This window comes from Hyla sarda, chromosome 12 (assembly GCF_029499605.1).
Source record: "Hyla sarda isolate aHylSar1 chromosome 12, aHylSar1.hap1, whole genome shotgun sequence".
NCBI classification, from domain to species: Eukaryota; Metazoa; Chordata; class Amphibia; order Anura; family Hylidae; genus Hyla; species Hyla sarda.
Window position 1 is genome coordinate 57,701,799 of NC_079200.1, and position 72,089 is coordinate 57,773,887.

The following is a 72,089-nucleotide window of genomic DNA, read 5'->3' on the forward strand; positions in this document are numbered from 1 at the left end:
TATGCAGGGCCAGCTTCTGGTTTACATGGGCCTTTGGGCAATATTCACAGTGGGCTCCCTTATGCCTCAACTTCTTTGAAGTACCCAGTGTACTGTACACCAATAGTGGTGATAGTGTTGTTTCTGTCAGATGTATTAATTTTTTATATAATAAATATATTATCCTGCTATTTCCTCACAGGAGGGGAAAAAAAACTCACCCCATGTGAGCATACTCTTTCAAGGGTTTTTCAAACTTTCATAGTTATCCTCTATTCATAGGACAGGGGATAACAATCTGATTGTGGGGAATTAAACCACTGGTGCCCTTTGTGATCTCAAGAATGGGGACCTGTGTCTCCCATAAGAATGGAGCTGTGGGTTCTGCCTGTGCAACACCATTCTACTTAATCTTTTTAAGAACTGCAAAGTTTGTACTCATCTCATTTAGCTCCGATTGAGAATGGATGGAGTGGGGGCACACATGTGGGACCAGGGAACCGCTACTCCATTCCATTGGGAGACTAGGGTCCCCATTCTTGAGATGATGTGGGGGCAGGGGGGCATTGTTAGTTGCACTCTCTGTGATCAGCAACATTTTTTATATCAGATGTGACAGAGTCTGCAATGGAAGCTCAAATGTAAATGAGATCCTTATTGATGGATATTTGGGTGTTTGTTTAGATGGCCAGAACATTTTGTTTTTGTCTTTCCATTTACAGCCATAATAGCCTAAATGTTTTTATTTGTATGCCAGCATGCTGTTTAAGGTCAGCTTAAGCTATTATTGTGAGGTACAGGAGGCAGTAAACTCTTTAGAGACAAGTAGTGGCCTGGACACTAGTTGACTGCTGTTCCACCCAGTGGGATTCATTAAAACAAATACATATGGTGAAAGGATCAAGTCACAAAATGTAGTCAAAACAGTGCAGTCCAATCTTCTGGCATCATGGTATATAGCAGGAGGAGCGGAAAAGAATGATATATAGATTGTGGGAAAAGTTCCAGGATAACTTTCATTTTATTTATGAAAATCTCTGCTCATTCTGGGCTAAGCGGTCAAATAGGTTTAATGCTATCAATCACTGAGTAGACCTGCCCACTTGACTACATAGTCCAGAATGGTCAGAGATTTAAAAGTATATATGACAAGTTATCCTGGAATATTTCCCATTATATATATATATATATATATATATATATATATATATATATATATATATCAATGTATGTGTGTATATGTGCATGTGTGTATGCATGTGTGTATGTTCCAGCATCACTTCCAAACTTCTGAAGATATTTTGATAAAACTTGGTACACATGTTATATACCCTGTTACGTGAAGGATGGAGTTTTTGTCTTAAGTCCCATGCAAGTATATAGGACTTTCAGTATCTTGCTCCAAGCTCTGCATCTCCTGGTAAGTGCATCAGTCCGGACACACCCCTCCTGCATGCCACACCCCATATCGCAAAGCCACACCCACCATTTAATGTAGAAAAGAGAAAAAAAGTGACAGGGAGAGGATAGCGCCTTGCGTAATTCAGTGGGATAATCCCGGTCCACAACCCCAATGCTAGTGGTACTCACCTGGGGTATGGCTCGATATGTGCATATCACCCCTCCGTGTGGGGTCAGAAGGTCTCTGGCTGCAGCCTGCAGGATCCAGCCAGGTCCTCGATGAGAGGTCGGCCGTAGACTTGTAGAGTAGTGCAAAAAAGATTGCAAAAAAATGGTCTGCGGTGGCGCTGCCTGGTGCTAGTACGCTAGTTCATTCACAAATCATAGTGACCAATCAGCGTGGAGCCGCTCATGACGTCACTATTGTTAGTAGCCAATGGAGCAGGGCGAGAAGAAGACCGAGCTGGAGCCTCTGAGTGACAGAATACAAGTGATTCTAATTGACCACCTTGCCCCGTACTTCATAGTGATTGGTTGTCGTATCTACCAAACAAAGAGCAACTACTACGACGTACATTCCCCCAGCCTATTACATGCTCCATTGGCTACTAACAATAGTGACGTCATGAGCGGCTCCACGCTGATTGGTCACTATGATTTGTGAATGAACTAGCGTACTAGCACCAGGCAGCGCCACCGCAGACCATTTTTTTGCAATCTTTTTTGCACTACTCTACAACCCACCATTTAAGGCACACTCCTTTTATTTTCTAACATTTTTGTGCATTGGTCCGGCTTGCAAGTCATGCCTATTTCCACAAAACCACGCTGCCTCCTATTTTTGGCCTACAATCTCTTCATCACAACTCAGCCCCACTTGAGGACGTGGTATGAGGTCGGGATATGAGGTCAGGATATGAGGTCGGGTTATGAGGACAAGTACTTCCTCCTTTGTTGCTTTTTCTCCCTCAGAAAGATTAGGTAGGAAAAACCGGGCAATGCCGGGTACTCAGCTAGTACTATAGATAAATCTGCTGAGCAGCTCCTGTTCTATACCTTATACCTGTTGATTAAACTGCATTTGCAGCATGAAAGGTACCTTTAAGTTAGCCTATTGGTGACAGCAACTATTTATCCATTGATGTCACTGTCTAGTTATGGACATTATTACCAGAGCTTAGGTCCCTTTCACACTGCCGTTGCTCCCCATCGAGAACGGCCGTTAACACCTATTTTTTTCTTTTGTCACTGTAACTGATGTTCTCGTGACAGGGAGCAATGGGCAACAATGGGTCCCGGCGGCTCCCATTTACTATTATGGGGGTCGCTGGGACCCGATATTTTTCTACAGGAATAGCGGGAGGAAAAGATGGCTCTTTCAGTAATTTTTCTCCCGCTATTCCCCCAGTCCCCCCTGACGGCCGTCACACTGCCGTGTGCTAATGGCAGCGTGAAAGTAAGCTTACTGAGGCAGAGATTCCTTTGTTTCCTCTTCTTATGTTCTCTGTAGAGCAATGGTCTTGCTTACAGCCACCCAAAACAGTTTAAAGGGGAACTCCGGTGGAAACAAGTAGAAAACAAAAGTTTTCAAATCAACCGGTGCCTGAAAGTTAAACCCATTTGTAAATTACTTCTGTTAAAAAATCTTGATTCTCCCAGTACAAATTAGGTGCTGTATAAAACAGAGAAATTTGTGAATTTCTTTTTTGTCTGACAACAGTGCTTTCTGCTGAAACCTCTGTCCATGTCAGGAACTGTCCAGATTAGAATAATATCCCCATAGAAAACCTCTCCTGCTCAGGACAGTTCCTGACACGGACAGAGGTGTCAGCAGAGAGCACTGTTGTTAGGCTGGAAAGAACTTAATACATTTATCTGTAGTGTATCTGTAGTATGCAGCAGCTGATAAGTACTAGAAGGGTTAAGATTTTTAAATAGAAGTGATTTACAAATCTGTATAACTTTCTTGCACCAGTTGATTTGAAAAAAAAAAAAAATCCCACCAGAGTTCCCCTTTAATGCTAAATGTATGTCAGGTGGCTGTCAGCAGTACCAACTCTCTCAAGGGAGCTCAGTAAAAAGAGAGACAGGCTTACCAAAAAGTGAACCATCGGGTCTCCTAAGGGAAACTCTAATGATGTATCTGTCCTTGTATGGACAGTTACCATTCTTAATATAGGTATCAACATGTGATCATCTAAGAAACCATATTTTTTTCCTTAGAAGACATGTAGACTAAGGGGTAAATAAATATTCAGCTTGCAACTTGTAGATAGGACTGTAACATGATTATAACCGTGCTGCACATGTTTAATGATAGAGCATTGAAGGAGATGTCTTAAGAGTTTGAGCTGTTAATAGATGTCTGGTGACAGGTATGGAAGGGTAGATGTTATTAACCCTTTGTGATCGTGACGTCAGGGCGTGGTTGACCTATACACCAGGTAGACCAGCATCACCTGTGCCAGGCACAGGGCAAATAATCACTCCGACGCAAGGTTACGGTTAACTGGTAGGCTTTACTGAGGTAGATAAGGTGTTAAGTTACATACAGCACAGCTCTGTAGTTTCCCCACTGGTTTAGTTCCTACCTCGCAGCTTTGACTTTCAATACAGATGCAGGGGTAAACTTACAATAGAAGCGTTATTGCAGGACTAGGCCTCAGGACTCCTTCTGGAGAACAAAGACTCCTCAGCTCCTCACTTCACTGTACCTCAGCTAAGACTGAACTAGGTTTGCTCCTACTAGCTAGGTCTGGTAGCAATGTAGAGATCCCATTCGTCACTAATAAGCCACCTGTTCACCGTGCATACTCCCCTTGACAACAAGGTTACACCTCAAAATATTATCCAACATATAACCTGAGATTTTATGGTCCTAAGATGGGATATGGACCCAGGGGAACACTGGAATAAAAGCCGCCACACAGGACGGGCAGGTGTACACAACAACACTGGGCCACCGCATTTTTCTCTTTAGTTTTGTAGAAATTATACAAAGATGAAGGCCGAGGTAAATCCCCAAGGGTGGGGTGAGGGAGAGCTTTCTACACGGCTATTTATGGCCTACAGAGAGGCTCAATAGGCTGTAGAACACTTTGCCTTGTCCTAACACGCATAGGGAGTGTGCTGTATTATAATATTATGTCATTCAGTATGACATGCAGATTACAAGCATCACTATTAGAATCACTGCCACAGAGCGTCTGGATGTGGCAGAATTGTTAATGTAATTTTTATTTAATTTAATTTGAATTTATTTACATTTTTTGATTACCCATTCTGGTGAGCATCAAGCTAGTGGTCCTCTGCCAGGCGAGATACCACCTGTTCCAGTCCCTGCCTCTCAGCGCCCCCCTGACTGTGAAAGTGCAAATGTTTCATTCAATCAGTTATGGTTCATTGTTATCACACCAAGCTGTTTCATTGGATTCTTGTGATAATTCCACAGGTAATATGACGACGACCATAGGGCCTCAGTTTTTTTTAAATGTAAGATTTATATTAGATTGCCAAGTTTAAGGTCCCGGCGTTTACTTTGAACTAATACTAATAGTATGACCACAAAACCCAATCAACATGGAGTCACATGGAGGCACAATGGCAGAGCCTAGAGGTGACAGCAGCATGAGGAGCCCATAATCTGGCAGAATGACACAGCCTGGAATTGGTGACAATAAGAAGAGACCGTATAGTGGCTGAATGACACAGCCTGGAGCAGCATGAGGAGACCATATGGCCTCACAATCCTTAAGATAAAAATATGAATTTTCAAATTTAAATTGAAGATTTATGGTAGCTTGTGCTATCATAAAAATGTTTAGGTAATGTCCCAGCAGCATGAGGAGACCATAGGGCCTCACAATCCTTAAGTTTAAGGGTACGTTCACACATACAGGATCCTACACAGATTTGATGCACAGGATTTGTAACTGCTGATTAGAAGCTGTGCTCAGTCATTCAGTTTACATTGAAATCTGCAGCAGAAAATCCTGTGCATCAAATCCTGCGCATCAAATCTGCGTATGCGTGAACGTACCCTAAAATATGAATTTTCAAATTCAAATTTTAATAGCTAGTACCATAAATTTTAGGTAATGTCCCAGCAACATAAGGAGACCATAGAGTGGTTGAATGACACAGTCTGGAGGTGGCGGAAGCATGAGGAGACCATATAGTGGCTGAATGGCACAGTCTTGAGTTTGCGGCAGCAAGAGGAGACCATATAGGGGCTGGTAGACACAGCGTGGAGGTGGCGGCAGCATAAGTAGACCATATAGTGCCTGAATGACACAGCCTGGAGTTTGCGGCAGCATAAGGAGACCATATAGTGGCTGAATGACACAGCTTTGAGTTGGTGGCAGCATGAGGAGAACATATAGTGTCTGAATGACACAGCCTGGAAGTGGCGGAAGCATGAGAAGACCATATAGTGGCTGAATGACACAGGGTGGAGGTGGCGGCAGCGTAGGGAGAACATATAGTGGCTGAATGGCACAGCCTGGAGTTGGCAGCAGCATGAGGGAAACATATGGTGGCTGAATGACACAGCTTGGAATTGGCGGCTGTCACACACACTGCTCTCTAGCCACAAGCACCGGCCGTGAGCGAATGGTCCCTGAATCCTTGACTGCCGGTGAGGCTTGGATTCGCATGGCGGGACGCGCCCGCATGCGATTCCCAGCCTGTCACTCACCATGCTCCACTGCCGCCTCTTCCTCTGTGTCTCAGCTCTAGCGCACGCGTCTCTGTCTCCAAGGGCGCGTGCACAACGAAGCTCTGAAATTTAAAGGGCCGGTAAGCCCATAATTATGTGTTACACCTTACACTACATTATAAAGTCCCTGCATCTCCCACAATTCCCTGCCGGATCTTCAGTTCCCCTAGCCTGAGATAAAGCATTTCATATTGCCCGTTGCCTTACCCATGTATCCAGACCTTCCGCTACGTTATTTGACTTCACACCTTTGCTGCCTGCCTTGACCTTCTGCTATGTTTGACTACGCTACTGCCTTATCCTTTGATACCTCGCCCAGCCCAGCTACCTGTGTGGCCGAGCCGTGTCGGGGGTAGTGACTTGGGTGTGGCCTGCCACAGCAAGTCCATCCTGCCTTGCTCTGCTCCCCGATACGGTCCGAGTCATAAGCCACACAGGTTGGAGGATCCACATCCTGCTCTGTAACAGCGGCAGCATAAGGAGAACACATAGTTGCTGAATGACACAGTCTGGAGGTGGCGGCAGCATGAGGAGAACATATGGTTGCAGAATGTGACAGCCTAGAGGTGGCAGCAGCTGCATCAGGAGTCCTGAAAGTGACCAGGTGACAGAAGGGTGCATTGGGTGGCAATACCAGTACCCACTGACGAAGGTGGGTGAAAAAAGGTTAGATGCAGAGGAATGTTTGTAGCTGGGGTGCAGCACCTTAAATCTGTTTTGCATCTATATTTGTGAAGTGTTGGTGTTGCACCATGGTCAATCTACTCTAATGCATCAGGCATTGATGGGTGGCTGATCCATGCCTGATTCATCTTCACAAAGGTCAGTCGCTTCCCATTTTTCGTGGATATACGAGTTCTCCTTGGGGTGACTATGTCCCCCGCTGCACTAAACACCCGCTCTGATGGCACACTACTGGCTGGGCAGGACAGCTTTTCCAGGGCAAACTCTGGTAGTTGTGGCCACAAATGAAGTTTGGTTGCCCAGAAGTCCAGCGGATCTTCAAGGTGTGTTGGCATGGGCATGTCAAGGTATGCCATCACCTCCTGGTTCAGGTCCTGCTCCAGGTCTACCTGCTGCTGATGAGTTGCTTCACTATGCGGGTAAAGAAAGCTACTCATCAGCGACTGTAGACTCAGGCTGCTGCTGATGGAGCTAGTACTGATTCTGCCACCCCACCCCTCCCCAGCAGCCATGGCAGTGGAAGGTGAGCACAGAGGCCTCCCAAGTCAGACCTGCGAGAAGATAAACGCTGGCGCCGATGTAGAATTTCTCTGTAGTGGGTCAGTTTGTCCTCCCCTTCAGGCCCCCATTTTGTGTCGGAAGCGAGGGTCCAATAAGGTGGAGAACCAGAAGTCATCCAGCTGCCGAATGGTGACAATTCGGCAGTCACTACACAAGCAAGTGAGCAGGCATCGTGCCATAAGTGCCAAGTGACTTGGAGGGACTCTCTGCCTCCATCTCCACTACACACTGCCACGGTGTGTCTGGGTCCTCTGTCTCGCCTTCCTCATAACCCTCTAGCTACCCTGGCTGCTCCCAAAACCTAAACTGTACTCCACTGTGCCCCTCCTCCTCTTCCAGTTTAGTTCCCACAATGACCTGACCAGCCATCGTTTCCAAAACATGTTGTAGGAAATGAAGCAGTGGAATGACGTTGTTCATCCCGTAATTCTGGTGACTAATAATGTGGCTTCTTCAAAGGGCCCGAGCAAACGGCAGGTGTCGAGTATGAGCTGTCGCTGGTTGACATTAAAGTTACACAGGGAAGCACCCCTATCCACTTGGATCATCAAGAAATCAGTGATAAATTTTCTCTGTTCGTATAGTCAGTCCAACATATGGAGGGTGGAATTCCAACGTGTGGCAACATCGCAAATCAGACTATGTTGAGGGATACCGTTCTGACGCTGCAGCTCAAGGTGGGTGTGCTTTGCGGTGTTCGGGTGGCTGAGGTGCATGCAAAGTTTCCTTCCCATTGTTAGGATGTCTTGCAAATGGGGGGGGGACACTTCAGGAACTGCTTGACAACCAGAATGAACACGTGTGCCATGAAGGGCGCATGGCTCAGCCATCCATCTCGCAGCACAGACCAGATGTTCTTCCCTTTGTCAGTCACCATGGTTCACAATTCCAGTTTTCGAGGCGTAAGCCATGCTCCGATTTCTTTGCCTGTGTGACTACGTTCACCAAGGTAAACCATGTAAAGAACAGCGTGACAACGCCGTGCCCTGCACACATTGTATGCAGAAGGGGCACTGAGACTTTTCCGTGCAACGGAGGCTGAGGACACAGTGGTGGATGAGGAGTGCGGAGTCGCACACTGTCACAGGACCAATGGCCTGAGAGCGTGGAGAAGGAAGCGGTCCAAGTTGGTGTTGTGGCTGTGCAGGAACCACATTCACTCAGTGGGCCGTAAAGGTCATGTATTGTCCCTGACCATAGATACAGCTCCACGCGTCGGCGCTGCCATGCACTTTGGTACACACCAACAGGCTCAAGGACTTCTCTTCCACAAAATTGTGCAGGGCTTCTACTGCCTTCTTCACAAAGAAATGACGGCTTGGGAATCTCCACCTCGGCTCAAGCCATCGGTTCTCTGAAAGGTGCAGAGTCAACCACTTGAAAAGGGACTGGATGAAGCACCAGCAACTTGGGAAGGAGCACATTCAGCTTCTGCGCCGTTGGATGAGTGGGGGCATACTGTTGTCTCTTGAACATGGCTTTACCGATGGATTGCCGGCGGAATGACTGACTCAAAGTAGGAGGAGCAGGATCATCTGAAGCGACAGAAGGAGGGTATGACACACAGCTCCCTTCGGCTGAGGTAGTGGAGCATGGGCTGGCTGAAACAGGGAGCAGCGTGCCACTGGGTGATGCAGCAGGCTGGATCACCACATCGGAGCCACGGTTCTCCCAGGCCGCTTTATGGTGGCGCAGAATATGTTGACGCAGGGCCATGGTGCCAACATTGCCATGCTTTACCTTCTGCCGACACATCTTGCATGTGGCTATGTTATCCTCCTCCGGATGCTTGATAAAAAACTGCCACCGATGAGTAGCTGATTTTCCCAAGAAAATAGTTTGCATTAATTGACTGCTACTGCCGCCGTCTCCAGGAACCCCTGTTCCACTACCTCCCGGGAGTTTAGGCTGCTGCGAAGCAGGTGGTCTCCCCCTGGGCACGTTTGGCTCCAGACTTCCCATTTCTACCACCATCCTGACTGCTAACTATGCTACCACCTTGTTGGCTCAGCTGCTGCCTCACAGGCAACCTACAACCCTCTTCTCCTGATGATGATGAAGCCCCTTCTGCACCCGGCTCAACTAGTGTCTGCATGTCACTGATGTCCTCCTCAGGTTCCTCAACAGTGTCTGCTTCAGGACCCTGAATGCTGGCAACACCACCTCCCATATCACGCTCCTCATCACTACTTGCCCGCCTAGCATAGGAAGTGGCAGATTTCTCCTACACTTCTTGGCTGGGCAGTAGCTGCCAACTGTCCTCTATTAGAACATCCCACAGCAGAAGAAACTTCTGTAGGGGAGAGAACAGCATAGGACAGAGGCAATGGGAGGACAGGGACTGCTCGTGGACCATGCCAACTGAGGGCTGTGTCTGAGGAACCCACCGACTGTTGACTGGGGGTATCAGATGTCACTTTTGATAAAGTGTATGACCATGTTAACCAATCGATGATGGCAGATGGGTTACTGGTCGAGACATGACCGCTACCTCATACTGGGAGATCAGGCCTCTCGCTGCGACTCCAGCTGCCACTCGCCCTACTCTGCTGCGACCTCTGTCTGTGGTTGATGAATTTAGGCCTCTGCCACTCCTCTGTGCTTGTCCTGGCACTTCTCTACCTGACATACTTAGTATGTATATGAGGGGAGTACAATACGCTTCACTGCGCTTAAAACATTTTTTGTCTAGAACAGCAGCAGGTGTGTACTTTTGTTGGCCTTTACAGTATCTAGGCCCTTAAGACTTTATCAGGAACGAAATGATACAACACTTACATGTACATATGTGGTATGCAGTTATGAGGGCAGTAGAATGTGCTCCACTACGCTTAACAGTACTTGTCTAGAACCGCAGCATGTGTTTACTTTTGCCTGCCCTTTCACAGTATCTAGGCTCTTGAGAGTTTAACAGGTACAAAATAGTACACCACTTAGATGTAGGTATGTGGTATGCACTTATGAGGGGAGAAAAATGCGCTACAGTATGCTTAAAAAAAGGATTAGAGTACAACACCAGCCAGTGAGTACTTTTGCCTGGCCTTTCACAGTATCTAGGCCCTTGAGAGTTTAACAGGTACAAAATAGTACACCACTTAGATGTAGGTATGGGGTATGCACTTATGAGGGCAGAAAAAAATGCGCTACAGTACCCTGAAAAAAAGTATTTGAATACAACACCAGCTAGTGAGTACTTTTTCCTTAACTTTTACTGTATCTAGGCCCTTGAGAGTTTAACAGGTACGAAATAGTACACCACTTAGTTGTACGAATGTGGTATGCACTTATAAGGGAAGAAAAATGCGCTACAGTACGCTTATAAAAGTACTTGAGTACAGCACCAACCGGTGAGTACTTTTGAGGAATGCACTTATGAGGAGAGAAAATTGTGCTACAGTACACTTAAAAAAGTATTGGAGTACAACACCAGCCAGTGAATACTTTTGCCTGGGCTTTTTACAGTATCTAGGCCCTTGAGAGTTTAGCAGGTACAAAAGGGTACACCATTTAGATGTACGTATGTGGCATGCATTTATGAGGGGAGAAAAATGCTCTACAGTACGCTTAAAAAAAAGTATTTGAGTACAACACCAGCCGGTGAGTACTTTTGCCTGGCCTTTCACAGTATCTAGGCCCTTGAGAGTTTAACAGGTACAAAATAGTACACCACTTAGATGTACATATGTAGTATGCACTTATGAGGGGAGAAAAATGCACTACAGTATGCTTATAAAAGTATTTGAGTACAACACCAGCTGTGAGTACTTATGACTGGACTTTCACAATATCTAAGCCCTTGAAAGCTTAACAGGTACAAAACAGTACACCACTTAGATGTACGTATGTGGTATGCACTTATGGGGGGAGAAAAATGCGCTTCAGTACACTTAAAAAAGTACTTGAGTACAACACCAGCAGGTGAGTACTTTTGTTTGGCCTTTCACAGTATCTAGGCCCTTAAGAGTTTAACAGGAATAAAATGGTACACCACTTAGATGTACATATTTGGTATGCACTTATGTGGGGGAAAAAGGCGCTACAGTACGCTTAAAATTGTTTTTGAGTACAACACCAGCTGGTGAGTACTTTTACCTGGACTTTCACAGTATCTAGGCCTTTGAGAGTTTGATAGGTACAAAATAGTACACCACTTAGATGAATGTATGTGGTATGCACTTATGAGGGCAGAAAATGGGCCACAGTATGCTTAAAATAGTATTTGTGCACAACACGTGCAGTAGACACCAGTGCTGCAGCACACAGTTGCTGTGTGCTACACTCAAAATTGCACTTTTTCTCTCAATCTCACTCCCTTCCCTGTCAGTGCTTCTAGGCAGGATTTGTGCTGGAGCCTGGACCGCACTAAATGGAGTTTAATGAAGTGATTTGCGCAATAGAATGGCAGCAATATTCACATTAGTTGCCAATCAAATTATTCCTGAAATTCGTAATGAATTTGGATTCATCAGATTCGATTCGCTCATCGCTAATATTATGCTAATGTGATCATACGTAACAAGATTATTCATGTATTTACGCATCATGTATTTATTTGATTATAAATTGTTTTATTATTCGTTCATTCATGTGATGCATCTTTCTGTGAATAGCCACACTATAAAAAGCCTGTCACATGCCCAATAAAGTGAGTGTAAAATGCTTCTCTCCTGCATGCTGTAAGATGCCTCCAATAGGACACTACTGAGATCCTTGGCAGATTGAGCTCTCCGAAATTGATCTGAAGGCTGTGTTGATACCATACATGAACACATATAGACATGTATATGTATTCCAATATATGCCCTATCAGTGGACTGTGTTGTGGCCTTCTTACAGAAGAATAGATCAGAAGCCCTTCCCATGTATACCACTAATGGAAGGCTTTAATGTGGTGTGTGAACCTATACTTGAAGTACTGGCAGTTACTGGGTAAAAGAAGATGAGAATTAATATAAATATACAGAGGTATCCCTCACCATGGCATACGGGGATCCCTGTATGTCTATACAATGGTATCCATCAGAGGAATATCTGAAAAGCTGCATAAGGGTTTCTCTTGCATAATTAAGGCCCTGGTGCCCAAGGGCCAAAGACGTCTCTGACACATAAAGTCAGTAATAGAGTAAATGCTCAAAAGTTTCAAGTTACCTTTCTATGATAGTGAACTGTCCAGATAAAAGATACTAGAAGAGGGTTGAGTAGATGCAAACAAGCAACAAGATCTGATGACAAGATGTGGTGGCATGAACTAGTTCCAGAAAGGAGGGTCCATTTAAATGTCGGCTATAAACCCATGTCTCTTCTATGTAGCCTCCAGCATCTAGTAGATGGGAGTAAATGCTTAAAGGCCCAGCCCCTACTTTATTAACATACAGAACCCTGTTTGTCAGTCAAGGAGGAAATGGCAAGCGAGGAGGCATACCAGACAGTGACACTTGAGCAGCTCTGCCCTGCCTCCTTGAAACTTTCCTGAAAAACAAAAAGGTGGTTTTATAAGCTACTCAACTGCCATCAGCTCCAGGAAAGGTGCAGTCTGCTTTTATACCCTATTAACCATCAAACAATGATTTCAGCTCTTATCAGCTGACAGATGTTCTTTAAAGCTTCACCCCTGAGGTCTTGTACTAGGGGAAACACAGCATTTCAGTTACCCGTGTTCCTTGAAGACATCAAACATGAGTGGTATGAATATATATATATATATATATATATATATATATATATATATATATATATATATGTATATATATATATATATATATATGTGGAGAGGAACTGTGTGGAAAAGCCTTGTGGGGTGTAGGTTAGTTGGGGTGTTGCTGTTCTAGATACTGAAGGGGCGCTGTTAACCCTTGTCACTCGTGACGCCAGGGTGCGGGTTAAGTTATATAATGTTGCTGGGCCTATCGCCACCCTTCCCAAAAGCGATAGGTGCGTGCATAATAATTAGATTCTCCACAACCACTGTTGAACTTAAAACTTGCAGGAACTTTTACTGAAGAATTTCTGAAGCAGGCAATATCAATAACAGTCCAGATAACAAAGTCCATTTATAACTGGGCAGCGATTGACAGTTGGTTGGGATCAGATAAGCTTAATGTAGCTTCTCATAGACTCTGTAGCATACATCCGCTGGATTTAGGGGTGCGTTTAGGTCCAGTGATCTTGCAGAGTTAACGGGGAATTGTAAAATCTAATAGTCTCTAGCATAGGACACAACCGCAAGGCTTTGGGCCTAGTTCTTGTCTTTGGAAGTTGCGGAGGTCCTACCTCATCCAGAGTAAGCAACCCAAGAGAGAGAATAATGGCGGCCGCTCCCTTATATGGGCAGGGGTTGGCCGATTTGGATTGGTCCATAACAACTGTCACTCACCTTTACATTGTATTGTGGGTGAACACGTGACATGAGAACCACCAATGGTCCTTCAGCAAATCATAGAGTTCTGAACTAAGTCACATGACCCGCAGGTCCTGCAACGTGAACAAGGTAGGAATTTTTAATAGACATATTTACATGTTTATTTACACACATATTAACTAACTAAGGGGTGATGAGGGGCTAGCTAAGGTAGAGGACCCCCACTGTTCCTAGGGACTCTGTCTTTGGGGACCTCACCACAAGGTAACGTATGAAATATGGTACCGGGACACCACAAGTATATATATATATATATATATATATATATATATATATATATATATATTCTAAATCTTTTACCCTTCAAGACCTACAATTGTTTGGAAGAACCTGTGACATTCAAGGGTAAAGGAAAATATGCTAAAAGAAAATCTGGTAATGATGCCACCTATCTGGAAAACATGGCTAAATTCACATTAGATTTGTATCCTTGCAGTATATAGGTGAAGATTTGATATATTAGAAGCCAAATTCTAAAAAAAAAAAAAAAAAATGCTAAAACATTTCATTACTTTAGTGCTAGATGTTGACGTAGTGTACCTGATGGAGAATCAGCATTTAATAGCTCAGGTTGTATTGTTGATTTTGGACAGATTAGTGCTTTCCAGTCTAAAGAACCTGATAATTACTGTACATCGAGTATTGAATGCAAAGTGCCGCCATCATCTGCAAACATCCAGTCAACCATATGAATAATATCCCAGGCTAAAGTGGCTTTTTCAGGAGATCCTTTTATCAAGATAGTTGTCGTATTTCATGTGGCTTTACAAATAATTGAGAATGAAATGGGAGCGGACAATTGAATGTAGGAAATGTCAAGGTTTCTTTATGGAAGAAAAATCCAATACAGAAAGTCTGGGTGGTAGAAGAGGGGGAATAGAAGTGACATCTTATGTATCAGCAAATACTTATACACTGACTGCTTGTAATGAACAGTTGCCATCTTGTGTTAGTTGGGGATCCGTACTGACTGCTTGTAATGAACAGTTGCCATCTTGTGTTAGTTGGGGATCCGTACCCTAGAATTTTTTGGATTTCTCACTATTAGCACATAACATAATATAAAGTCATGATAGCAGGTCATTGATTGGAATAGTAAAGGGGACTGTGGGCGGGAGGTGATGTGTTTGTGCCAACATATGTAAAAGAGGAGATGCAAAACCTACAAAGCATGTTTGTAACTATGAGATTAGCTTGCATGGTAGAATCTATAGAGCTGGAAGATTAAATGTGGCCTAGTTTTATTTTATAGGTTACACCTGCTGTGTGTATTATACGTCTTCTGCTTTTGCGTTATCCTTATATGGGAACATCATGTGTCCTTTACAACAGCAAGTGACATCATTGTTTTTTTTCCTGTGCATAATATGACTGTGCACATTGCAATCCTTTTTGTGTTATTTCTATGTTATTTATGGTGTGCATTGTATCTGCACTATGACATCACTTTCTATATTACCCGGTTTTGTGATATAATTTTCAATATTATCCTGTACTGTGACATCACTGTGCCATAGCTTCACTGAGTGCAATATCCCTTTTTTTTACATTACTCTGTGATTTATTCTAGTATTGTGACATCACTATGTACATTAGGCTATTTTCATACTACGTTAACCAGTGTATGGCCAATTCCCTTTAATGAAAACACCCGGACAAAAATTTATATCAGATGTATACATGTAGTGATAACTGGGAATAATGTAGGGTGTGATGATGAGGGTAGTAGTCCATAAAGTGCATGCCACGTGGCTGAGTGGTATTACCCAATGTTCCTTGGTGAACCTACAAAAAGCCCTTTGTTATAATAAAGCTGTTACTGTAAGCAACTTGAACTCTACTTAACTCCTTCGCAATTTCCAGAAATTCACAGTCACTTGTATATCATTTTGGTAGCAAAGCTTTTGGAGTACGGTGAATAATATTTCTAGTCACTGTCCCTTTATTTGCAGATAAATGTTGAGGAAATAAATCTTTAGTGCTTTTGCACATGTACATAAAGTCTGATGCAGATGTAGACAAACGTGACAACCCTGATGCACTAGCTCAGAGTCCAAATTACAGATACTAACTGAATGAGTAACTCTCGGGAGATGACCATGGCAGAATGCTGAAATGTTGACTGTAGAACTTCACTCCACATACTTTTGTGACAAACTGTTACATGTAATAAATGTTAGCACCATATATCTGCACATTGGGTATATCATTCGACTTAATGAACGGAGGCTCAGTCCGTGTTCAGACATGGAGAAAAAAATCACACTGCACATGATTTGCTTTTAAAACATCTTCGTTTTAGTAATATAAACCATCCGGTTATTTCTTAGTAATATTACAAAAATATTCACCCAAAGTGCTCACTGAATTGCGCGACAGTCCGTTTGGTCTCCGGTTTGTATTTCACCCTTTACCGGGCCTTCCAGAGTCCATGAGGTTCACCTTCCTCTCACGAAGGAGAAGCCGCAAATGAGCGTCGGACACTTCCGACGTTTCGAAGGCCACACCTCCTTTCTCAAGCATCCCCACCGTGCACCCATCACCAGTTACATAATCATCAGTTCTCGCGAGAGCTTAACTCTGAAAACGAGAGGGTAAGTGTTAAAATCATATAACAAATAACTAGGATAAAATCATGTATTAAAAACGCAGCATATATATTAGATGTTAAATCACAGAAAAAAACTTAAAATTACAGGTCTCATTGAGCCCATCGGGCACTAAGGAATTCAATGTTTCTATCCAGTAAACTTCTCTCTGTAGCAATTTTGATAGCTGTTTCAGTTGGCCCTTCTACTCCTTCAATCACCATCCATCTAAGTTCACTCACTTGGTGCCTACATTCTACAAAGTGCTTAGCTACGCCTGTCTCACCATATTTTTTAACCTGTTCGTCTCCTACTCCTTCATTCTTCATTTTCCGGATTAGTGAACGATGTTCACTAATCCGGCATTTCACACTTCTGATCGTCTGTCCGACGTAAATACGTCCGCACGGACATTTAAGTAAGTAGATTACCTGTTTGGAATCACAGCTGTAATATCCTTTCACAGGGAATTTACTACCTTTTAAAGGATGACTAATATGATCACATTTGATAATACTATTGCAATTTTGGCAATTTAGACATGGGTACGTTCCCTTCTTTTTAGACTGTAGGAAAGTTTGTTTTGATACCTTTTTACTTTTAACATCTGCTTTAACCAAATAGTTAGCGATTGCTTAACCTTTCCTATAAACAAATCGTGGGGGTTTCCGAAAAACCGTCCCGAATTTCGAGTTGGCTCGGAGTATACCCCAATATTTATTTATAGTTTTCTTGATGTTAAAAGTAAAAAGGTATCAAAACAAACTTTCCTACAGTCTAAAAAGAAGGGAACATACCCATGTCTAAATTGCCAAAATTGTAATTGTATTATCAAATGTGATCATATTAACCATCCTTTAACCTCTTAAGGACGCAGGGCGTATGGATACGCCCATGGGAATTACGGTCCCCTCCGCTAGCCAGTTGGGGACCGGAGCCGGATGCCTGCTGAAATCGTTCGGCATATCGCCCAGGGGGGTAATTATGTCCCTCCATGTCGGCGATGGCTGCAGATCGCTGGAAAATTCAGTCCAGCGATCTGCGTAGATTCCGGGTCAATCGGGTCTCCAGTGTCTCTGACGGCCCCGAACAGCCATAGCCAGTAGGGGTGAGGTGGCACTGGTGCCACCTCATGATCGCCCTGATTCGTCGGCCGGTTTACCCGCAACCCGCTCTGCCCTTCTTCCGGAGGATGTGAGCGGGTGCGGGACGTGGACCCCGGCAGCTAGGGACCCAATCACCGGCATCCCTGTTGGGATCGGAGCCCCAGGAGCGGCGGCGGCGACGACGAGGGACTGACCTGAAGCGGCGTGGATCAGCAGTTGGGTGAGTGACAGCCTCCTGCTGTTGCTTAGCAACAGCTCCCAGCATGCAAAAAGGGCATGCTTAGAGTTGTAGTTATTCAACAGCAGGAGGCAGACCACCACAACTCCCAGCATTCCCTTATGAGCATGCTGGGACTTATAGTTTTACAACAGCTGGAGGCACATTTTTTCTATGGAAAAGTGTACCTTCAGCTGTTGTATAACTACAACTCCCAGCTTGCACAAACAGCTAAAGTGCATGCTGGGAGTTGTAGTGGTGCATCTGCTGGTTGCATAACTACAACTCCCAGCATGCCCGTTGGCTGTTGGTGACTGCTGAGAGTTGTAGTTTTGTAACAGCTAAAGGCACACTGGTTGTAAAACTCAGAATTTTTTTTTACCTAACTCAGTGTTTCACGACCGGTGTGCCTCCAGCTGTTGCAAACTACAACTCCCAGCATACACCGTATATGCTGGGAGTTGTAGTTTTGCAACAGCTGGAGGCACACTGGTTGTGAAACACTGAGTTAGGTCACAAACTCAGTGATACATAACCAGTGTGCCTACAGCTGTTGCAAAACTAAAACTCTCAGCATGTACAGTCTGTCAGTGCATGCTGGGAGTTGTAGTTTTGCAACAGCTGGATGTCCCCCCCCCCCCCTCACCAACGTGAACGTACAGGGTACACTCAGATGGGCCGAGGTTTACAGTAAGTATCCGGCTGCAAGTTTGAGCTGCGGCAAATTTTCTGCCGCAGCTCAAACTGTCAGCGAGAAACTACTGTGAACCCCTGCCCGTGCGACTGTACCCTAAAAACACTACACTACACTAACACAAAATAAAAAGTAAAAAAGACTACATATACACATACCCATACACAGCCCCCCTCCCCTCCCCAATAAAAATGAAAAACGTTTGGTACGCCACTGTTTCCAAAACGAAGCCTCCAGCTGTTGCAAAACAACTACTCCCAGTATTACCAGACAGTCACTGACTGTCCAGGCATGCTGGGAGTTTTACAACAGCTGGAGGCACCCTGTTTGGGAATCACTGGCGTAGAATACCCCTTTGTCCACTCCTATGCAAGTCCCTAATTTAGGCCTCAAATGGGCATGGCGCTCTCACTTTAGAGCCCTGTCGTATTTCAAGGCAACAGTTTAGGGCCCCATAAGGGGTATCGCCGTACTCGGGAGAAATTGTGTTACATATTTTGGGGGGTATTTTCTGCTTTTACCCTTTTTTAAAATGTAAAATTTTTGGGAAAACAAGCATTTTAGGTAAAAAAAAATTTTTTTTTACATATGCAAAAGTCGTGAAACACCTGTGGGGTATAAAGGTTCACTTAACCCCTTGTTACGTTCACCGAGGGGTCTAGTTTCCAAAATAGTATGCCATGTGTTTTTTGTTTTTTTGCTGTCCTGGCACCATAGGGGCTTCCTACATGCGGCATGCCCCCAGAGCAAAATTTGCTTCCAAAAAGCCAAATGTGTCTACTCCTCTTCTGAGACCTGTAGTGCACCAGCATGGCACTTTTCACCCCCATATGGGGTGTTTTCTGAATTGGGAGAAATTGGGCTTCAAACTTTGGGGGGTATTTTCTGCTATTACCCTTTTTAAAAATTTTACATTTTTGGGAAAACAAGCATTTTAGGTAAATTTATCCCTTGTTACGTTTCCCGAGGGGTCTAATTTCCAAAATGGTATGCCATGTGTTTTTTTTTTTGCTGTTTTGACACCCTAGGGGCTTCCTAAAGGTGACATGCCCCCCAAGAACCATTTTTCTGAGGTATGTGCTTACTCGAGAGAAATTGGGCTACAAATACAAGTAAAAATTTTCTCCTTTTACCACTTGCAAAAATTCAAAAATTGGGTCTACAAGAACATGCGAGTGTAAAAAATGAAGATTGTTAATTCTCTCCTTCACGTTGCTGCTATTCCTGTGAAACACCTAAAGGGTTAAAACACTGACTGAATGTCATTTTGAATACTTTGCAGTTTTTATAATGGGGTCATTTATGGGGTATTTCTAATATGAAGACCCTTCAAATCCACTATAAAACTGAACAGGTCCCTGAAAAATATCGAGTTTGAAAATTTTGTGAAAAATTGGAAAATTGCTGCTGAACATTGAAGCCCTCTGGTGTCTTCCAAAAGTAAAAACTCATAAATTTTATGATGCCATCATAATGTAGACATATTGTATATGTGAACCAAAAAAAAAAAATTATTTTGAATATCCATTTTCCTTACAAGCAGAGAGCTTCAAAGTTAGAAAAATGCAAAATTTTCATTTTTTTCATCAAATTTTGGGATTTTTCACCAAGAAAGGATGCAAGCTACCATAAAATTTTACCACTATGTTAAAGTAGAATATGTCTCGAAAAAACTTTCTTGGAATCATAATGATAAGTAAAAGCATTCCAGAGTTATTAATGTTTAAAGTGACAGTGGTCAGAATTGCAAAAAACGGCCGAGTCCTTAAGGTGAAAAAGGGCTAAGTCCTTAAGGGGTTAAAAGGTAGTAAATTCCCTGTGAAAGGATGTTACAGCTGTGATTCCAAACAGGTAATCTTCTTACTTAAATGTCCGTGCGGACGTATTTACGCTGGCCAGACGATCAGAAGTGTGAAATGCCGGATTAGTGAACATCGTTCACTAATCCGGAAAATTAAGAATGAAGGAGTAGGAGACGAACAGGTTAAAAAATATGGTGAGACAGGCGTAGCTAAGCACTTTGTAGAATGTAGGCACCAAGTGAGTGAACTTAGATGGATGGTGATTGAAGGAATAGAAGGGCCAACTGAAACCGCTATCAAAAGAAAATTGCTATAGAGAGAAGTTTACTGGATAGAAACATTGAATTCCTTAGTAGTGTTGAGCAGCATAGGCTATATTCGAATTCGCGATATTTCGCGAATATATGGACGAATATTCGTCATATATTCGCTAAATTCGCATATTCGTAATATTCACGCTTATTTTCGCATATGCGGAAATTCGCATATGCAAAAATTAGCATAAGCGAAAATTGGCATATGAGAAAATTGGCATATGCGAAAATTCGTACGCCAGTCTCACACAGTAGTATTACAGCCTTCTTTACACCACACAAGCTGAAAGCAGAGAGAGATGATCACTGTGATGTGTACTGTGAAAAAAAAATATATCCGTAATTGTGAATATATAGTGCTATATTCGCGAATATTCGCAAATTCGCGAATATGCGATATTCGCAAATAAAATTTGCATTGCGAATATTCGCGAGCAACACTATTCCTTAGTGCCCGATGGGCTTAACGTTTTTTCTGTGATTTAACATCTAATATATATATGCTGCGTTTTTAATACATGATTTTATCCTAGTTATTTGTTATATGATTTTAACACTTACCCTCTCGTTTTCAGAGTTAAGCTCTCGCGAGAACTGATGATTATGTAACTGGTGATGGGTGCACGGTAGGGATGCTTGAGAAAGGAGGTGTGGCCTCCGAAACGTCGGAAGTGTCCAGCGCTCATTTGCGGCTTCTCCTTCGTGAGAGGAAGGTGAACCTCATGGACTCTGGAAGGCCCGGTAAATGGTGAAATACAAACCATAGACCAAACAGACTGTAGCACAATTCAGTGAGCACTTTGGGTGAATATTTTTGTAATATTACTAAGAAATAACCTGATGGTTTATATTACTAAAAAGAAGATGTTTTAAATGCAAATCATGTGCAGTGTGATTTTTTTCTCCATATACAAACTGTTACATGACATTCAGAAAAGGTTATACAGGTAAAGTTTCTCTGACTCAACAGTTGGGAACTGGTCCGAGCAGAGGAAAATGTAGAAGCCAGTGAAACAAAAGGAAGGTCCTTGTTCAGCTTGGTTCTGCTAAACCACTTGAGGAAAATGCTGAAATGTGCACTGTCAGATTCAAAAACTTTGGCAAAACATAAACCTTTCTAATAAACTTAGAAGAAAATATTACTTTCTTTTTATATAAATCATTGCCTATACAATTATGGCTTTGTCCAAGCTGAACCACAGGCATGGACAAAGTCCAGTAAGTGAGAGTGGGCTAGCACTCCTCTGTGCTCTCTCCTGTCTGATAGCACTCATCTGTGCTCTCTCCTGTCTGATAGCACTCCTTTGTGCTATCTCCTGTCTGATAGGACTCCTGTGTGCTCTCTCCTGTCTAATAATCCTCCTCTGTGCTCTCTCTTGTCTGATATTACTCCTCTGTTCTCTCTCCTGTCTGATAGTACTCCTCTGTTCTCTCTCCTGTCTCATAGGACTCCTATATGCTCTCTCCTGTCTGATAGTAATCCTCTGTGCTCTCTCTTGTCTGATTGTAATCCTCTGTGCTCTCTCCTGTCTGATAGGACTCCTCTGTGCTCTATTCTGTCTTATTGGACTACTCTATGCTCTCTCCTGTCTGATAGTACCCCTCTGTGCTCTCTCCTGTCTGGTAGCACTCCTCTGTGCTCTCTCCTTTCTGATATTACTCCTCTGTATTCTCTCCTGCCTGATAGGACTCATCTGTGCTCTCTGCTGTCTGATAGGACTCCTCTGAGCTCTCTCGTGTCTTATAGGACTCCTCTGTGCTCACTCCTGTCTGATAGGACTCCTTGGTGCTCTCTCCTGTCTGATAGCACTCCTCTGTGCTCTATCCTGTCCTTTCAGACAGAGGAGTGCTAGCCCACCCTCATTTACTGGTTCATGCCTGTGCTTCAGCTTGGACAAAGCCATGATTTTGTAAAAAGGAAATGGAAATACAATTTTCTTATGAAGTATACTAGAAAGGTTAATGTTTTGCCAAGATGTACAACATATAAAAAGTTTTTGTATCTGACAGCACTGAAGAGGAGAAATATTCTTGCAGTGGAATTTGGGCTAGGCTTAGAAATAATTTGCTGAAAATAGAACTAAAGACAATGTGGCCGACTTGTGGGAGGTATGCCGACATTAGCTATATCTAGCATCACAGACTTTACTAAGTTGGGTCCACCTCCTCCACCAGGAGAGGAGGATACACTTTGGACAGGATCCTACAGTCATTGGTTAGGATCTAGACAAAAATTTCTACTTATAGAACAGGGTTGCAAAGTTACACAAATGAGGATGGAATTTTCGTAACAGTTCCCTTGGAGTTGCTTTGTAAGCAGTTTTACTAACAAAACGTTTCTAAATACACTTTTAGCACTTTGGTGTTGCTAATGGTGATGTAAGTACAGTATAATTAGATATTTCTGGAAGGCATACACAAGTTGGTTAACTGTGCATGGTGTATGCTAAAGATGAATATGACATAATAGCCCCACAGTTGTGGTGTCCCAGCACAGGATGTCATCCTGTGGGCTGGAGATTGTCTCGGGCATCCTTGCTGCTGCTGCGCTGGACCCACTACTCCATCCTTTATTCTGTTGTATTGCATTGTGTTATGTTATGGTAAATTATGTTACTGTACCTTTAAGGGATTGCTGCAGAGTGGATCAGGTGACCCTGACCCCATAATGGGAGCCCCTCAACATTGGCCTTTATGTAGTGTAGTGGGGGAAGAATTATTCAGTTTAGTAAGAAGAAAAAGAGAGTGAGGAGCAGTCCAGTTCAGTGCTGTGTGGAGAAGTGTGTGAGGAATTTAAAGGAGGCCTAAGGAGGAGAAATCAAAAATCTGGAGCCACTCCAATCTCAGGACACCCTCTCACTCAGGTGAAAGTCAAAGCCTAGCAGTGAGCATGACATTTCGGGGGAGAACATTCTCTTCAGTTAGTCAGTCAGTCTAAAGTCTTTAAGTCAACGTGAGCTGCTATTTAATTTCAAGTCTCAGCAAATAAAAATCCCAGCATCTTCTTGTCTTCTCAGGAATATGAAAGCTTACATTTAGCCAATTAACCCTCTTATCAATTAATAGGCCTTTTTGCTAATTCTCCCTCCCAATTGTTCTCACATATTGCTACGCTTCCACATATCTACATGGGACTAAGCCAAGGCATTGCGGAGACTGTAGCAAGGAATGACTATGAGATACACCATTTTTCTTGTTTGTCCTGCCCCCTTATACCTTTCTACTTACTCCTTCCTCCCCTTTTTTTCTTTTCTTCTCTTCTTTATTATCTATTTTTTACAATGTCCTCTTGTTCTCTTTTCCTTCTCTTTGTTCTGTGATTCTTACGTAAACATCTAGGTAGCCATAGTTTAGTGTCCCCAAGACTTTTGTATCCTGATAACCTAGATTTTCTATTCGAATTAGGGAATCAGACCTTCTTCAGACCTATTACAACATTCCTCTTTGTGATATTGCTACCCGATAGATTAATGAATTTCTTAAGTATCTACCTGTTATACTTACTTGTTGAAAGATGCTTCCGTTTTGACATGTGATGCACTAAGTTGAATAGCACTGAACTACCTTACTTTATTGTCTCCTTGTGAATTGATTTGTATACTTAAAACTTTATTTTGGATAAAAAAAATAATATATATACCAAGGCGACAGGATATCCTAGTTCACTTTGCACTTCCCACTGTACTAAAGTCTGCACTGTGATGGATTTAACCATTCCTGCGTCAGTTAAGATAGTTATGCATAACCTTGCATCGGTGTCATCATTGTCCCCGCGCTTGGCCCAGGAGAAGCTATCTTAACCTCGGACCGTGTAGGTTAACGTTGCCCTGGCATCACAAACTGATCTATACACCCTGCATATGGTCAATAGTGCCACCACGCAGTGCTTACTCTATCTGGAAGCTCACAAAGAGTAAAGTGTTTGCAGAAGAGTCCTTGTTCAGCTATTCCCTCTTCTGGCTAGACAATTCTCCCTCTCAGAGCAAGAACAGGATTTTAGAAATGTGGACTGGATACTAGTGTTGCTCGCGAATATTCGCAATGCAAATTTTATTCGCGAATATCGCATATTCGCGAATTCACGAATATTCGCGAATAAAGCATTATATATTCGTAATTACGAATATTCGTTATTTTATTATTATTTTTTTCACAGTACACATCACAGTGATCGTCCCTCTCTGCTTCCAGCTTGTGTGGTGTAAAGAAGGCTCTAATACTACTGTGTGAGACTGGTGTGCGATTTTTCGCGTATGTGAAAATTTGCATATGCTAATTTTCGCATATGCAAATTTTCGCTTATGCTAATTTTGTATATGGCAATTTTTGCATATGTTAATTTTCGCATTCGCGAATATATAACGAACATTAGTCCATATATTCGCGAATATTCGCAAATTCGAATATGGCCTTTGCCGCTCAACACTACTGGATACAACCTTAGATGAAACCTCAACCAACCCAGATTCAGGTTAGAATTTATCATATGGAACTGCTTGTAGACAAAATAAAAATTAATTTAAAAAAAACATATTCACAAAAAAATATGTACATATGTGCATGCATACCCCATCTGGCTGGCTTCTTGTGTAGTAGCATTGCCTGGTGCATGAAATATTATTGTGGGTTTATATAGGAAGTACTCAATAGGGTGTATCCAGCACTCCAGAGCGAACAGCAAATCAAAAATATATAAGTCAATTCCTCTTCAGAATAAAAACATTGACAGTGGAAAGTGCAGCATGTGAGGATTTGCACCATAATCTTTTCTTCAGGAGGTGCAGCACCTAAAGTGTTACCGAAGGAAAATGGTATCAGACATTAGCCAACAGCTAAGAACTGCTGACGCCATCTTGCTCCATGTCTGAATTAAAAAAGTGGAAATATGGAGGGAAAATGTAAGATATGTTTGGCTAAAGTGGAAGGAGCTGCCTTGGCACATCTTTGTGCTTTCTAGCTAGTTCCAGTCTTTGAGCAGAGAGATTGGACAAATTCCTCAAAAACTCCTGCATAGAAACTAAACTAAGGGAAGTCATGTGATCAATGTTTCATGCATCCTTACAACACAACCAGTAGTGGCTGCAGTGTGCCACCATACAGTAATAATGTCCTCCCTCCTGTTCCCCCATAAGTGATAATACTCCCATGTCTGTCTCATACAGAAAAAATTACCTCTGTTCTCCAAACAGTTGTAATGCCCCCTGTGTCCCCAGATAGTAATAATGCCCTCTGTGTCCTATAGCAGTGGTTCTCAAACTTTTTGGCGACTGTACCCCCAAAGGCTGAAAGTATGTCCATGGGTACCTCCTCTCACGGAACTTGCGCGCGAGGGATGCCCGCGGACAAAAGGCGTGTTCTTACCTTTATACTAGTGCATTCGCCGATCCATCTTAATCCCCTTGTGCTATTATTCCCCCTCCATCTTAATCCCCTCATGCCATTTTTCCTCCCTCCATCTTTATCCCCTTGTGCTATTATTCCTCCTCCATCTTAATCTCCTTGTGCCATTATTCCCCCCTCCCTCTTAATCCCCTTGCACCATTCCCCCTTCCTCTGATAACCTTTTTGCCATATTGGATAATAATGGCACACGGGGATTCAATTGGAGGGGGGGAAATGGCAAAAGGGGATCAGAGGGAGGGGGAATAATGGCACAAGGGGATTAATATGGAGGGGGGAATAATAGCACAAGGGGATTAAGATGGAGGGGGTATGAGAGCACAAGGGGATTAAGATGGAGGGGGGGATAATCAACCCCCCCCCTCCATATTAATCCTCTTGTGCCATTATTCCCTCTCCCTCTGATCCCCATTTGCCATCCCCCCCCCCCCCCCTCCATCTTAATCCCCTTGTGCCATTATAATCAAATATGGCAAAAGGGGATCAGAGGGAGGGGGGAATAATAGCACAAGGGGATTAAGATGGAGGGGGGAAATGGTGCAAGGGATTAAGATGGAGGGGGAGAGGGATAATGGTGGAGGGGGGGATGGGGAATAATAAAGCACAAGGCATTACATTTTAATGCCTTGTGCTGTATTATTCCACATCCCCCCTCCGCCATTATCCTTCTCCCTCTCCATCTTAATGCCTTGTGATCCGTCCCATACATGTCCGCCTAATGAACATTTGGCCGATTGTTATCTAAAACGTATGGCAAGCTTAAGCTTGCTGTTAAAGGAGGTCATGGTGGAGTAGGACCTTATTAGAAATTTAGCTATAGGGTCCTATGGGTACCAGGGACCTTTTGGCTTTCTCAGGCCCCAGTGTAAACATAAATTCTACACCCCTATAGCATGCCCCAATGCCAAATTTTAACTGTCCTGCCATGCACCATTTATAGTACTGTACTTATAGTATAGTACTTATAATAAAGAGGAGTTTTTAAGCTTCCTTTGACACCAAGATCTGAGAGTGACTGCTATGTCTGCTTCCCTCTAGCTATTATGTTGAATGAAGCACAAGGAGAATCTTCCAGGTCTATTATATGTAACCATAGCAGATATACACTGTACAGCAATTTTTGGTGGTGATACAAACAGGTTTTCATCTCAGCTAATTACGGCAAAATAACGGCGCAGAATATTCCATTTCCGCTCTTATTCTCCTTGAACTCAAAGCATTTGCATTCTCGTTCTCCCCACAAACATGGTATACGCTCCGACTATTTCATTTGGCGCCTTTGTTATATAACAGAGAGCAGTACTGTTGTCAGAGGGGTGACTGTGTAATGGAACCTAGAGGCAGCGATGGAAGCCTTGACATTTTAGTGGATACGTTTCCAGGCCTTATCTCAATTGCATTAAGCTAGATCCCATTCTGAATACAGTTTAAAATGAGAAAAAAAATAAAAGAAATACATAAAAAGATTATCCACCTTCCTCCATACAAAACAAAGCAGCATCATGTCTTTGTGCTACCTAAACACTAAATGGAAACCAGAACAAAAGAGCTGCTTGTTCTTCTTTTCATCCATACAATTAAGTTGCGACATGTTAAACTGCATTAATTCAGCCCGGAGAGCACTCCCATCATTCTCGGCTGTCACTTCTCATTTTTCAGCTCTTTTTTTCTTTTATTACCTACAATGTACATTGTAACTCATCATTTGCTGCATGCAAGTGATATTTTACTTATTATTTTCTACAAATGCAGTGTACGGTTACATTACAGACAAAGGCTTCTATACCACATGGCTGCTATAGGGTCCTGGAGTAGACAGCCCAGTCTTGGTTGATCTCAATACCCCAAGCAGAACTCCCTCTACAGGGCAATGGGAGAATTGGACCCTGTCCTGGTAGGTAAACCCTGACACTATGATACCTTAGTCATTAAGACTTTTTCTTTATATGTACATTACTGTTTACAGCTATACTTGATGTTTCCTGAATTATTCTCCATACAATAATAACTTTTTAATTCACTATTTATTATTCACTATATGCCAGTTTTCTGAGATACATGTGTCCCAATTTATTCGTGAATTTTCCCTTTTGCACTGCGCACACTGCTTTGTGTAACAGTAAGCATGTCTTAGCAGGAGACATACTATAATTCACACCAGAAAAATGGTGTACATTGTATCCAAAATCAATATACTCCTTCCCGATATCACTGCTTGTTGACTGTGAATGGAAACCTCTCCAGAAGAAGTGCTGCATATACAGGCACAAGGCATGTTTTAGTAATAATAGTAATATCGGCATTTATTGTGTAGAAGGTTTTCTTTTTCACTTTTGCTCAACTCATGCTTCTTTTACGGGATTGTAAGATTCTGGGGGTCATTTTTTTTTTTTTACCAATGTGATCCCAACTTTTTTTTCTTGGATTTTGCACCCAAATTGTGTTGCTTGTTTGGTGCACCAGATTTTGCGACCAAATAATCCCCCCTCCCCCCCTAAAAAAAAAAAAAAAAAAAAATAACAACCCTGACCAACTCTCCATTTTACTGAGAAAACCTGAAACAGGGGCGTGGCAGCAAAAAAGCAGTGTGTCACTAAAAAATTGGCATGTCCCCAACAGTTTGAAAAATCCCAACAAATTTACTAATGTTCCCACATGAAATGTGGTGGATTTGTATTCTGAAAACTGACAAACAACAAACAAGTCATTGGGAAAAGCGCCAAATTAGTAAATACCATGAAAAAAATAACTGTTGGAACCCAGAACCCCCCCAAAGAAAACTACACTCCACTCTAAGTAAATAACCCCCTCTATGTATAAATTGGTCCACACACAAAAGCTAAGTACATGGATATAGTTTAAATGCAAAGACAAAGGTGCAAAAAGGTGCAACAAGCATGCAGAATAATATGATACTGTACAAACCAATAAACACTTGTTTAGAAAATTCTATGACACACCTTACATCAGTCAGTCCAGGGTAGGCTTCCCAAGACAGCTGCATTCTTGACATGTAGCTAAGTATATCTTGTTCTTGTTTATCCTGTTGTATCTTTCAGTACGTTTTGCTTTGTCTTTGTATTTTACGTTGTCAACATAGGTGATGTATATATGTTCACTTGGTTATTGTGTTTGTATCCCTATGTATTTACACAAAATTAGAATCCACTTTAACCTCTTAAGGACCCACCCATTTTATACCTTAGGACGCGGACATTTTTTGAACATCTGACCACTGTCACTTTAAACATTAATAACTCTGGAATGCTTTTAGTTATCATTCTGATTCCGAGATTGTTTTTTCATGACATATTCTACTTTAACATAGTGGTAAAAAAAAATTGTAACTTGAATCCTTTCTTGGTGAAAAATGTGAAAATTTTATGAAAAATTTGAAAATTTAGCATTTTTCTAACTTTGAAGCTCTCTGCTTGTAAGGAAAATGGATATTCAAAATATTTGTATTTTATTTTCACATATACAATATGTCTACTTTATGTTTGCATCATAAAATTGACAAGTTTTTACTTTTGGAAGACACCAGAGGGCTTCAAAGTTCAGCAGCAATTTTCCAATATTTCACAAAATTTCCAAACTCACTATTTTTCAGGGACCAGTTCAGGTTTGAAGTGGATTTGAAGGGTCTTCATCTTAGAAATACTACACAAATGACCCCATTATAAAAACTGTACTCCCCAAATTATTCAAAATTATATTCGGTCAGACTTTTAACCCTTTAGGTGTTTCACAGGAATAGCAGGAAAGTGAAGGAGAAAATTCACAATCTTCATTTTTTACACTCGCATGTTCTTGTAGACCCAATTTTTTTATTTTTACGAGGGGTAAAAGGAGAAAATGTATACTTCTATTTGTAGCCCAATTTCTCTTGAGTAAGCACATACCACATGTCTATGTAAAGTGTTCGGCGGGCGCAGTAGAGGGCTCAGAACCGAAGGAGCGACAAGGGGATTTTGGAGAGTACGTTTTTCTGAAATGGTTTTTGGGGGGCATGTTGCATTTAGGAAGCCCCTATGGTGCCAGAACAGCAAAAAAAACAAACACATGCCATACCATTTTGGAAACAAGACCCCTTGAGGAACGTAACAAGGAATTAAGTGAGCCTTAATACCCCACATGTGTTTCACGACTTTTGCATATGTAAAAAAATGTAATAAAATTTCACTAAAATGTGTGTTTCCCCCCAAATTTCACATTTTTGCAAGGGTTAATAGCAGAAAATACCCCCCAAAATTTGAAACCCCATCTCTTCTGAGTATGAAGGTACCCCATAAGTTGGCCTGTAGTGCACTACGGGCGAACTACAATGCTCAGAAGAGAAGGAGTCATATTTGGCTTTTTGAGAGCAAATTTTGCTCGGGGGCATGTCGCATTTAGGAAGCCCCTATGGTGCTAGGAGAGCAAAAAAAAAACCCACATGGCATACCATTTTGGAAACTAGACCCCTTCAGGAACGTAACAAGGAATAAAGTGAGCCTTAATACCCCACAGGGGTTTCACGACTTTTGCATACGTAAAAAAAAATAAAATAATTCACTAAAATGCGTGTTTCCCCCCAAATTTCACATTTTTGCAAGGGTTAATAGCAAAAAATACCCCCCAAAATTTGAAACCCCATCTCTTCTGAGTATGGAGGTACACCATAAGTTGACCTGAAGTGCACTACGGGCGAACTACAAAGCTCAGAAGAGAAGGAGTCATATTTGGCTTTTTGAGAGCAAATTTTGCTCAGGGGGCATGTCGCATTTAGGAAGCCCCTATGGGGCCAGAACAGCAAAAAAAAACACATGGCATACCATTTTGGAAACTAGACCCCTTGAGGAACGTAACATGGGGTACAGTGAGCATTTACCCCCACTGGTGTCTGTCAGATCTTTGGAACAGTGGGCTGTACGAAATTTTTAATTTGCACAGCCCACTGTTCCAAAGATTTGTCAGACACCAGTGGGGTGTAAATTCTCACTGCACCCCTCATTACATTCCGTGAGGGGTGTAGTTTCCGAAATGGGGTCACATGTGTTTATTTTTTTGCGTTTGTCAAAACCGCTGTAACAATCAGCCACCCCTGTGCAAATCACCTCAAATGTACATGGCGCACTCTCCCTTCTGGACCTTGTTGTGCGCCCCCAGAGCACTTTGCGCCCACATATGGGGTATCTCCGTAGTCGGGAGAAATTGCATTACAAATTTTGGGGGGCTTTTTTCCCTTTTACCTCTTGTCAAAATGAAAAGTATAGGGCAACACCAGCATGTTAGTGTAAACAATTTATTTTTTTACACTAAGATGCTGGTGTAGAGCCCAACTTCACATGTTCATAAGGGGTGAAAGGAGAAAAAGCCCCCCAAAATTTGTTAGGCAATTTCTCCCGAGTACGGCGATACCCCATATGTGATCCTAAACTGTTGCCTTGAAATACGACAGGGCTCCAAAGTGAGAGCGCCATGCGCATTTGAGGCCTGAATTGGGGATTTGCATAGGGGTGGACATAGGGGTATTCTACGCCAGTGATTCCCAAACAGGGTGCCTCCAGCTTTTGCAAAACTCCCAGCATGCCTGGACAGTCAACGGCTGTCCAGCAATACTGGGAGTTGTTGTTTTGCAACAGCTGGAGGCTCCATTTTGGAAACAGTGGCGTACGTTTTTCATTTTTATTGGGGAGGGGGGCTGTGTAGGGGTATGTGTATATGTAGTGTTTTTTACTTTTTATTTTATTTTGTGTTAGTGTAGTGTAGTGTTTTTAGGGTGCAGTCACATGGGCGGGGGGTTACAGCCAGTTTCCCGCTGCGAGTTTGAGCTGCCGCGCAAAATTTGCTGCATCGCAAACTTGCAGCCTGATACTCACTGTAAGCCCCTGCCCATGTGAATGTACCCTGTATATTCACAGGGGGGGGGGGGGGGACCTCCAGCTGTTGCAAAACTACAACTCCCAGCATGCACAGTCTATCAGTGCATGCTGGTAGTTATAGTTTTGCAACAGCTGGAGGCACACGGGTTGGGAAACACTGAGTTAGGAAACAGACAATGTTTCCCAACCAGTGTGCCTCCAGTTGTTGCAAAACCACTACTCCCAAACATTCTTAGGCATGCTGGGAGTAGTAGTTCGGCAACATCTTTAGAGCCAGATGTTGCCGAACTACAACTACCAGCATGCTTGGAGTTGTAGTTTTGCAACACCTGGAGGACTACAGTTTGTAGACCACTAATACAGTGGTTCCCAATCTGTGCCCTTCCAGATGTTGCAAAACTACAACTCCCAGTATGCCAAAACTGTCCAGGCATGCTGGGAGTTGTAGTTCTGCAACATCTGAAGGGCCAGATGTTACAGAACTACAACTCCCAGCATGCCTGGACAGTATGGGCATGCTGAGCATGTGTAGTTTTGCAACATCTGGAAGGGCACAGTGGTCCCAAAACTGTGGACCTCCAGATGTTGCAAAACTGCAACTCACAGCATGCCCAGACGCCAAGGGCTGTCTGGGCATGCTGGGAGTTGTAGTTTACAGGGTCCCATTACAGCAATGCATGTCCCTTTACGGCGACGTGCATTGCTGTAAAGGGCCCGACCGCGGCTGAAGATCAACTCACCTGTCGCCACCGCCGCCGTCTTCATCGCCGGGATCCGGGTCTTCAGGGACGAGGTAAGTACCGGGGCCGGTCCCCAGCACTCCCCCGTCCCCCGACGCGTCCTCCAGGTCTTCCTCCCGTCCTCTCCGGACTTCAAGGGGCCGGGCAGGACGGGAGGAAGTAACCGCCCCCCCCCCCCCCCCCCTGCGATTGGTCGGTTAACTAACCAACGGATCGCAGGGGATCGGAGGAGGTGGCAGGCTTGCCACCTCGCTCCTATACGTTAGCATGGTCCTGGCTGTCTGTGACAGCCGGGATCATGCAAAATTAACGGGCGTTCGGGTCCCAGAGACCCGATCAGCCCGGTATCGCCGCAGATCGCAAGGGCGATACCGGGCATGGCCCCCCTCGGCGTTTGCCCTGGATGTCTGCTGAAGCATTTCAGCAGGCATCCAGTTCCGATCTCTGCCCGACGCGCGGCAGAGACCGGAAAACGCCAGGGCGTATGGATACGCCCTGAGTCCTTAAGGCCCAGGGTGTGAGGGCGTATCCATACGCCCTGGGTCCTTAAGAGGTTAATGGTCTGTTCACACGTACAGGATCCTGCGCAGATTAGATGCGCAGGATTTGATGCGCAGGATTTTCTGCTGTAGATTTCAATGTAAACTAAGAAGATTAATCGAGCTCCGTAGTAGATTTTACTTGCGCTCGTGCGACTTTTCTATACATGCTGCAACTTTTTGATTTTTTCTTATTCCAAAGCACATTTCAGAAATCTTCTCATGTAGCAATTTTTTTTTTTTTTTTTTACTTTGCAGTGGTCATGTATTTATCAAATTTATGAAGAAATAAAGTTGCATCTCCATTTAAAAGTCACATATTATTCCAGGTCCAACCTGACAGAAAGTGCATACGTCCGCTGAAAAGGACATTAATACCCACTTTAACAACTGTTCTTGTTCTGCATCATGAAACAAAGCTACTACATTAATGTTAATTATAGAAAAAAAAATGTTATATATCTAATAACTCTATTAAAAGGAAACTCAGAAAAAGGAAAAATCAGCTTGCTCCCCCCTGCACTAACCAGCAGTACTGGCTGATGCGTTTGGGGGGGGGGGGGGGGGCACTGATCAGTTTGATGCTTTCTGTGCTCGGATCTGCCTGGCCGTTCTGTTGATATCTTCATTTTTCCCTATATGCTAATTAAGTGCTAACTGGCACAGGCGGCATCAACTGGCACTCTGAAGTCACCGACGCCGGACGCAGCGCTGCCCAGCTCATCAAAATTCCTCCCCTCCTTCCACCTCTCCCTCTTCATTACAGAGCTGGGAGAAGAGGGAAAGGCGGAGGCAGGGGAGGAACATTGATGAGCTGGGCGGTGCTGCGTCCAGCGGCAGTGATGTCAGAGTGCCAGTTAATGCCGCATGTGCCAGTTAGCGCTTCATTAGCATATAGGAAAAAGCGAAGATATCGGCAGAACGGCCGGGCGGATCCAGACACAGTAAGCATCAAACTGACCAGCGTACCCCGCACAGCCAGTACCGCTGGTTAGTGCGATGGTAGCAAGCTAACAGTTTTCCTTTAATTTTAAGGTTGAAAATACACACTGCACACCTTATTAATTTTAGGACATGTACATGCTGGTGTACCCATTACATTTTAAAATTAATGTTGTGTTAAAATAGAATAAGACACAAAATAATTGTGTAAGAATTTTTACAGACTATGTAAATAACCCATATGTGGCACTAACATTATTCCTTAAAAGAAAAACATCCATAGTAATACAGCAGCATGCACATTTTCGGGTTGGTAACGTACCGAGCCGTTTAAAAATAAATAAATTGTGGCTTCACTATTGTTTATGTGCCTGTTGTTGCTTCGCTGTCTTCCTTCCTGACAGAAACTTCGGCCTCAGTGCAGCAACGCAAGACTCCGCCCACCAACGTCACAAAATGCGGGCTCAAAGTGAAACAAAAAAGCCTCCAGAGTACGGATATTCATGGTGCGGCATAGTATGTTTTAAAGTTTTTTTTTTATATCTGAGGAGGGTGGATGGGTTGCTGCGGGATAGTTGGAGTGCAGTTATTTAGTGCTAAACAGGCCAGTCAGGGTGTCACCCGATGAGGTACGCCCGCCCCCCCCCCCCCTCCCCGTCACTCTCTAGCAACGCTACTGGTAATAAAAGGTAGATAAAGAACTTTTGCTATTAACATAAGGGAAAACCTTTCTGCTTTAACCCCTTAACGACCACGGACATAAATGTACGTGCTGGTTTGGCGGGACTTCCCGCACCAGGACGTACAATTATGTCCTGTGAATGACCGCGAGCATCGGAACGGTGCTCGCGTCATACACAGCAGGTTCCGGCCGCCAGTAATGGCCGATATCTGTGATCGCGCGGATGTCCGCCATTAACCCCTCAGATGCCGTGATCAATACAGATCATGGCATCTGCGGCAGTGCGGTACTTTGAATGGATGATCAAATCGCCCACAGCGCTGCTGCGGCGATCCGATCTTCCAGCATGCCAGCCGGAGGTCCCCTCAACTGGCTCCGACCATCTCCCGGGGTCTTCTGCTCTGGCCTGAGATCGAGCAGACCAGAGCAGAAGATCAATGATAATACTGTGCTTTGTCCTATACATAGCACTGAACAGTATTAGCAATCAAAGGATTGCTATAGATAGTCCCCTATGGGGACATAAAAAGTGTAAAATAATAGTTGAATAGTTGTGTCATTCAGCCACTATATGATCTCCTCTTGCTGCCGCTAACTCCAGGCTGTATCATTCAGCCACTATATGTTCTCCTCATGCTGCCGCCAACTCCAGGCTTTGCCATTCAGCCACTATATGGTCTCCTCATGCTTCCACCTCCTCCAGGCTGTGTCATGCAGCCACTATATGGTTTACTCATGCTGCTTGGCCTGGGACATTACCTAAAAGAAATTTATGGTAGCACTAGCTACCGTGAATCTTCAATTTAAATTAGAAAATTCATCTTAGGCATTGTGAAGCCCTATTGTCTCCTCATGCTGTCGCCAGCTCCAGGCTGTGTCATTATGCCACTATATGGTTTACTCATGCTGTTGGACCTGGGACATTATCTAAAACATTTTATGTTAGCACTAGCTACCATAAATCTTCAATTGAAATTTGAAAATTCATCTTTTAATCTTCTGTGTCATTCACTATATGGTCTCCTCTTGCTGCCGCCAATTCCAGGCTGTGTCAATCTAACAGATTATGGTATCCTCATGCTACTGCCACCTCTAGGCTTTGTCATTGTGCCGCCATGTGACTCCTTGTTAGTTTGGGTTTTGTGGTCATACAGTATTAGTTCAAAGTAAATGCCGGGACATTAAACTTGGGATTCTAATATAAATATTAAATTTAAATTTAGAAAAATCAATGTAATCTTTTCAAGAATGAGGCCCTATAGTCGTCAACATCATACTAACTGTGGAACTATCACAAAAATACAATGAAACAGCTTGGAGCGATAGCAATGAACCATAACTGATTAAATGAAACACTTTCATTGTCAGGGGGGTACTGAGAGGCAGGGGCTGGAACAGGTGGGATCTCGCCTGGTGGAGGACTGCCAGTTCGATGCTCACCAGAATGGGTATTAAAAAAATTTAAATAAATTCAAATTAAATTATATAAAAATTACATAAAAAATCTGCCACATCCAGATGCTCTGCGGCAGTGATTCTAACAGCGATGCCTGTAATCTGCAGGTCATTCTGAATAACAGTATTATTTCACTACCCCAGTACACTTCGTATGCGTGTTAGGACAAGGCAAAGTGTTCTACACCCCTATTGAGCCTCTCTGTAGGCCAGAAGTGGCTGTTTTTAATAGCGATTCGCCCCCCAAAAAATTCGGACTGAACTGCATTTTTTAAGAAAACTCGGCGAATCAAATTTTTCAGAAATTCGCTCATCTCTAGTTCTGACCTATAAAATTTTCCAGAGCTCAAATCCACGACATTTTATGTGGAAACCTTAGCAAATATGTTGGGATTTTATAAAACTTTCAAGGACATGCCCCTTTTGTTGGGACCACACCTCTTTCTCACATGGCTATGCTCCCTTCACATTTTTTTTTTTTTCCCTTGTAAAATGAGGGCTTGGGTTTTTTGATCAACATAATTTTGGTGCAAAACCCGAGAGAAAAGAGGATCCCATTATTAAATAACCACCATACACTTTTATTGGGAAGTGTTGTGGGCATGCTCTGTGACCTGTGAAAAAGTTGCTGTGCAGGGAGATGTAAGGAGTATGTGAGCTGTGACCATCATTTAAAGTGAATGAAGCATCTTGTTTATATATATGACACTTTTCATTGTTATTCTGTCGGTGATAATAATGAGTTGACTGCTGAGAAGTGATCTTGACAGAACAGTAACATCTTATTATTAGTCCACTAGGATTTTCCTTGAAGATTTTTGCCATTCAAAATGATCCAGAATGTCCACTGCAATTTCCCATTGACAAATGGCACTTTTCTCTTGATCAATCTTGCACCGGAATCTTTGCTGGACTTTTGCAACAGAATTTACTAGGTGTGAATTGAGCAGAATTTCCATTGAAATCAATAGGAAGCTGCTGTAAGTGGAATCTGCCTGTAATTTCCTTGTAGAAGGAGTCTCTGCAGTGTGAACAGGGCCTTAGACTTATTGGTCAAATTAAAAGCTTTTTCTAATTTTAAAAATTAACAGAAAAACTTAAATAAAATAATAGGTCATTTTCTGATGACTTGTCCCCTTAAAACAAAGATGTTTCCTATTCCCTGACAGCAAAGCAAAGATCTTGAAAATATCTGATGGTTCAGGTTATTACCTCTATTCATTATAGATCCTGGTCGATTTAGCAATGGCCAAGAAATAGAACCAGCTCTCCTTTTCCAGCAACAAAACAAGATTAACAGTACTCCATTCTTTATAGGTCCAACCCCTTGGCCCCACTGCAGCTATGGATGGTTTATCTGGCAGAATATTCCATCAAGGGTTAATCCAATAGGCATTCATGAATGCCCTGATAAAATGGTCAGTGGAGAGGTGAAGAAAGAGTTCCGGGAGGGGAAGTGGTGGTCTGTTCTTTAGCAGTTGACCCCGAATTGCGAAAAAAAAAAAAAAGAATCAAAGTGCTTCCCGAGAGCCGGCAGCCAGCACAAGACTAGATGTGTGGTAGCTAATATGGAACATTAGATCACATGAAAGATTGTTTGTCTTTATTATTAAATAACATTTAACTTACCTCAGTGAGGAAACTGTGACCTTTCTAGAGCTTCTATTTGCTGCACTTTAATGGGAACATTATAAATGCCAGGAGAGACCGTGGAACAAGGACAAGCTGAGGCTCCAACAAATTAAAGTTTCATACAGCTGGCGGAGGGGGCCGATTGTTGTGTATCTCTGTACACATTGTCTGCTGTTATATTATTTTTCTATCACAGGCCTGACATTCACAATGCTTAAGACGTATGAATGGCCTTTTCGCCTGCAAATTTAGCCTTAAAGTCATCTAATTGTGGGCTCCATCTGACCTGAGCTAAACTTGGATGCCCTGATGGCAGAACGGCTGGCAATGTTTGCTTTCTGAACTCTGAAGAAAGGTTTTGTGCTAGTCTGACATGGAAGGATGAATTGGAGGCTTGAGGCTACGTAGATGTCTTACTCTACAATTCTTACAGACTACTGGAAGCAGCGAGCAGACTACTAAAAAGAAGCTCAGAAGAGACATTATTGTATATGCCTACTATGGTAAAAATGTTCATTATTTGTTAATTTAGGGACCTGGCTGGTGGAGGGCACGTGCAGGCACCACAGTGGGGGGTGCACTGACAAGTCAAACTTCAGGTATTGGGATCCAGGGCAAGAGCAGTAAATTAAAGGGGTTTTCTGGGATTTTTTTTTTATTAGACTATGCTACAGGGGCTGTAAAGTTAGTGTAGTTCATAATATAGGGTCTGTATCTGTGTTTCATGATGGTCTCACAATTCTTCTGTGATATTTTCCCCAAGGTCTATTTTTAACAGCATACAAAATGAGGGTCTTCTCAGGTCTTCCCAGGTTGCATTTCCGCTTGAGACATTACTTTACTAGTCAGGGGATCAGAGGGAGCCTGTCCTTGCCTCAATGAGTGGAGCGACCGCTGGGTGGGAGGAAGATCATTCTTTTTTTACAATAGCTGTAGGCACCCCGGTCAGAAAATACTGGTCTATTGCATGGAAGAGATCACAGGTGGGTTTGAATGGGTGGGGTGGCTGATGTGTGAGAGGGAGAAAAGTTACCTTAAACTTACAAACAAGGAATCATGGGATTTGTAGTTTAAGAGAACAAACCTCAACAGGAAATAGCCACTTAAAAAAAAGATAGTCACATTGTTATCCTAATCTCATAACCCAGCCATTTAGCCCCAAGACAAGCGCATATCCTTCCTAAGCATGTCTATTACTTTCTGGCAGGTACGTACTATAATTACCTGATAGTGAATAAGCCCTTTAAATCTTTGCCTGAGGTGATGGGAAGCATAAAACTAAACTCTTACAGGACGATAATGCTAAAGATTATAGCTGCAGATTTGTGTAGGTAAAATCACCAGAGACATACAACAGCAGACCAATGAATGAAGTTTTACATTTTTAGAACAAAAATTGAAATTGCGCAGAGAAATGCATTGATTTGCTATGGATTTTCCCCCACTGAGTTTATTAGGGAACAAAATGCAATGAAGTCTACAAGTGATGTGTCATTCTGGATTTTAATGTGGATTTGATGTGCAGCCATGTCCAGTAGGACAGATTTTTTAAATAAAGGCCCCTATTGTTTTAACCCCTTGACAACAATGCATGTACAGGTATATTCACGCCCTGCAGTGTTTACTGTTTATGAAGCAAGCACAGGAGCTGCATTTGCTTCAAACACAATGGGTACTGGAAGCTATCAGCAGCTGGGACTCACCACTAATGGCAGACATCAAAGATCGCATTGATGCCTGGCATTAACCATTAAAGGGGTACTCCGCTGAAATTTTTTTTTTAAATCAACTGATGCCAGAAAGTTAAAAAGATTTGTAAAATTACTTCTATTTAAAAATCTTAACCCTTCCAGTACTTATAAGCTGCTGTATGCTCCACAGGAAGTTCTTCTCTCTTTGAATTTCCTTTCTGCCTAACCACAGTTCTCTCTGCTGACACCTCTGTCCATTTTAGGAACTGTCCAGAGTAGGAGAAAATCCCCATAGCAAACCTCTCTTTCTCTGGACAGTTCCAGACATGGGGAGAGGTGTCAGCAGAGAGCACTGTGGTCAGATAGAAAGGAAATTCAAAAAGGAAAGAACTTCCTGTGAAGCACTGGAAGGGTTAAGATTTTTTAATAGAAGTCATTTCAAATCTGTTTAACTTTCTGGCAACAGTTGATTTAAAAGAAAATGTTTTCCGGTGGAGTACCCATTTAAGGAGGTTAAAAAAAAGGTGCTGGGATTGGGGTACTCATCAGAACCCCCACAGCGTGATATTGGTTGTCCGATGAGCTAAAAAGGCTGCTGGAGGCCTGCCCCTCACCACTGTGCAGCAGGATTGTTGCTCCTCTAATACAGTCTGCCTCCAGGAAGCCTCAATTTCACTGTACAATGCTACGCAATAGCATAGCATTTTGCAGGGAATGTAATCTAATGATGGCTCAGAATAGTCCTCTATTTACTATACTCTACACTTAAAAAGTAAAAAGAAATGTAGTTTTTTTTTTCAAAAAAATTTAAACATCCCACCAAAATAAACATTGTAACCACCCTCCTTTTCCCAATTTTACAAAAAAAAAACATGTTTTGTATTGCCATGTGTGGAAATGTCTGAACGAATAAAATGTAATGTTTATAATTCTGCACAGTGAACGACATCAGTGTAAAAATATGATCAAAAAGACTCTTCAAAACACAAATTATTATAGGGCTCAGAAAAGGGCAATTTTAAGCTTACTTATTTGGTAAAAAAAAAGTTAGATTTTTCTTAAAAGTAGTAAAATATTCGAAAAACTATGCAAATGTGTGTATTGTTTTTAATATTATTGACCCACAGAATAAAGATACAATGTCAGTGTTACTGTAAATCGCACTGTATAAAAGCAATTCCCTCAAAAGCAAAATTGCTCTTTTTCATATAAAATATTTTCTTTGTTACGCCATCCACTTTATGTTAAAATGAAAGGTGTCATTACAATTGGTTGTGTAAACAACAATCCCTCATAGGGTCTGTGGATGTCTCTGAAAAGGTGAGTCAGAAAAAAGGAAAATGCAAAGATGAAAATTGGCTGGGTCTTTAAAATGTCAGTGACCACCAGGATGAGACCTGGGGCTCAGTGAGCAGCACGTGCTGCAGATTTCACACATACATTCACTTCTATGGGAGCCTTAGAAGACCCGAGTACAGCACTCGGGCATTATTGGCACTCCTACAGGTAGACAACACTCGCTTCTCACTGAGTGAGACGGGGCCCCAGAGGTCAGACCCCTTGCAATCAGATACTTATCCTATGTGGATGAGGAATAAGTTAACTGTTGCTGGAGTTCTCCTTTAAGGGGTTAAACATAATTTTTCCATGCCTCTTTTTTTATTTTTTTATAACAGGTATACTGTAAGTCAGATAAGAAGATAAGTATCTTTTTTTTACAAACTTTGTGTCATTTTAGTAATCAGCGGGGGGTTCAAAACCCGGATCCTCACCATTCAAAACCTATGACATATATGTGACAATGATATGTACCCTTATATTATGTTTTAAGGCTAATTTATTAGCCGTATTTGTGGGACGGGAGGGATTTCGCTATAAGAACCCGCGGCGTTACCAGTGCTTGACGCCACGGGTTCGTCAGCTGACACGAGAATCAGCAGATGCATAGGAGTTCCGTTGTGAGGTTAATAATTCAAGGTTCCGCGTAATGGTAAGCGGCCGGGGCCGGCTGGGGTGGTGGCGTCCACTGCAGCCCTCTCTCCGGAGGTAATCCGGAGTATGCAGGGCACCCTCGGTCAGCCCCGGCCTTGGTTTCAGCACGGTGTTCCACGTGCTTCATGGCCGTGTGTGCGCCCTATTAGCAGCCTGTCAGCGTGTGTAATCCGGCAGTGGGAGCCGTCACGGGCGCCCGCGCTTATGTGTTTAGAAGGGGATGTCTCGCTCCCCCTACGAACCCTGCATATCTGAGTCGAGTTTAAGGGGGGAACACACCATTTCACCCTCCCCGGTGTCCCAATTTTGCGTGCGGTGTTGGCCTCAGGTTATATGATGCATAAAGCTGTGGCAATATAAAAATGTATTTAACTGTATGCGGTCACTAGTATTGCTCACCTCAGTATATGTGAGGCTCAGTTCATTCTCTCCTCCCTTCTTGCCGTGCTTCATGAAAAAAAAAAAAGAAGTGGCTGTTGTTGTCAGTATAAACCAAATCATATGAATTCTGAGGATTTTGCCATTTCCCGCCTCGTTAAAAAACTGTTTTACTGAGCTGGTTTCAAGCCACTACAGCATTGGTATAGTTGAATGTGTCCACTGTTATTTAGTCCATCTGCTATGCATGTAGTAGTTCTGTGCATGTTTATGTCATTTGTTTGTTCATATAATGTGTTCTAAGCATATGATTATACAGTTGTTTCTGGGCACATGCCCTCGTAGTTGCGGTACATGTGTTCGTAGTATTCATTCTATAGACACATTTGTAGGGTTTATACGGTTCTCGCATATAGTCATCATACTGTACACTCGCTTATAGTGATTATACTGTACACTCGCTTATAGTCGTTATACTGTTCATTCTCTTATAGTGGTTAAACTGTACACTCGCTTGTGATTATACTGTACACTCGCTTATAGTCGTTATACTGTTCATTCGCTTGTAGTGATTATACTGTACACTCGCTTGTGATTATACTGTACACTCGCTTATAGTCGTTATACTGTACACTTGTTTGTAGTGGTTATACTGTAGTGGCTATACTGTACACTTGCTTGTAGTGGTTATACTGTACACTCGCTTGTAGTGATTATACTGTACACTGGCTTGTGATTATACTGTACACTCGCTTATAGTCGTTATACTGTACACTTGTTTGTAGTGGTTATACTGTAGTGGCTATACTGTACACTCGCTTGTAGTGGTTATACTGTACACTCGCTTGTAGTGGTAATACTGTACACTCGCTTGTAGTGATTATACTGTACACTCGCTTGTGATTATACTGTACACTCGCTTATAGTCGTTATACTGTACACTTGTTTGTAGTGGTTATACTGTAGTGGCTATACTGTACACTCGCTTGTAGTGGTTATACTGTACACTCGCTTGTAGTGATTATACTGTACACTCGCTTGTGATTATACTGTACACTCGCTTATAGTCGTTATACTGTACACTTGTTTGTAGTGCTTATACTGTACACTCGCTTGTAGTGGTTATACTGTACACTCGCTTGTAGTGGTAATACTGTACACTCGCTTGTGGTGGTTATACTGTACACTCGCTTGTAGTGGTTATACTGTACACACACTTGTAGTGGTTATACTGTACACACACTTGTAGTGGTTATACTGTACACACGCTTGTAGTGGTTATACTGTACACACACTGGTAGGTTTTATACTGTACATACGCTTGCAAGATTTATGCTGTACACACACCTGTAGGATTTATGCTATACATGCACTGATAGGATTTATACTGTACACACGCTAGTTGGAGTCATTTGGTACACTCACTCGCAGGATTGATACAGTACACACACTCGGACACGTTTGTAGGATTTATACTGTACACACACTTGTAGGGTTTATACTATACACATGCTAGTTGGATTTATACTGTTCACATGCTTGTAGCTTTTATACGGCACATACACTTATTGCATTCATACTGTACACTCGCTCATAGGTTTTATACTGTATACACGCTATGGATTCATACTACACTCGTGCCTGCTCATAGGAATTATACTGTACACACGTTTGTAGATTTATACGGTTATCACGCTCAAAGGATTTATACTGTACATGCTTGTAGAGTTGGATTATATGTGTGTTCGTGGGAATCGTGCTGTGTGTGTGCTCATGTGTGCGGTGCGTGCGCTTGCGGGTTGTGAGGTTAGCGTGCTCGCAGCGTTTGTGCCGCGCACATGCTCGTACAGCGCATGGGGTGTGGCCCTGTGCGCAGGTATGTGGTCATAATAGTTACTACATGCATGCTTGTTCTTTGTCATCGGTTGTGATTGGCCACAGGTGCGTTCGCTTTGGTGGTGTATACGCGCATATAGTTGGCCTGGGTATAGGGTCATCAAGTTTGGTGGTACAGCCATGCATAGCTGTTATACGACAGTTTCGCACATAGTCATTCTGTACACTTCTGTATATAGGCAGGGAGATCCATGGTGTAGTTGTTACTGACAAGTTGCATTATTGTTACTGACACGCCTTCAGCACATCAATAACACAACACATTGGTGATGTATACCCATTATACCTGCCATGTCTGCAGGGGGATACATTGCATAGTTGTTGTTACTGACACGTCTTCAGAACAATGACATTACGACACATAGGTGGCGTATACCCGTTATGCCTGCCACGTCTGCAGGGGGGTACGTCACATAATTGTTGTTACTGACACGCCTTCAGAACAGCAATAACAAGACACATATGTGGTGTATACCCATTATACCTGCCACGTCTGCAGGGGGATACATTGCGTAATTGTTGTTACTGACACGTCTTCAGAGCAACAATAACACGAGACATAGGTGGTGTATACCCATTATACCTGCAACGTCTGCAGGGGGATACATTGCGTAATTGTTGTTACTGACACGTCTTCAGAGCAACAATAACACGTCACATTAGTGGTGTACACCCATTATGCCTGCCACATCAGCAGGGCGTCACAATGCACAATTGTTGTTACTGACACGCCTTCCGAGCTACGACGTTACGACACATTGGTGTGTACCCATTATACCTGCCAAGTCTGCAGGGGGTACATAGCATTATTGTTACTGACACGTCTTCAGAGCAACAACATTACGACATATAGGTGGTGTATACTCTTTATGCCTGCCACGTCTGCAGGGGTGTTCATTGCGTAATTGTTGTTACTGACACGCCTTCAGAGCAACAACATTACAACACATAGGCGGTGACATGCTCATTATTCCTGACTGTGTGGAAAGTTGCTCAGTTTATTCGTTCATGCAGTTTGTTCAGTGCATATGCTCGCTTGTGCAGTAATTTCCAGCCACACGTTCATAGTCTGTTCGGTGTACGCGCTCAAAGCTTTATACATACGCCCATATAGTTCGACTGTGTATTCGGTCGTGAGTAGTTTGAGCATGTGGTTGCGGTGTTAGTGAGGTGCATTTGGCCTTGATGGTTATGTTGGGCTCACGTTTATATTTTAAGGTCTGCGTGTGGATCAAGAAGTCATGCAAGGCATATATTCTCAGGGCAGGATTGTTCTATTCGGTATAGATTCATAGGTCCATTGGGTACACGTTTCATGATATTTTGTTGTATGTTATGGTATTTAGAACATACACCTGTGTCTATGATACTGAGTGGGTTTTTATGGCTTTGGGTGAATCTGTACGGATTATTCTGTGGGGTACCATTTTTATTGACATTGAGTCGAGCATATGAAAATATAGCTGGGGTTCGGTTTATTACTTGCTAAGTCAACAGGTCAAGCATGGTTACGGCCTGTCTCAGCTTCAGGTTGATGTTGTTTCCAATAGTTATGTACATTGGTAGAGACTTTAAATTTGGCTTGATCAATCTCATTTACGGGTCAGTCCGGGTTTGTCATCTTTATAGGTCAATCATGGTCACAATCTGTCTCGGTTTCAGGTTGTCGTCGATACTAGTAGTCACATATGTTGGTTGAGGCATTAATTCCGTTAGATCAGTCACATCTGCAGGTCAGTCTGGGTACAACCTGACTCGACTTTGGGTTGGCAATGACGTTTTTGTATACATTGTGTTTTTTCAGCAGTTGGGTTATGCTGCAGGGATAGCTTTATATTTCCATTGTTAATTGCCACGTCTTTAGGTATAGACCTGTTTTGGTGCAGGGTGACGATCATACTGGTAGTTACAGATTTGGTTGAGTCTTTCATTCATGTTTCGGCCTGTCTCATCTACAGGTCGGTTCAGTTGTGACCTGACACGCCCTCAGGTCGGCGGCAACGTCTTCATGTGTCAATATCTTTACTTAGCATTAGGGTCATAGCTTGGGTCTGTATGGTTGGTTTTGTTTGTCTTGACTAAGGTTGACGATAATAGTAATCACGTGTTGGTTGAGTCTCATCATCATGTTGCTGCATGAATGGTTTCATTCCCGTTAACGTCCACAGGTTCGTTACAGTGGTAACCTAACACAAGTATAGGTTGGTGGTTACGTAGTCTTTTGTGTATACACGTTGTTAGCACTTGGAGTTGTGTTTTCGGGCATAGGGTTGTTCTCTGTTGGGACGTTACACGTCCGCAGCTCACTGAGAACTTCCAACATGTAGCCTGGAATACTTTCACAATATTTTGCATTAGATACTTAAAGGATATCTCATGTGCCTTTATCGGGTTTTGCCACCCTTCTCTGCATCCAACATAATACTAGCAAAGTATATCTGTCAGGTATCCAGCTTAATATCACGGTCTTGCTCTGACTGGGCGTCATCGTTTGCATTCCATGCCATCAATTCTGCCCTGGTGAGTGCGCAGGAGGAAGGTTCGCAAGCCCTCTAGCAATCCGCTTAGTTGGTTGGTTAGTTAGTTGACGCTTTGGGTAGTTCCCCATGGCGACATCTGGACGGCTTGACATTAGAGGCTGCACTGTCCTTCAGTTGTCATGGTTCCTAAAGTTCAGGGGAATTACATGCAGATGCATGGCTGTAGTTACTATAACTTTGCAGGGTTACAGATAGTTACGTATTGATATTATATAGCAGATGAATATTATGATCAGGTTATTATTATCATTCGGTACTCTCCCGAGTCCCACGAGTGATGCTCAGTTCGAGTGTGGCTAGCTTCGCTTTCACATGTCAAGGATCCAACGGGATCAGCCGCTGCCATTGTTAGGGGGCGGCACTCACTGCTAAGTTGTTTGCCAAACATACGTACGTATTCTTGTTAAGATCTTCATAGCGATTCGTTAGTTATATCCAGTCACTCCCTTAGCATCGGGGCTGCTACACCGTTGTCACATTGTGGTGTGCCAGCATACGTGGTTAGGAAATTGGGGTGCTGGGAATTCAGTACGATGTGCATTATACCCCCATTCCATAGTAAGTGTCGCACGAGGCATTTCAGTTATTGGTCACAGGGTTATTGTGTGTTAATAGCGCTCTGTTCTCATTATGAGTTTTGCCCTCTATTTTTCAGGTGTACTCCTACGCGGCAGTATATGGCACAACTCAATCTGCCTAGATAGGTTATTGGATGTAGTAGGGAATAGGAGTTTAGTTAGAGGTTTAGTTAGGTAGGCTCGCTGTACGATTGAGAACCGACCACAAGTTTTAAGGCTAATTTATTAGCCGTATTTGTGGGAGGGGCGGGATTTCGCTATAAGAACCCGCGGCGTTACCAGTGCTTGACGCCGCGGGTTCGTCACGTCCCACCCAACCCTCCCTCAATATCATTTTCACTTTATGACTATCATTACACATCAGGGTATGCCCTCTATTTTTCAGGTGTACTCCTACGCGGCAGTATATGGCACAACTCAGTCTGCCTAGATAGGTTATTGGATGTAGTAGGGAATAGGAGTTTAGTTAGAGGTTTAGTTAGGTAGGCTCGCTGTACGATTGAGAACCGACCACAAATATATTTATAGTGACGGGTAATCTATCACACTAGATATGATAGCGTTAGGACTTTACATGATGTAATTATGCCACCCTGGCCTGATTTCCCCACACTCGTTACTGTAAATAACATAGCGCCTACAATATATAACGGGAAGTCCTGTATTGATTATCACCACCCAGCAGCAAAAGGGATACAACAAGCATGGCCGAGCTCCCACTATCAAAGGAGCCACATGGACCACCTATACTGTGTGTATGTACTTGATTGATTGTGATCCAGTCTATGGTGATCTCCAGTGGCCCAGACCTGAAAGAGGCAATTGGTATCACGAATCTGTATGTTTTTTAATACATTGCTCAAAAAAAAAAAAATAAAGGTAACATTTAAACAACACAATATAACTCCAAGTCAATCACACTTCTGTGAAATCACACCGTCCACTCAGGAAGCAACACTGATTGATAATCAATTTCACATGCTGTTGTGCAAATGGAACAGACAACCGGTAGAAATTATAGGCAATTAGCGAGGCACCCCCAATAAAGGAGTGGTCCTTCAGGTGGTGACTACAGACCACTTCTCAGTTCCTATGCTTCCTGGCTGTCACGTCCTGCGCTCCGGCCAGACACGCTGGCCGTGAGTGCTCTCCTCCTTCCATCTCCTCCTCTGCCGTCGGGGCTGGGATTCACATCGCGGGACGCATACGCATGCGATTCCCGGCCTGTCACTTACCAACGTTCTCCACGCTGCCTTCTCCTCTCTCTCAGCGTTGGCGTGAGTGCCCTAGGAGGAGATGGAGCTCTTAGATTTAACCCCTTAAGGACCCAGCCAATTTTCACTGTAGGACACGGCCATTTTTTTGCACATCTGACCACTGTCACTTTAAACATTGATAACTCTGGGATGCTTTTACCTTTCATTCTGATTCCGAGAATGTTTTTTCGTGACATATTCTACTTTAAGTTAGTGGTAAAATGTTGTCGATACTTGCATCATTTCTTGGTGAAAAATTAAAAAATTTGCTGAATTTTTTTTTCACTTTGAAGATCTCTGCTTATAAGGAAAATTAATATTCCAAATAAATTATATATTGATTCACATATACAATATGTCTACTTTATGTTTCCATAATAAAGGTGACATGTTTTTACTTTTGGCAGACATCAGAGGGCTTCAAAGTATAACAGCAATTTTCCAATTTTTCTAAAAATTTTCAAAATCTAAATTTTTCAGGGACCAGTTCTGTTTTGAAGTGGATTTGAAGGGCATTCTTATTAGAAATACCCCACAAATGACCCCATTATAAAAACTGCATGCCTCAAAGTATCCAAAATGACAGTCAAAGGTTTGTTAACCCTTTAGGTGTTTCACAGGAATAGCAGCAAATTGAAGGAGAAAATTCAAAATCTTCATTTTTTACACTCGCATGTTCTTGTAGACCCAGTTATTGAATTTTACAAAGGGTAAATGGAGAGAAATCTTCCTATAATGTGTAACCCAATTTCTCTCGAGTAAGAAAATACCTCATATGTGTATGTCAAGTGTTCGTCGGGCGCAGTAGAGGGCTCAGAAGGGAAGGAGCGACAGTGGGATTTTGGAGAGTGAGTTTTTCTGAAATGGATTTTGGGGGGCATGTCACATTTAGGAATCCCCTATGGTGCCAGAACAGCAAAAAAACAAACAAACACATGGCATACTATTTTGGAAACTACACCCCTCAAGGCACGTAACAAGGGGTCTGGTGAGCCTTAACACCCCACAGGTGTTTGACGACTTTTTTGTTAAAGTTGGATGTGAAAATGATTTTTTTTTCACTAAATGCTAGTTTTCCCTCAAATTATTTTTTTTTTTACAAGGGATAATAGGAGAAAATGACCCCCAAAATTTGTAACCCCATGTCTTCTGAGTATGGAAATAACCCATGTTAGGACGTAAAATGCTTTGCAGGCAAACTACAATGCTCAGAAGAGAAGGAGTCACATTTAGCTTTTGAAAAGCAAAATTTGCTGAAATGGTTTTTGGGGGGCATGTCCCATTTAGGAAGCCACTATGGTTCCAGGAGAGCAAAAAAAAAAAAACACATGGCATACTATTTTGGAAACTATACCTCTAAAGGCACGTAACAAGGGGTCCAGTGAGCCTTAACACCCCACAGGTGTTTGACGACTTTTCGTGAAAGTTGGATGTGTAAATGATTTTTTTCCCACTAAAATGCTAGTTTTCCCTCAAATTAAAATTTTACAAGGGGTAATAGGACAAAATGCCCCCCAAAATTTTAAACCCCATCTCTTCTGAGTATGGAAATACCCCATTTGTGGACGTCAAGTGCTCTGCTGGCGTACTACAATGCTCAGAAGAGAAGGAGCGCCATTGAGCTTTATGGAAAAAATTGTTTATAAATGGAAGTCAGGGGCCATGTGCGTTTAAAAAGCCCCCCATGGTGTCAAAACAGTGGACACCCCCACATGTGACCCTATTTTGGAAACTATACCCCTCACAGAATGTAATAAGGGGTGCAGTGAGTATTTACACCCCACTGGTGTTTGACAGATCTTTGGAAAGTACATTTTTAATTTTCACGTACCACTTTACCAAAAATCTGTCAGACACCTGTGGGGCATAAATGTTCACTGCACCCCTTATTACATTCCGTGAGGTGTGTAGTTTCCAAAATGGGATCACATGTGGGTATTTATTGTTTTGCGTTTATGTCAGATCCGCTGTAAAATCGTCCACCCCTGTGGAAATCACCAATTTAGGCCTCAAATGTACATGGTGCGCTCTCACTCCTGAGCCTTGTTGTGCACCCGCAGAGCATTTTACGACCACATATGGGGTATTTCTGTACTCAGGAGAAACTGCGTTACAAATTTTGGGGGTCAACACCAGCATGTTAGTGTAATTTTTTTTTTTTTTAACACTAACAAGCTGGTGTAGCCCCCAACTTTCCCTTTTCATAAGGGGTAAAAGGAGAAAAAGCCCTCCAAAATTTGTAGTGCAATTTCTCCCGAGTATGGAGATACCCCATATGTGGCCCTAAACTGTTTCCTTAAAATATGACAGGGCTCTGAAGTGAGAGAGCGCCATGACGACTAAATCAGGGATCGAATAGGGGTGGACATAGGGGTATTCTACGCCAGTGATTCCCAAACAGGGTGCCTCCAGCTGTTGCTAAACTCCCAGCATGCCTGGACAGTCAGTGGCTGTCCAGAAATGCTGTGAGTTGTTATTTTGCAACAGCTGGAGGCTCCGTTTTGGAAACACTGCCAAACAATACGTTTTTAATTTTTATTGGGGGGGGACAGTGTAAGGGGGTGTATATGTAGTGTTTTACCCTTTATTTTGTGTTAGGGTAGTGTAGTGTTTTTAGGGTACGTTCGCACTGGTGTGTTAGTGAGTTTCCCACTAGGAGTTTGCGCTGCGGCAAAAAATTTGCCGCAGCCCAAACTTGAAGCAAGAAACTTACTGTAAACCTGCCCGTGTGAATATACCCTGTACGTTCACCTCGGGGGGCAAACCTCCAACTGTTTCAAAACTACAACTCCCAGCATGTACTGACAGACCATGCATGCTCGGAGTTGTAGTTTTGCAACAGCTGGAGGCACACTGGTTGGAAAACCTTCAGTTAGGTTCTGTTATCTACCTCAGTATTTTCCAACGTGTGTCTCCAGCTGTTGCAAAACTACAACTCCCAGTATGTACTGTTCACCAAAGGGCATGCTGAGAGATGTAGTTATGCAACTGCTGGAGGTACGCAACTACAACTCCCAGCATGCCGAGACAGCTGTTTGGGCATGCTGGGATTTACAGTTTTGCAACATCTGGAGGGATACAGTTTTAGAGACCACTGCAAAGTGATCTCCAAACTGTGACCCTCCAGATGTTGCAAAACTACAAATCCCAGCATGTCCGGACAGCAAACTGTAGCCCTCCAGTGGTCTCAAACTGTAGCCCTCCAGCTGTTGCAAAACTATATATTCCAGCATGCCCAAACAGCTGTCTGGGCATGCTGGGAGTTGTAGTTTTGCAACATCTGGAGGGCTACAGTAAGAGACCACTATCTAGTGGTCTCACACTGTACCCTCCAGATGTCGCTAGGCAACTCACCGGCTTTCATAGAATCCAGCCGCACGATGTCGCCGCCCGCCGATCTCCGTCGCCCGCAGCCTCCGGATCGGTAAGTGGATCTTCGGCACCGGTCCCTGTCGGGTTTCCCCGTCCTGCCCCGCCTATTGTGGGTGGGCAGGATGGGGAAAACGAAAGTTAACCCCCCCGCCCCGATCTGCTATTGGTGGTCGCGTCTAGACCACCAATGGCAGGGATAGGAGATGTGGCACCCCTGCCACCTCACTCCTATCCCTTCAGGGGGATTGTGGGTGTCATGGACACCCGCGATACCCCTTCTATTCCGGGTCACCGGGTCACCATAGACCCGTAATGAACCGGAATCGCGCAAATCGCAAGTGTGAATTCACTTGCGATTTGCCGTGATCGCCGACATGGGGGGGGGGGGGGTCTAATGACCCCCCTGGGCCTTTGCATGGGATGCCTGCTGAATGATTTCAGCAGGCATCCCGGTCCGATCCTCGCCCGGTGCGTGGCGGGGGCCGGAATTCTCCATGACATACGCGTACGTCAAGGGTCCTTAAGGGGTTAAAGGGCCAGTAAGGGCCAAGCCCTTAATTATTGTTTTCACCTGCACCTCACTTATAAGTTTCTGCACCTCCCTTCACTCCCTGCCGAATCTTTGTTAGGCTGGGTTCACACTACGTTTTTGCCATACTGGTTTCAATCCGTTTTTCTAAAGAAAACCGTATGGCAAAAAAACGGATGGAACAAAGTAAACCGTATGCGTTTTTAAACAGTATACTGTTTTTAAAAGTGCATACAGTTCCGTCAGTTTTTATAGAAAAAAAAAACATACGTTTTTGAAAATTTTGTAAATTTTTAATGGGAGGGGTCTTGGGTGGGGACTTTAGGATGCAAATGCACATGTGCAAAGTAAAAACGTATTCGTTTTTCCTGTATGGAACCGTATACATGTGCGTTTCCCATTGACGTCCATGTTAAAAAAAAAAAAACATATGCGGTTGCAGTACGGTTTTTAAACCGGAGACAAAACGTATTTTCTTTAGAAAAATGGATTGAAAACAATGTGGCAAAAACGTGATGTGAACCCAGCCTTACCAGGGCCGGCCGCCATCAGGGGGGGTACAGCCAGTACCCCAGTAAGAGGCCCAGGCCCCCCCCCGCTGCACTCCCCTGCAGTAGCCCCAGCACAAAAGCAGAAGACCGCTGTTAAAACTGTTGTCTCCTGCTTCCACTGGCAGCTGCGACCCAATACTTACTGCATCTGTCCTCTCCTCCATGTATGAGGCTCTTACAGGCAGCAGCAACAGCAGCACAGTGGAGTGATTTACTGCCGAACATCGGGCTGTGTATGGGAGGCAGAGGACCTTCGATGATGTCATTACCATGTGATCGGTCGCATGGGTGGGAGGAGCCTGACTGTTGTTCTGTGGAGGCCCAGGAAGAATGTGTATCATGAGACGGTAAATTACAGTGGTCTCCAACCTGCAGACCTGCAGCCATTGGCTGTCCGGGCATGCTGGGAGTTGTAGTTTTGCTACATCTGGAGGTCCGCAGGTTGAAGACCACTGCTATAGTACATACACACTCACACACAAATAACTATATCTGTGTTATTCAACCAGGGTGCTTCGAGCTGTTACAAGACTACAACTCCCAGCATGCCCGGAGAGCAGACGGCTGTCTGGGCATGCTGGGATTTGTAGTTTTGCAACAGCTGGAGATACATTGTTTGGAAAACACAGCACTATAAAATTCACACACACTGCATTTAACACACCCCTTATTTCCCTTTTTTTTTTTTTTTATAAAATAATTTAAGAATACAAACATGTGCATCCAAACTATTACAATATAACGTTAAATAATCTGCATGGTCAATGGCGTAATTGTTAAAAAAAAATACCACAGTCCACAATTGCTAATTTTAAGTAATTTCATATACCATAAAAAATTGAATAAAAAGTTATCGAGAAGTCCCATCAAAAACAAAAAATGGTACCAGTAAAAACTACAGATCAAAGCACAAAAGGTAAGACCTCACTTAGCCCAGTACAGTCATCCCTCAACTTACAATGGCCCCAACATACAATGGTTTCAACATACAATGGTCTTTTCTGTACCATTGTAACTTGAAACCAGACTCAACATACAATGTACAGACAGTCCAGATCTGTGAAACGTGTCAATGGCCAGAAGAACCAACCAATCAGAATGGGCATTCACTGGTACAACACCTGTATTACTGAAGTGTATGCACTAAATTCCTGTCTGGTAGCGCCTCCTACAGTAAAGGGAGGTATTATATGTTCTGTACTACTATTTACCTGTGCCACAGTTACCTGCTCCTTTGGACACCAAGTAAGGGCAGCTCCTTTTTTACTTTTTAGGACATTGCGTGTACTGTACAGGACCCTGAAGAAGCTCCTGTCCTCTACATAGACTATTACAGCTCCCAGCAGATCTTTCTTACTTTTATATGTAAGGATTTGCTTTATCTATATTAGTTATCTACTTATTTTTGTTTAATCCTCACTTTTTCCTATTTTTGGATGACATTTTGGTGGCTTCAGAACCAATTACCAGGCTTCCATAGAGTTTTGGTCTCAACATACAATGGTTTCAACATACAATGGTCGTCCCAGAACCAATTAATATTGTAACTTGAGGGACCACTGTCTACGGAAAAATACTATAGTTATAGGGGTCAGAATAGGATGATTTTTTGTACAAAAAGTTATTTAAAACAAATAGTAAAATAAAACAAAGCCTATAAAAATTGATTATTGGTGCAATCGTATGGAACTACAGAATAAAAATAATATCATTTTTACTGAAAAGTGTACTGGGTAGAAACGGAATAAAGTGGCACAGGGGGATCAGAGGGGGGGGCAAATGATATAGCACAGGGGGTTGATCAAGGGGGGAGGGGATAAAAGTGCATGAGGGGTAGCAGCCTGATTTGTAATGCTGATACTGGTATTATGTTGTCGTAGGTGCAATTGGCTGTACTGTGAGGGGTGTCCAGGGGCCCAGGCCTGAGCTGTGTAAGGGGCCCCAAAATTTCTGATGGCGGCCCTGTTTGTTACCCTCTTTCCCTAGAGAAAGCATTCCTGTACTACAGTTTATCCATGTTCCTTACACTTTGCTCCCTGACCTGTTCCTGCTCCACTGCCACCTGCCTATTGACCTCCTGCTACGTTCTAGACTATGTCCCTCTGCTGCCTGCCCCCTGACCTACTGCTATCCTGACCACGAGTTGCTGTTTCTCTCCTGTGCCTCGCATCTTCTCAGCCACCTGTGTGGTCGAATCGTGCCAGGGGTAGCGACCTGGGTGCCGACAGCCACAGCATGACCATCCTGCTTTGTGGCACGCTCTGGTGAAAAGCAGCGGCACCTTTGACTCCACCCCCTAGCATGGCCCACGTCATCTGTCACACAGGTCATGCGGATCCACTTCCTCTGTGAGTGTCCTGCCAATTGCCGTGAGTCAGTACACTGGCTGATGTTTTGGTAACTTTTTAAGGCTGGTGGTGCTTTCACTCTAGTGGTAGCATGAGACGGAGTCTACAGTGGCTCAGGTAGTGCAGCTCATCCAGGATGGTACATCAATGCGAGCTGTGGCAAGAAGGTTTGCTGTGTCTGTCAGAGTAGTGTCCAGAGCATGGAGGCGCTACCAGGAGACTGGCCAGTACATCAAGAGACGTGGAGGAGGCCTTAGTGGGGCAACAACCCAGCAGCAGGACCGTTACCTCTGCTTTGTTTAAGGAGGAGCAGAATGAGCACTGCCAGAGCCCTGCAAAATGACCTCAAGCAGGCAACAAATGTGCATGTGTCCACTCAAATGGTCAGAAATAAACTCCATGAGGGTGGAATGAGGGCCTGACATCAACAGGTGAGGGATTGTGCTTACAGCCCAACACCAGGCAGGACGTTTGGCATTTGCCAGAGAACAAGAAGATTGGCAAATTCGCCACTGGCGCCCTGTGCTCTTCACAGATGAAAGCAGGTTCACACTGAGCACATGTGACAGACGTGACAGAGTCTGGAGGTGCGGTGGAGAACGTTCTGCTGCATCCTCCAACATCCTCCAGCATGACCGGTTTGGTGGTGGGTCAGTAATGGTGTGGAGTGGCATTTCTTTGGGGGGATGCACATCCCTCCATGTGCTTGCCAGAGATAGCCTGACTGCCATTAGGTACCGAGATGAGATCCTCAGACCCCTTGTGAGACCATATGCTGGTGCGGTTGGTCCTGGGTTCCTCCTAATGCAAGACAATGCTAGACCTCATGTGGCTGGAGTGTGTTAGCAGTTCCTGCAAGAGGAAGGCATTGATGCTATGGACTGGCTGCCCGTTCCCCAGACCTGAATCTGATTGAGCACATCTAAGACATCATGTCTCGCTCCATCCACCAACAGACTGTCCACCTCATCAGGAGCATGCCCAGGCATTGTAGGGAGGTCATACGGGCAAATGGAGGCCACACACACTACTGAGCCTCATTGTGACTTGTTTTTAGGACATTACATCAAAGTAGGATCAGCATGTAGTGTGGTTTTCCGCTGATTTTGAGTGTGACTCCATATCCAGACCTCCATGGGTTGATAAATTTGATTTCCATTGATAATTTTTATGTGATTTTGTTGCCAGCACATTTAACTATGTAAAGATGAAAATATTTTATACGATTAGTTCATTCATTCAGATCTAGGATGTGTTATCTTAGTGTTCCCTTTATTTTTTGGAGCAGTGTATGTGAAATGCTTAAACTAACTAAAGTGCACTGAGATTGGAGAAATGTCAAAAGCGGTGTTCAGATGAACAGGAACCTTGTTATCTTAAGTGTATATTTCCTAAGAAGACAAAATGTTCAGAAATCCATAATGAATGTAAAATGTATGGAGATTTCTTCTTCTCCTGGCTGGATAATGATAACTTATCTGTTGCTTTCATCTGTATTGTTGTTTAATTGCATAGTGAGAACATCAGAGGTGCACGTCCACAAGTGTTTTCACCCACATCTACAGTGTGCGATTATTAATCACAGCGCTTCAAAGGAAACCAGGTTTAACTCTTTTATTCACTGGAAGGATGTGATTGTATGAGACTAAAATACATGTATGTAAGAGTAAAGTGACAGTTTGCCTTTTTAGCTACATTCCAGAGCTGTACTCACTATTCTGCTGGTGAAGTCACTGTGTACATACATTATATTCCTTATCCTGTGCTGATCCTGAGTTACATCCTGTAGATCTTTTATTTAAAAATATAAAACATTACAATAATTATAAACAACACCATAACAATAATACACACAACATACAATATATACAAGTAATGAGTCCATATAAGTCCTTAAATGTCCATCAAAGTATTTCCTGGTCCAGCCACATTCTGACTAAACACAACACTATAATAACAGCCCCACAAATGTAAACTACTAAACACTACCAAATAATAATAATAATATTAATAACAAATAATAATCATAGTAATTATAACCTTAATACTAATAATTAAACTAAAAACCCCTGGCCTGGTTGCATTTCTCTCACTCAAAATAAACAAATAGTTAATTTGTCACAAACCACCAAACACCACAAATGAAAAATGCAATTTTTATTTTTTGGCCCTGAGCTGGTCCCGCATACCATGCCCCCAATACATGATGTCCATGAACCAGTCCAGGATTTTTTGTATGTACAGAGTCCCATAGAAACCCCCCTCCCCCTTTTTACCACTACCCAACCTAAACTAAACCCACAACACAATGTGATAAACCAATCGCTAGAAAAAAAAATATGCTAATATATACAAACCCTAAATATATAAACACTATGGGGGAGATTTATCAAAACCTGTGCAAAGGAAAAGTTGCCTAGTTGCCAATAGCAACCAATCAGATCTTCTTTCATTTTTAACAAGGCCTCTGCAAAATGAAAGAAGCAAGCTGATTGGTTGCTATGGGCAACTGGGCCACTTTTCCTTTGCACAGGTTTTGATAAATCTCCCCCTATGTCCTCTTAAAGGAGATGTCTGGTGCTCACTTTTCTTTTTTTATCAGTTCCGGGCTGAAAAATAAAAGAAATTTTTTTTCTCTTACCTGCCTTGGCTCCCCTGGTGCTTCAGTACTGGTGTTCGGTCCCCGGGCTGTATTCTTCTTACTTCCTGTTATCCCGGCACGTCACACGGAGCTTCAACCTATCACCGGCCGCAGCGATGTCCCGCCTCGGCCAGTGATAGGCTGAAGCTCTGTGTGATGTGCCGGGCTAACAGGAAGTAAGAAGAATACAGCCCGGGGACCGAACGCCTGTACCGGAGCTCCGCGGGAGCGTAGGCAGGCAAGAGAAAGCTCATTTTCTTATTTTTTGCAGCCCGGAATGGATACAATAGGCAAAGTGAGCACCGGACATCTCCTTTAAGGACTCAGGGCGTACCTGTACCCTGGGCTAATAGCGTGCGGCACTGATCGTTGTGCCACGCGCTATTAACCCTTCAGACGCGGCGATCAAAGTTGACCGCCGCGTCTGAAAGTGAAAGTAAACGCTTCCCAGCAGCTCAGTCGGGCTGATCGGGACATCGCGATAAAATCGCGATGTCCCGATCAGCTAGGACGTGAGCGGAGACCCCCTTACCATGCTCCGTCACGTCTGATCGGCATTTGATTTCTCCAAGGCTGAGCTACAGGCTAATCTCGCTGATCCATGCAAAGCTATGGCTTTGCAGGGATCAGGGTAAAAGATCAGTGTGTGCAGTGTTATAGCTGCCTATAGGAGCTATAGCACTGCAAAAAAAAAGTGGAAAAAAAAAAGTGAACAAAGATCATTTAACCCCTTCCCTAATAAAAGTTTGAATCACCCCCCTTTTCCCATAAAAAAACCTGTGTAAATAAAAATAAAAATAAAATATGTGGTATCGCCATGTGCGTAAATGTCCGAACTGTAAAAATATATTGTTAATTAAACCGCACTGTCAATGGCGTACGCGAAAAAAAAATTCCAAAGTCCAACATAGCATATTTTTGGTCACTTTTTATATTATGCAAAACTGAATAAAAAGTGATCAAAAAGTCCGATCAATGCAAAAATGGTACCGATAAAAACTTCAAAACACAGGCGCAAAAAATTTGCCTTCATACCGGCCCGTACTAGAAAAAATGAAAAAGTTATAAGGGGCAGAAGAAGACAATTTTAAACGTATACATTTTCCTGCATGTAGTTATGATTTTTTTCTGAAGTCAGACAAAATCAAACCTATATAAGTAGGGTATCATTTTAACCCTATGGACCTACAGAATAAAGATAAAGTGTCATTTTTACCAAAAAATGCACTGCGTAGAAACGGAAGCCCCCAAAAGTTACAATAAATTTTTTCTTCAATTTTGTCGCACAATGAATTTTTTTTCCGTTCTGCCATGGATTTTTTGGTAAAATGACTAATGTCAGTGCAAAGTATAATTGGTGGCGCAAAAAATAAGTCATAACATGGAATGTTATGTGCAAAATTGAAAGCGTTATGACTTTTAGAAGGTGATGAGGAAAACATGAAAATGCAAAAACGGAAAAACGCTGAGTCCTTAAGGGGATATATATATATATATATATATATATATATATATATATATATATATATAGACAAAGAATAAGTCAGCCAGCACTTTAGTTGATACCAAACTATTATATGGACCTGGCCTACAGGTGCACGCTACTAGGCTAGATATACAGCAACAGAAGAATGCAGCAGCACACTGCCAGCACAAGGATATAGGTGCAACATGAATATGCAGTTAAAACATGGAGAGCTATACAGCTATAGTGTAATAGATGCAAATGTGAAACTATGAAATAGTGAGGCACTTAGCTCGCAAATTTGTCTCCGCCGGCGGTCAAATAGCTTGGACCGTCCCACCGCGATAAGGTAGCCTCCTGGGACGGACCCTACACTGTGAATATGCCTCTGTGTGAACAGTTCAGTAAGCATGGCAGGATCTGTAACATCCAAGCCACCTTATATACACACCTGATAGAGGTGGGTGGGGTGCAAGGCCAACATGGAGGTAGCCACTCCCCCGTATGTGCAATACAGACAAAGAATAAGTGAGCCAGCACTTTAGTTGATACCAAACTATTATATGGACCTGGCCTACAAGTGCACGCTACTAGGCTAGATATACAGCAACAGAAGAATGCAGCAGCACACTGCCAGCACAAGGATATAGGTGCAAAATGAATATGCAGTTAAAACATGGAGAGCTATACAGCTATGGTGTAATAGATGCAAATGTGAAACTATGAAATAGTGAGGCACTTAGCTCGCAAATTTGTCTCTGCCGGCGGTCAAATAGCTTGGACCGTCCCACCGCGATAAGGTAGCCTCCTGGGACGGACCCTACACTGTGAATATGCCTCTGTGTGAACAGTTCAGTAAGCATGGCAGGATCTGGAACATCCAAGCCACCTTATATACACACCTGATAGAGGTGGGTGGGGTATATATATATTATACAAACAAAAATATATGCAAAAATTGTACAAACTATACAAACCAAACAGCAAACAACGAGGCTTTCCAGCCACACAAAACCCAAGTTCAGTGCCTGCAAGCCCTATATTACCATATACCTACAGCACAAAAAAAAAGACTAATGGGTCAGCATCAGCCCACCACCAGGGAAGGAGAAAACAGGCTAAGGCACTTTAAAGGCAGAGCCCCTCCACAGAAGAGAGGCCCTGCCAGCACCCAGCCTCTCGTACTCCAGAGAACGCACCTTCACCAGGTCACACAGTATGTTCCTAACCACCTCATCCACAGGGAGGATTTAACGTTGCGTCAATACTAAAAACCATGCATTCCACGTGTAGTACCTGACCACTGAGCTGACTAGGAATAAAGTGCTGCAGTCCCAACCTCCAAGGTTTCTGAATGCCCCATAGGCCCATTCCACATAGGAGAGACTGGCCAGCCTAGGCCAACCATTGGAAGCACCCACCCTGTTGTAAACCTCTGTGTTAAAGGGACAATGAAGCAGAAAATGCTCCATGCTTTCCAGCATGCCTCCACACTCGTCACGGGGATATCCCCGGTCCTCTGAGCTCCTGCACTTCAGATTGTCCCTCACACACAGTTTCCCATGGAAGCAGCACCAAGTCAAGCCCCAAAACTTCAAGGGATCCTAATAGAATTCAAAAGCCCTAAACCAACCTCCAGATCCCGACTTGGGCAACCCTTGTGCGCCAATGGTCTCTGGAAATGAGAAGACAGGACCCTCTTGTCAAAGAATTTCCTCTACAGAGTCCTAATCTCCCACATCCCCCGGGTAGCATAAGCCGAAAGATACCCATGTGGTGTGTGAAGATCCTTCACTTGCCCTCCTGTCTCCCATTCCTGGAAGAAAGGCCGAAGCCATCCTCTACAGAAGGATACCCATGGAGGAGCCCTCTCTTTCCAGAGGTTTGCAATATTGGTCTTAAGAAAGGTATTCACCAGGAATACCACAGATTTGACCATACACAACCCCCTAGTCTGGTAAGTAACCTCCCCCTTCACTAGGTTCTGCCTATTCCCCCATAACATTTGAAGAACACACTGTAGACCTCGGTCCAGAGAGGTTCTGGCAATATGCATACACTGCCCAGATATATCAGCAAAGGAAGCAGGAATGTTTTGATCAGGTTAACCCTTTCCCGGAGGGTCACAGACCAACCCTTCCACTGATCCACCTTCTGAGCGGCAATCTTAAGCCTGCTGTCCCAGTTTTGTTTGGGGTAATCCCCTTGGCCAAAATTGATGCTGAGGACTTTTGTAGATTCCTGGGGCTTTGGAGGGGCATCCGGGAGATCAAAACCAGGATCTCCCCCTCCCAGCTTGAGACTCTCACACTTATCCCAGTCGATCTTGGACTCGGATGCCTCCGAGTAGCAGTCCACCTCTGACATCACCCATCGGCCTTCCTCTTGTAAAGAGAGAGACAAACACGGTGACATCATCAGCATAGGCTACCGCCCTCAGAATGAGGTCCATTCTCATCCCCGCCAACGGTCCACAATCAATCCTCCTAAGGAAAGTATCAATTGCAAACATGTACAACAAAGGGCTCAAAGGCCAACCCTGATGGACACCAGAACCAACCTCAAAAGAGCAGCCAATCCAACCATTCTCAAGTTGGAAACTCTCTGCCCCTGCATACAATGTCTTAAGCAAATCAACAACCCCCCCCCCCCCCCCCCTGACAGGCCATATCTCAGAAGAACAGACCAGAGGCACTCATGGTTAACCCGATCAAACGCTTTTGCCTGATCCAAGGACAGCAAGTATCCCTCCCAGTGGCCTGCCCTACCCTGCTCCACAGCCTCTCAGACACTGAGCACAGCATTAATGTACTGAGGCCCGGAACAGAGCTATGCTAAGCCCCCGAAAGGAGCCAGGGTGCAAACTCCACCAGCCGGTTAAACAGCACCTTTGCCAGAATCTTTCTGTCCGCACTGAGAAGCGCTATGGGACGTCAATTCTCAATGTAGGATGGGTCTTTACCCTTTGACAAGATGATCAGTGCTAACCTCCTCTTTGACTTCGGCAGAGTGCCCAAGGCTATAAATACCTTGGTCAACAGGGGAACCAAGGTGTCCTTGAAGGGGTATTCCGCCCCTAGACATCTTATTGTCACGATGCCGGCTGGCAGGAGGTGGATCCTCTGTGCCAGAGAGGGATTGGCGTGGACCGTGCTAGTGGACCGGTTCTAAGTCACTACTGGTGTTCATCAGAGCCCGCCGCAAAGCGGGATGGTCTTGCTGCGGCGGTAGTGACCAGGTCGTATCCACTAGCAATGGCTCAACCTCTCTGACTGCTGAAGATAGGCGCGGTACAAGGGAGTAGACAGAAGCAAGGTCGGACGTAGCAGAAGGTCGGGGCAGGCAGCAAGGATCGTAGTCAGGGGCAACGGCAGGAGGTCTGGAACACAGGCTAGGAACACACAAGGAACGCTTTCACTGGCACAATGGCAACAAGATCCGGCGAGGGAGTGCAGGGGAAGTGAGGTATACATAGGGAGTGCACAGGTGAACACACTGATTAGAACCACTGCGCCAATCAGCGGCGCAGTGGCCCTTTAAATCGCAGAGACCCGGCGTGCGCGCGCCCTAGGGAGCGGGGCCGCGCGCGCCGGGACAGGACCGACGGAGAGCGAGTCAGGTACGGGAGCCGGGGTGCGCATCGCGAGCGGGCGCCACCCGCATCGCGAATCGCATCCCGGCTGGAGGCGGTATCGCAGCGCACCCGGTCAGTGGATCTGACCGGGGCGCTGCGGGAGCGAGAGTGTAGCGAGCGCTCCGGGGAGGAGCGGGGACCCGGAGCGCTCGGCGTAACAGTACCCCCCCCCTTGGGTCTCCCCCTCTTCTTGGAGCCTGAGAACCTGAGGACCAGACTTTTATCTAGGATATTGTCCTCAGGTTCCCAGGATCTCTCTTCAGGGCCACAGCCCTCCCAGTCAACCAAAAAAAAGGTTTTTCCTCTGACCTTTTTGGAGGCCAGTATCTCCTTTACAGGAAAGATGTCCGAAGAACCGGAGACAGGAGTGGGAGAGATAAGTTTAGGAGAGAAACGGTTGATGATGAGTGGTTTAAGAAGAGAAACGTGAAAGGCATTAGGAATACGAAGAGAAGGAGGAAGAAGAAGTTTATAAGAGACAGGATTAATCTGGCACAAAATTTTGAAAGGACCAAGATAGCGTGGTCCCAATTTGTAGCTGGGAACACGGAAGCGGACATATTTAGCGGAGAGCCATACCTTGTCTCCAGGAGAAAAAATGGGGGGAGCTCTTCTTTTCTTATCAGCAAACTTCTTCATGCGTGATGAAGCCTGTAAGAGAGAATTTTGGGTCTCTTTCCATATGGTGGAAAGATCACGAGTTATTTCATCCACAGCGGGCAAACCAGAGGGCAAGGGAGTAGGGAGGGGGGGAAGAGGGTGACGGCCGTACACCACGAAAAATGGGGATTTGGAAGAAGATTCAGAGACTCTGAAGTTGTACGAGAATTCGGCCCATGGTAGAAGATCTGCCCAGTCATCCTGGCGGGAAGAAACAAAATGTCGTAAATAATCACCCAGGACTTGGTTAATTCTTTCTACTTGCCCATTGGATTGAGGATGATAAGCAGAAGAAAAGTTCAATTTAATCTTGAGTTGTTTACAGAGAGCCCTCCAGAATTTTGACACGAATTGGACGCCTCTATCCGAGACGATCTGCGTGGGCAACCCGTGAAGACGAAAAATGTGTACAAAAAATTGTTTTGCCAACTGAGGCGCAGAAGGAAGACCAGGAAGGGGAATAAAATGTGCCATCTTGGAAAATGATCAACGACCACCCAAAGAACAGTGTTGCCACGGGATGGGGGTAAGTCTGTAATAAAGTCCATACCAATCAGAGACCAAGGCTGTTCGGGGACAGGCAGAGGATGAAGAAGACCAGCAGGCTTCTGGTGAGGAGTCTTATCCCGGGCACAGACAGTGCAGGCCCGCACAAAATCAACAACATCCGTCTCCAGAGTCGGCCACCAATAGAAACGAGAGATGAGTTGCACGGATTTCTTGATGCCCGCATGGCCTGCGAGATGGGAGGAGTGACCCCATTTGAGGATTCCGAGGCGTTGGCGTGGAGAGACGAAGGTCTTCCCTGGAGGAGTTTGCCTGATGGAGGCTGGAGAAGTGGAGATCAGGCAATCCGGAGGAATAATGTGTTGCGGAGAGAGCTCTACTTCCGAGGCCTCCGAGGAACGAGAGAGAGCATCGGCCCTAATGTTCTTATCGGCAGGGCGAAAGTGAATTTCAAAATTAAACCGGGCAAAGAACAGAGACCACCTGGCCTGGCGAGGATTCAGCCGTTGGGCAGACTGGAGATAGGAGAGATTCTTGTGATCGGTGTAAATAATAATTGGAAATTTTGATCCCTCCAGCAGATGCCTCCATTCCTCAAGTGCTAATTTAATGGCCAGAAGCTCTCGATCCCCGATGGAGTAGTTCCTCTCCGCCGGAGAGAAGGTCCTAGAAAAAAACCCACAAGTAACAGCATGCCCGGAAGAATTTTTTTGTAGAAGGACCGCTCCAGCTCCTACTGAGGAGGCATCAACCTCCAATAGGAAGGGTTAAGATGGGTCAGGTCTGGAGAGCACGGGAGCAGAAGAAAAGGCAGACTTGAGCCGTTTAAAGGCGTCTTCCGCTTGAGGAGGCCATGACTTAGGATTGGCATTCTTCTTGGTTAAAGTCACGATAGGAGCCACAATGGTGGAAAAATGTGGAATAAATTGTCTGTAATAATTGGCGAACCCCAAAAAACGTTGGATAGCACGGAGTCCGGAGGGGCGTGGCCAATCTAAGACGGCAGAGAGTTTGTCTGGATCCATTTGTAGTCCCTGGCCAGAGACCAAGTATCCTAGGAAAGGAAGAGATTGACATTCAAACAGACATTTCTCCATTTTGGCATAAAGTTGATTGTCACGAAGTCTCTGAAGAACCATGCGGACATGCTGGCGGTGTTCTTCTAGGTTGGCAGAAAAAATCAGAATATTGTCCAGATACACAACAACACAGGAATATAAGAGATCACGAAAAATTTCATTAACAAAGTCTTGGAAGACGGCAGGGGCGTTGCACAGGCCAAAGGGCATGACCAGATACTCAAAGTGTCCATCTCTAGTGTTAAATGCCGTTTTCCATTCATCCCCCTCCCTGATGCGGATGAGATTATAAGCACCTCTTAAGTCCAGTTTGGTAAAGATGTGGGCACCTTGGAGGCGATCAAATAGTTCAGAGATAAGAGGTAGAGGGTAGCGGTTCTTTACCGTGATTTTATTAAGACCGCGGTAGTCAATGCAAGGACGTAGGGAGCCATCTTTTTTGGACACAAAGAAAAATCCAGCTCCGGCAGGAGAGGAGGATTTGCGGATAAAGCCTTTTTTTAAATTTTCCTGGATGTACTCAGACATAGCAAGAGTCTCTGGGGCGGACAGAGGATAAATTCTGCCCCGGGGTGGAGTAGTGCCCGGGAGGAGGTCAATAGGACAGTCATAAGGCCTGTGAGGAGGAAGAGTCTCAGCTTGTTTTTTGCAAAACACATCAGCAAAGTCCATATAGGCCTTAGGGAGACCGGTTACAGGGGGAAGCACAGGGTCATGGCAGGAAGTACTGGTAACCGGTTTAAGGCAGTCCTTGAAACAAGAGGTACCCCAACTCTTGATCTCCCCTGTGGACCAATCCAGGGTTGGGGAATGGTGTTGAAGCCAGGGTAGTCCAAGGAGAATTTCGGAAGTGCAATTGGAGAGGACCAAAAACTCAATTTTTTCGTGATGAGGTCCGATGCACATTAGGAGGGGTTCCGTGCGGTAACGCACGGCACAGTCCAATCTTTCATTGTTAACGCAATTGATGTAGAGAGGTCTGGCGAGACTGGTCACTGGGATGTTGAACCTGTTGATGAGAGAGGCCAAAATAAAGTTTCCTGCAGATCCGGAATCCAAGAAGGCCTTAGTGGAGAAGGAGAAGGTAGAGGCAGATATCCGCACAGGCACAGTAAGACGTGGAGAAGCAGAGTTGACATCAAGGACTGTTTCACCTTTGTGCGGAGTCAGCGTACGTCTTTCCAGGCGGGGAGGACGGATAGGACAATCCTTCAGGAAGTGTTCGGTACCGGCACAGTACAGGCAGAGATTCTCCATGCGGCGTCGTGTCCTCTCTTGAGGTGTCAGGCGAGACCGGTCAACTTGCATAGCCTCCACGGCGGGAGGCACAGGAACGGATTGCAGAGGACCAGAGGAGAGAGGAGCCGGGGAGAAAAAACGCCTCGTGCGAACAAAGTCCATATCCTGGCGGAGCTCCTGACGCCTTTCGGAAAAACGCATGTCAATGCGAGTGGCTAGATGAATGAGTTCATGTAGGTTAGCAGGAATTTCTCGTGCGGCCAGAACATCTTTAATGTTGCTGGATAGGCCTTTTTTAAAGGTCGCGCAGAGGGCCTCATTATTCCAGGATAGTTCTGAAGCAAGAGTACGGAATTGCACGGCGTACTCGCCAACGGAAGAATTACCCTGGACCAGGTTCAGCAGGGCAGTCTCAGCAGAAGAGGCTCGGGCAGGTTCCTCAAAGACACTTCGAATTTCCGAGAAGAAGGAGTGTACAGAGGCAGTGACGGGGTCATTGCGGTCCCAGAGCGGTATGGCCCATGACAGAGCTTTTCCAGACAGAAGGCTGACTACGAAAGCCACCTTAGACCTTTCAGTAGGAAACTGGTCCGACATCATCTCCAAGTGCAGGGAACATTGTGAAAGAAAGCCACGGAAAAACTTAGAGTCCCCATCAAATTTATCCGGCAAGGATAGTCGTAGGCCTGAGGCGGCCACTCGCTGCGGAGGAGGTGCAGGAGCTGGCGGAGGAGATGATTGCTGAAGCTGTGGTAGTAGCTGCTGTAGCATCACGGTCAGTTGAGACAGCTGGTGGCCTTGTTGCGCTATCTGTTGTGACTGCTGGGCGACCACCGTGGTGAGGTCGGCGACAACTGGCAGAGGAACTTCAGCGGGATCCATGGCCGGATCTACTGTCACGATGCCGGCTGGCAGGAGGTGGATCCTCTGTGCCAGACAGGGATTGGGGTGGATCGTGCTAGTGGACCGGTTCTAAGTCACTACTGGTGTTCACCAGAGCCCGCCGCAAAGCGGGATGGTCTTGCTGCGGCGGTAGTGACCAGGTCGTATCCACTAGCAACGGCTCAACCTCTCTGACTGCTGAAGATAGGCGCGGTACAAGGGAGTAGACAGAAGCAAGGTCGGACGTAGCAGAAGGTCGGGGCAGGCAGCAAGGATCGTAGTCAGGGGCAACGGCAGGAGGTCTGGAACACAGGCTAGGAACACACAAGGAACGCTTTCACTGGCACAATGGCAACAAGATCCGGCGAGGGAGTGCAGGGGAAGTGAGGTATACATAGGGAGTGCACAGGTGAACACACTGATTAGAACCACTGCGCCAATCAGCGGCGCAGTGGCCCTTTAAATCGCAGAGACCCGGCGCGCGCGCGCCCTAGGGAGCGGGGCCACGCGCGCCGGGACAGGACCGACGGAGAGCGAGTCAGGTACGGGAGCCGGGGTGCGCATCGCGAGCGGGCGCCACCCGCATCGCGAATCGCATCCCGGCTGGAGGCGGTATCGCAGCGCACCCGGTCAGTGGATCTGATCGGGGCGCTGCGGGAGCGAGAGTGTAGCGAGCGCTCCGGGGAGGAGCGGGGACCCGGAGCGCTCGTCGTAACACTTATCCCCTATCCAAAGGATAGGGGATAAGATGTCAGATCGCCACAGTCCCGCTGCTGGGGAGCCCTTGGATCCCCGCTGCGGCACCGAGCTATCATTACAGCACAGAGCGAGTTCGCTCTGCACGTAATGATGGGCGGTACAGGGGCCGGAGCATCGTTACATCACGGCTCCACCCCTCATGATGTCACGGCCAGCCCCTTTCAATACAAGTCTATAGGAGGGGGCGTGGCGGTCATCACGCCCCTCCCATAGACTTGCATTAAGGGGACGGGCCGTGATGTCACGAGGGGCGGTGCCATGACGTCACTCTGCTCCGTCCCCCATATCGCCCGTCATTACGCACAGAGCGAACTCGCTCTGTGCTGTAATGATAGCGCGGTGCCGCAGCGGGGATCCCGGGGCTCCCCAGCAGCGGGACCGCAGCGATCTGACATCTTATCCCCTATCCTTTGGATAGGGGATAAGATGTCTAGGGGCGGAATACCCCTTTAAAGGTCTTATAGAACTCAGATGTTAAGCCATGAGGACCGGGTGACTTCTTGAGGGCAAGACCATCAATCACCATCCTGACTTCCTCTTCCCGGATCATCTGTGTCAAAACATCAAGAGAGGGGTCTACTCCTGGTTCAGGGACGGTTTCAGCCAAGAAAACTGATACATTATCTCGATCTAGATCCTTCCTTACCAAGTGGTGTGACTAAAAGGATCTGATGACCTCCAGGATCCCTGATCTGGACCTTTTTAAGGATCCCATACTATCAATCAGTCCTGAGACTACTTTTCTATTCACTGACATCTTGCAGTTACTGTAAGGGTCAGGCGAGCGGTACTTCCTGTAATCCCTCTCAAAACCCAAAGATGCATGTATGTCGTACTGGCACTTCAACAATACGGACTTCACTCTGGAAATATTCTCTTGGCTACCTCCAGTCGAGAAAAGATGCTCAAGTTTCTTCCTCAGGCCCTGGTACAAATGATACCTGTTTAGGCTTCTGAGGCCCGAGAGCTGGCAGAAAAATCTTGCAACCCTTTTTTTGAACATCTCCCACCACTCTGGTACCTGGCTCTGAAGACAATTCTCAAAGGACTGTCTTATCTCCGCTTCTTCCAAGAGAGACAAATTGAGCTTCCAATAGCCTCTGTCCATCCGGGGGGTGTCTGTGATATTTAGAGAAAACAAAATTAAACAGTGGTTGGAGAACCCCACCTTAACAACAGACACTGCTGAAGAAATGGCTTCCTCCTTTAAATAAAACCTGTCTATCCTAGACCTACAACTACCCCTATGATAGGTGAATCCCATGTGGCTTGAGGTGTGCCAGATGTGGACATCCACCAGACGAGCCTCACTCGCTACGCTATTAAGGGCGATGCTATCATAAGTCAGCTTGTCCCTGGAACCTCCTGTCTTGGGGCCTCGTGACAGCATTGAAGTCCCCTCTAAAGACCACCTGACGACTTGTAAAAAGATAGGGCTTGATCCTCATAAAGAGACACTTCCAACTTATACTGACACTCCGCTATACTGCTTGGCTGCAAGAGACCAGTAGGAGGGCCCATTCCTCCACTCTCTTTTAGCCTTTTATATAGATGACATGTCTGTTAGCCCAGTCTCCTGTAAAAAGAAAATATCAGCACTAATATGGGCAAAATCCAGCCGTATCTGACTTAATGTCAACGGAGAAGGTGCCACCATTAAGGGTGAATGAGTTAGACAGCTTTCTTTTTCCCACCATCCTTCTCATCCACCCCACTACCCTCCTCATCAGATGATGGTTTACCCCTTTTTAGTGAGATGGATGTGTCCATTTTCCCTTTATTTAACTTCTCCTCATCCCCTGACTCTGGATCAGTCCCCTCCCTGAAGACATAGTTTTTCCCAGGGAGACAGGACTCATTGTCTCTTATGAGCCCCACCACAACATCCAGAACCTTACCCCTGCCTCCTCCTCCTCCAAAGAGGAAATGTCATGAAGGGCTTGGAACCGTTTGGAGAGACCAACCAGAGGGAGGCCAATTGTACCTTCCTTTGGCATCTGATGGGTGGGATAAGATCTTAAATTTCCCTTTTTCTTATCCCTTCAAGTACCTCGCTTTGTTTCTGCCCATCTCCCACTGTCAGAAGTCACCCCAGTTGATTTAGACTCCTGTGACTCTCAAATCTCCCTATCCCTTTGGCGCTTCTTGAGACGCCTCAGTTGGGCAGGCATTTTCTGACTTCTCTGCCTGCCCACTTCTCTGCCTGCCCACATTCTGCTTACTCTTCTTCCCTGACCCCTGCACCCCCTTCTTCCCCTTCATCCATCCCCCCAGCAGAATACACCTCATGGCTTACTCCCACCGGGGAAACAACCGTGATGACAAAGGAACGATGGCAGTGATTGAATGGGTGACCTAAGTCACCACACAGGTGACGCCTAATCTCCGCACAAGATGGCCTATTTCCCCACACAGAGGGCACATCTGCACAGTGCAACTCGCACTATAAAATGTGTGGGGTCACCACATTTGTGACAGAGCTTTGGCTGACCCTGGTAGAAGATCTGGATACGATTACGTCCGAGGAAGGTCTCAGATGGTATATGGGTAACGGTGTTTCCTGAATGCCTAAGCTTGACCATAAACGTCCAGGCCCCTGACCAGATGCCATATTCATCCCTGTTCTTTTTTGGGACCTCCACCACCTCTCCATACCGACCTAGCCACGTCATGATGTCAATACAAGAGAGTGATTCGTTACAAGTAAAAACTGTCACTTTCTTGACATTGTTTTGGTGAGACAAAGCCTGAATGGCAAAGTCTCGCCAGCCGGGCTTGTTCTTTACCAGGTCATAATTCGACCAGCAGAGCTCTAGCCTCTCCGGTCAAACAAAGCTGATATCAACCTCAGGAGTACCATAAGGATGTATCAAGACATAGATGTCAGCTGCCTTAAAGCCCAACTTCAGCAGAAGCACAACAACTTTATATGGTGGAGGACATGTATCACTGCCTCTCTACCTCAGCCAAACCACATTCCTTTGGAAACCACCTGGCCCTGCTTTTGGGAGCGATCACACAGTATCCCCCCCCCCTCTTTCCTCTCGGAAGGCTGAGAGACCATGTCTCTCTATCCAGAAGGATAGATCAACCTCCCTAACCTCTACATTGATTGATCTCTCCCCTCTCTTTAAGGCCCCCAGAGATGTTGCTGCAAATTGCTCTCCCCAGAGCCAGAGGATGAAGAAGGTGTCCCACAGGCCCTACATCCCCACCACTAATCTACACCCCTTCACTCCCTTTCTCCACATAATCCATACTCAAACCATTATTACCTGTTTTAGCTGATGTGCCCCCCATACCTCCACCCGTGCTACAGCCCATACCACCATTCAAAGCCCCAGACAGATTTTTATAAGCAGATACATCCCATTCACTCCTTCATTCACTCCAACATTAACCTTATCATTCATACTTGCTGGACCGGTGCGTTCCGGTGCAGATTTTGTACTCTCAGTATACTACCAGGGCTGGAGCCAACTCCACAGGACAGGTCACCGGTCCCTTTATAGAAGGACCGGGAAGCCTGCCTAGCCTGTTCAGAAGCAGCCCCAGCCCTATTTTTACCAGTACCCTCTGCTTCATCTGTACTATATTGTCAAACTCCTGGGCGCCGCTTATCAGGATAAGCAGCGCCAATGCAAAATAAAGGTTTTATTACAGTCATTTTTCTAGGAGGCGAAGGAATCTTAGCCTCGGAAGCTCCTTCATGATGACACCACTGCTCCAAAGGTACAGCAGCACCAACGCTCAGAGCCACCAGAGCTCCCGCAGCCAACTCTGGCACAAAGCTGCCCCTTCTCCCATTAGGGAGGAACCCAATGTGCCAGAGCCATCCTTGCCCATTGATGGGCCAATATCTCTGTCCAACCTCATAGCCGATACCTTGTCTGCTCCGCCACTGTTACTGCAAACAGCGACAGAGCACCCTACCACACTAGACTCCATAATCTCCCCCACTCTCCTGCACTGAGTCCACAGCAGAACTCAGGCTGGGCTGAGAAATGGGGTTCACACAGTGAGCTGACCCTGCGACCAGTCCAGGGGGCTCAGGGAGGGGGGTATATACAAATCTTACCTGCTCCTGGAGCTTGTTCTTGTTCTCCTCTGGTAAATCATCATCAAAGGTGAAGTCCTAGAGGCGACCTGGGGACTCCAGGAGCTGGATCTGGGCCAACAGAGCCCCTCCCTGGTGACTAGTGCAGCTCTCATCCCCTGAAACACCAAAGCCGCAGATGACATCGCCACTTGCTCTGCAGGGAGCCCACTGTATGGTGTCAGATGTTGCAGACCCCCATGTGGATTTAGCTCAACATTATCGCCCTCCACAGTGTCTCCTTCCTCTTCCACCCGTGGC

At 44.5% G+C, this 72,089-nt stretch overlaps 1 long non-coding RNA gene across 1 annotated transcript; it reads right to left on the reverse strand.

Annotated features, from left to right (window-relative positions):
* Positions 1-16,048: 16,048 nt before the first annotated feature.
* On the reverse strand, positions 16,049-52,748 carry LOC130297077 (uncharacterized). Its single transcript, XR_008849386.1, has 3 exons — positions 52,662-52,748; positions 48,046-48,096; positions 16,049-16,340 (listed from the first exon to the last, which is right to left on the reverse strand). It is a non-coding gene; the product is annotated as an uncharacterized LOC130297077 (long non-coding RNA).
* Positions 52,749-72,089: the final 19,341 nt, after the last annotated feature.